Source organism: Pan paniscus, chromosome 12 (assembly GCF_029289425.2).
Source record: "Pan paniscus chromosome 12, NHGRI_mPanPan1-v2.0_pri, whole genome shotgun sequence".
In the NCBI taxonomy this organism is placed as follows: Eukaryota; Metazoa; Chordata; class Mammalia; order Primates; family Hominidae; genus Pan; species Pan paniscus.
Genome location: NC_073261.2, coordinates 34,792,139 through 34,864,227, shown reverse-complemented (window position 1 = coordinate 34,864,227; position 72,089 = coordinate 34,792,139). Strand labels below are relative to the sequence as shown.

The 72,089-nt window shown below is 42.7% G+C and overlaps 1 pseudogene and 1 gene segment (V, D, J or C); one reads left to right on the top strand and one right to left on the bottom strand.

The window, feature by feature from the left end:
- The first annotated feature begins 42,931 nt into the window (after positions 1–42,931).
- LOC117978300 (immunoglobulin kappa variable 1-39-like) lies at positions 42,932–44,017 on the top strand. The segment is given in 3 exon segments: positions 42,932–42,986; positions 43,111–43,405; positions 43,996–44,017. Coding segments are annotated over 3 exon segments (366 nt in total).
- Positions 44,018–55,938: 11,921 nt separating this feature from the next.
- LOC129395838 (uncharacterized) lies at positions 55,939–57,944 on the bottom strand (annotated as a pseudogene).
- Positions 57,945–72,089: the final 14,145 nt, after the last annotated feature.

Sequence of the window (72,089 nt, the reverse complement as noted above, 5' to 3'; positions counted from 1 at the left end):
AAGGAGAATTAACAAAGAGTGGTTATTAAAGGAGCACTGAGTTGGGAGTCAGACCTGGAGGCCCGCACCCTTGGTTAAGACATTATAACACCTTGAGTCTGGCCTGTTGACTGAGGGTGAGCCACTCCATCCTCGTCTGATTGTGGGGTCTTGACCTCAAGGGGTTTCCTGCAGGAAGAAGCAAATGGATTTGCCTCCCTAGCTCTGTCCAGTACCTTAGGGACCCTGAGAACTACAGAGATTCTTGGAGAGCCATCTGGTGTATGTCATGGGTGGGCCTTGTTTGAAGGTCAGTCTGCCCAGTGGGCTGGCTCAGCCCAAATGAACTCTCTTGAATCTTTGGAGTTTTCTGTGTACTTTTAAGGGTTTCTCATCCTTGCACCAAAAGATCTCCTGGAAATTAGGTGGGAAAACCTTAACTTTTCTGGGGCCTTGTGTTTGTCTTAAAAGTTCATGCACATGGCCAGGTGTGGTGGCTCACGCCTGTTATCCTGTCCTGGATCACTTGAGTCAAGGAGTTTGAGACCAACCTGGACAACATAGTGAGACCCCGTCTCTACAAAAAATAAAATAGTAGCCAGGGGTGGTTGTGCACATCTGTAGGCCTACCTACTACTGTGGCTGAGGAGGGAGGAGCACTTGAGCCTGCACTGAGCTGTGTTCTTACCAGTATATTCCAGCCTGGGCCACACAGCAACACCTTGACTCAAAAAAGAAAAACCAACAAGAAAAATTCTTGAAGATTTTGCATTCTGTCTCACTATCGATTGGTTTTCATGTCAAGATAATGTCAGAAATTCTTTACAATTGCTTCCAGAAGGAGTAGCCTTTTGATCTAGTGCACAGGTGTCCAGTCTTTTGGCTTCTCAGGGCCACATTGGAAGAAGAATGCTCCTGGGCCACAGATAAAATACACTACTGCTAATGATAGCTGAGGAGCTTTGAAAAAAAAAGGTTTGTGCATAATTTTCATGATACCCACCACCACAGATAGGCTGAAAAGTCCTTGTAGTCAAAGGGTTGGACACGGCTGATCTAGTGTCTTGTCGTCCGTTTTGACTTTCTCCCTGACTCCAGAATGCAGGTAGAGATGTAGAGACGTGCTCTCAGGACAGGTGTTGAGATAAAAAAATTCGTTGTCATTTATTCCCAAGGACAGCTGTTTGTCATTTGTATTGAAAAAGTTTCCATTCAAACCGCTGTCACATATAAAATCTATTTATATGTCTGTATGTTTCTGTTGTCTTGGCTTTTGTGGGCAGTAGTGTGTTTTAATGGAGCAAACTGTCCTTCCAAATAATGAAGCCGAAGTCAGCCTACCTGCTTGCCATTTTTCTTCCCCTTCCATTTTTCTAACCTCAGGATAATTGTAAGAATGAATTAAGATTTGTGTTTAAGGCCAGGCACAGTGTCTCAGGCCTGTAATCTCAGCACTTTGGGAGGCAGAGACGGATGTATCACTTGAGCTCAGGAGTTGAAGACCAGCCTTGGCAACATACTGAGACTCTGTCTTGTATAATTAAATTAATATTTAAAAAAAGGAAAGAAAAGGACCAGTGTTTAAAATTTAAAAAAAGGGGGGAAAGTATAATGCAAAATGTGGACTATGCTAGCTATGATTGGGAAAAATAATTTTTCATACAGCATTATCTGTTGACTGGTATTAGCAGCACACTGGTCATAAGCGTTTTGCTTTCATCAAATATGAGGTAAGCTACTTTAAAGTGTGGTGGGGCTTTCTTCTGCATGGCTCCTGGAGGTGTTGAGTCCCAATTTAGCCAATTAATTTGGGTTTAGTTTTGATATGGATAAGGGAGACCGGCTTCATTCATGATGCACACAGTTTTGCCAGTAAGGAAAAAAAAAGCAACCTGAATGTTCCTACTCATTAGATGCTATCTGGAGAGCTCCTACCCCAATGCCACAAAGGCCCAGGCCCAGGCCCTTAAAAAGACTCAATGCAGGCTTTGTGCATCTCATACTGTATTCTGCAAGATACTCCTGTGAAAGAAATTTGTGCTGCATCAGCCATCTCCCTCCTGAAGATCCCTGAGGATGACGATTTGTGTTTTAAAGGTTCTGAGACGTCCTGCAAAAACAGTTCTCAAACTTATTTGTCCAGGGGATCTTTTCTTCCACTGAACATAGTTGGGTAGACACGGCCTTAAGCCTTGAGCAGAGAAAGAGACAAGAAACTGTTGGCTCACTTACAACCAAGTGTTGTGTTTATGTTTTAGTTTTTTATGAAACTGAGGTGCTGTTTGAGGTTCTAAATCAAATTGGGTGGTTGAAGAGAGGCTGGTATCCCTGTAGACTTAGCCAGCCATGAGAGGTTGACTTTTGTTGAAGGAGGTGTTTTACAAAGGGAAATAGGGTGTCTCCTGGGCATCACATTAGCACTTAAATACATGTATCACTGAAATGAAATGAAATGAAATGAAATGAAATGAAATGATGAAATGATGAAACGAAATGATGAAATGAAGAAATGAAATGAAATGATGAAATGAAATGAAATGATGAGATGAGATGAAATGGTGAAATGAAATGAAATGCTGAAATGAAATGATGAAATGATGAAATGGAATGATGAAATGAAATGAAATGAAATGGTGAAATGAAATGAGGAAATGAAATGAAATGCTGAAATGAAATGATGAAGTGAAATGGTAAAATGAAATGAAATGAAATGATGAAATGAAATGAAAAGATGAAATGAAGAAATGGTATGAAATGATGAAATGAAATGACAAAATGAAGTGAAATGATGAAATGATGAAATAATGAAATGAGGGGTGGAGCCAAGATGGCTGAATAGGAACAGCTCTGGTCTACAGCTCCCAGCGTGAGCGATGCAGAAGACGGGTGATTTCTGCATTTCCATCTGAGGTACCAGGTTCATCTCACTAAGGGAGTGCCAAACAGTGGGTGCAGGACAGTGGGTGCAGTGCACCATGTGGGAGCCGAAGCAGGGCGAGGCATTGCCTCACTCAGAAAGCACAAGGGGTCAGGGAGTTCCCTTTCCTAGTCAAAGAAAGGGGTGACAGACTGCACCTGGAAAATAGGGTCACTCTCAACCTAATACTGTACTTTTCCAACAGGATTGGAAAACAGCACACCAGGAGATTGTGTCCCGCACCTGGCTCAGAGGGTCTTATGCCAATGGAATCTTGCTGATTGCTAGCACAGCACTCTGAGATCGAACTGCAAGGCAGCAGCGAGGCTGGTGGAGTGGGACCTGCCATTGCCCAGGCTTTCTTAGGTAAACAAAGCAGCCAGGCAGATGGAACTGGGTGGAGCCCACAACAACTCCAGGAGGCCTGCCTGCCTCTGTAGGCTCCACCTCTGGGGGCAGGGCACAGACACACAAAAAGTCAGCAGTAACCTCTGCAGACTTAAATGTCCCTGTCTGACAACTTTGAAGAGAGTAGTGGTTCTCCCAGCACGCAACTGGAGATCTGAGAATGGGAAGACTGCCTCCTAAAGTGGGTCACTGAACCCCGAGCAGCCGAACTGGGAGGCACCCTCCAGTAGGGACAGACTGACACCTCACTCGGCCGGGTAGTCCTCTGAGACCAAACTTCCAGAGGAATGATCAGACAGCTGAATTTGTGATTCACGAAAATCCGCTGTTCTGCAGCCACCGCTGCTGATATCCAGGCAAACAGGATCTGGCGTGGACCTCTAGAAAACTCCAACAGACCTGCAGCTGAGGGTCGTGTCTGTTAGAAGGAAAACTGACAAACAGAAAGGACACCCACACCAAAAACCCATCTGTACATCACCATCATCAAAGACCAAAAGTTGATAAAACCACAAAGATGGGGAAAAAACAGAAAAACTGGAAACTCTAAAAAGCAGAGTGCCTCTCCTTCTCCAAAGGAACGCAGTTCCTCACCAGCAACAAAACTGGACAGAGAATAACTTTGATGATTTGAGAGAAGGCTTCAGATGATCAAACTACTGTGAGCTACAGGAGGAAATTCAAACCAATAGCAAAGAAGTTAAAAACTTTGAAAAACAATTAGACGAGTGTATAACTGGAATAACCAATGCAGACAAATGCTTAAAGGATCTGATGGAGCTGAAAGCCACGTTTTGAGAACTACGTGAAGAAGGCAGAAGCCTCAGGAGCCAATGCAATCAACTGGAAGAAAAGGTATCAGTGATGGAAGATGAAATGAATGAAATGAAGGGAGAAGGGAAGTTTAGAGAAAAAAGAATAAAAAGAAATGAACAAAGCCTCCAGGAACTATGGGACTATGTGAAAAGACCAAACCTACGTCTGATTGGTGTACCTGAAAGTGACGGGGAGAATGGAACTAAGTTGGAAAACACTCTGCAAGATATTATCCAGGAGGACTTCCCCAATCTAGTAAGGCAGGCCAACATTCAGATTCAGGAAACACAGAGAACGCCACAAAGATACTCCTTAAGAAGAGAAACTCCAAGACACATGATTGTCAAATTCACCAAAGATGAAATGAAGGAAAAAATGTTAAGGGCAGCCAGAGAGAAAGGTCCGGTTACCCACAAAGGGAAGCCCATCAGACTAACAGCTGATCTCTCAGCAGAAACTCTTCAAGCCAGAAGAGAGTGGGGGCCAATATTCAACATTCTTAAAGAAAGTAATTTTCAACCCAGAATTTCATATCCAGCCAAACTAAGCTTCATAAGTGAAGGAGAAATAAAATCCTTTACAGACAAGCAAATGCTCAGAAATTTTATCACCACCAGGCCTGCCCTAAAAGAGCTCCTGAAGGAAGCACTAAACATGGAAAGGAACAACTGGTACCAGCCACTGCGAAAACATGCCAAATTGTAAAGACCATCAAGAATAGGAAGAAATTGCATCAACTAACGAGCAAAATAACCAGCTAACATCATAATGACAGGATCAAATTCACACATAACAATATTAATTTTAAATGTAAATGGGCTAAATGCTCCAATTAAAAGACACAGACTGGCAAATTGGATAAGAAGACAAGACCCATCAGTGTGCTGTATTGAGGAAACCCATCTCACATGCAGAGACACACATAGACTCAAAATAAAGGAATGGAGGAAGATCTACCAAGCAAATGGAAAACAAAAAAAGGCAGGGGTTGCAATCCTAGTCTCTGATAAAACAGACTTTAAACCAAAAAAGATCAAAAGAGACAAAGAAGGTCATTACATAATGGTAAAGGGATCAATTCAACAAGAAGAGCTAACTATCCTAAATATATATGCACCCAAAACAGGAGCACAGAGATTCATAAAGCAAGTCCTGAGTGACCTACAAAGAGACTTAGACTCCCCCACAATCATAAGGGGAGATTTTATCATGCCACTGTCAACATTAGACAGATCAACGAGGCAGAAAGTTAGCAAGGACACCCAGGAATTGAACTCAGCTCTGCACCAAGCGCACTTAATAGACATCTATGGAACTCTCCACCCCATATCAACAGAATATACATTTTTTTCAGCACCACACCACACCCATTCCAAACTTGATCACAGTTGGAAGTAAAGCTCTCCTCAGCAAATGTTAAAGAACAGAAATTATAACAAACTGTCTCTGACACCACAGTGCAATCAAACTAGAACTCAGGATCAAGAAACTCACTCAAAACCGCTCAACTATATGGAAAATGAACAACCTGCTCCGGAATGACCACTGGGTACATAACAAAATGAAGGCAGAAATAAAGATGTTCTTTGAAACCAACGAGAACAAAGACAAAACATACCAGAAGCTCTGGGACACACTCAAAGCAGTGTGTAGAGGGAAATTTATAGCACTAAATGCCCACAAGAGAAAGCAGGAAAGATCCAAAATTGAGACTCTAACATCACAATTAAAAGAACTTGAAAAGCAAGAGCAAACACATTCAAAAGCTAGCAGAAGGCAAGAAATAACTAAAATCAGAGCAGAACTGAAGGAAATAGGGACACAAAAAACCCTTCAAAAAATTAATGAATCCAGGAGCTGGTTTTTTGAAAAGATCAACAAAATTGACAGACCACTAGGAAGACTAATAAAGAAGAAAAGAGAGAAGAATCAAATAGATGCAACAAAAAAATGATAAAGGGGTTATCACCACCGATGCCACAGAAATACAATCTACAATCACAGAAAACTACAAAAACCTCTATGCAAATAAACTAGAAAATCTAGAAGAAATGGATAAATTCCTTGACACATACAGTCTCCCAAGACTAAATAAGGAAGAAGTTGAATCTCTGAATAGACCAATAACAGGCTCTGAAATTGTGGCAATAATCAATAGGTTACCAACTAAAAAGAGTCCAGGACCAGATGGATTCACAGCCGAATTCTACCAGAGGTACAAGGAGGAACTGGTACCATTCCTTCTGAAACTATTCCAATCAATAGAAAAAGAGGGATTCCTCTCTAACTAATTTTATGAGGCCAGCATCATCCTGATAAAAAAGCCGGGCAGAGACACAACCAAAAAAGAGAATTTTAGACCAATATCTTTCATGAACATTGATGCAAAAATCATCAATAAAATCCTGCAAACCGAATCCAGCAGCACATCAAAAAGCTCATCCACCATGATCAAGTGGGCTTCATCCCTGGGATGCAAGGCTGGTTCAACATATGCAAATCAATAAACGTAATCCAGCATATAAACCTAACCAAAGACAAAAACCACATGATTATCTCAATAGAAGAAGAAAAGGCCTTTGACAAAATTCAACAGCCCTTCATGCTAAAAATTCTCAATAAATTAGCTATTGATGGGATGTATCTCAAAATAATACGAGCTATCTATGACACACTCACAGCCAATATCATACTGAATGGGCAAAAACTGGAAGCATTCCTTTTGAAAACTGGCACAAGACAGGGATGTCCTCTGTCACCGCTCCTATTCAACATAGTGTTGGAAGTTCTGGCCAGGGCAATCAGGCAGGAGAAGGAAACAAAGGGTATTCAATTAGGAAAAGAGGAAGTAAAATTGTCCCTGTTTGCAGATGACATGATTGTTTATCTACAATACCCCATTGTCTCAGCGGAAAATCTCCTTAAGCTGATAAGCAACTCCAGCAAAGTCTCAGGATACAAAAATCAATGTACAAAAATTACAAGCATTCTTGTACATCAATAACAGACAAACAGAGTGCCCAATCATGAGGGAACTCCCATTCACAATTGCTTCAAAGAGAATAAAATACCTAGGAACCCAACTTACAAGGGACATGACGGACATCTCCAAGGAGAACTACAAACCACTGCTCAATGAAATAAAAGAGGATACAAACAAATGGAAGAACATTCCATGCTCATGGGTTGGAAGAATCAATATCGTGAAAATGGCCATACTGCCCAAGGTAATTTATAGATTCAATGCCATACCCATCAAGCTACCAATGACTTTCTGCACAGAATTTGAAAAAAGTCTTTAAAGTACATATGGAACCAAAAAAGAGCCCGCATTGCCAATTCAATCCTAAGCCAAAGGAACAAAGCTGGAGGCATCACGCTACCTCATTTCAAACTATACTACAAGGCTACAGTAACCAAAACAGCATGTTACTGGTACAAAAACACAGACATAGATCAATGGAACAGAACGGAGCCCTCAGAAATAATGCCGCATAACTACAACTGTCTGATCTTTGACAAACCTGAGAAAAACAAGAAATGGGGAAAGGATTCCCTATTTAATAAATGGTGCTGGGAAAACTGGCTACCCATATGTAGAAAGCTGAAACTGGATCCCTTCCTTACACCTTATGCAAAAATTAATTCAAGTTGGATCAAAGACTTACATGTTAGACCTAAAACCATAAAAACCCTAGAAGACAACCTAGGCAATACCGTTCAGGACATAGGCGTGATCAAGGACTTCATGTCTAAAACACCAAAAGCAATGGCAACAAAAGCCAAAATTGACAAATGGGATCTAATTAAACTAAAGAGCTTCTGCACAGTAAAAGAAACTACCATCAGAGTGAACAGGCAACCTACAACATGGGAGAAAATTTTTGCAACCTACTCATCTGACAAAGGGCTAATAACCAGAATCTACAATGAACTCAAACAAATTTACAAGTAAAAAACAAACAACCCCATCAAAAAGTGGGTGAAGAACACGAACAGACACTTCTCAAAAGAAGACATTTATGCATCCAAAAAACACATGAGAAAATGCTCATAATCACTGGCCATCAGAGAAATGCAAATCAAAACCGCAATGAGATACCATCTCACACCAGTTAGAATGGCGATCATTAAAAAGTCAGGAAACGGCAGGTGCTGGAGAGCATGTGGAGAAATAGGAACAATTTTACACTGTTTGTGGGACTGTAAACTAGTTCAAACATTGTGGAAGTCAGTGTGGCGATTCCTCAAGTATCTAGAACTAGAAATACCATGTGACCCAGCCATTCCATTACTGGGTATATACACAAAGGACTATGAATCGTGCTGCAATAAAGACACATGCACACATATGTTTATTGCGGCAGTATTCAGAATAGCAAAGACTTGGAACCATCCCAAATGTCCAACAACGATAGACTGGATTAAGAAAATGTGGCACATATACACCATGGAGTACTATGCAGCCATAAAAAATGATGAGTTCATGTCCTGTGTAGGGACATGGATGAAACTGGAAATCATCATTCTCAGTAAACTCTCGCAAGGAGAAAAAACCAAACACCACATGTTCTCATTCATAGGTGGGTATTGAACAATGAGAACACATGGACACAGGAAGGGGTACATCACACTTCGGGGACTGTTGTGGGGTGGGGGGAGTGGGGAGGGATAGCATTAGGAGATATACCTAATGCTAAATGACGAGTTAATGGGTGCAGCACACCAACATGGCACATGAACCCTTATGTTAAAAACCTGCACATTGTGCACATGTATCCTAAAACTTAAGGTATAATAATAAAATAAAATAAAATAAAAAGACAAAATATACACTAATACAGATTAACCAACTTAAAAAAATAGTAGAGAAAGGTCATTTAAAAAATATGAAGGATAGAGTAATAATCTAACACGTTGAAATCTAAGAAGGAGAAAACAGCTTGTCTGAACAGCATTTTAAGTGGCAATGTTAGAGGTTTTATCAAAATTGACCAATAATATTAAACCTCAGGTTCAGGAGACTTTTCAAAGCAAAGGAGAACACACACAGAGGACACATCTACAAACATAATCGGGCAATTTCTGAAAAGTAAAAGAAAAATGTAAAGAGCACTTGATAAAAAAAATTGGGCTAACTACAAAGAGAAAGAGTTGACTGATAACAACTTTCTCAAATGAAACAACGAAAGCCAACAAGTGAGGTACTGATATCTTTCAAGTCCTGAAATAAAATAAGTGCTGACCTAGAACTGTCTACTTGGTGGACATATCCATCAAAACAAAGATACAATAAAGAATTTCTCCCAAGCAGACACACAGGAAAAGAAATACTAAAGATTATTCTTCAGGTAGAAGAGCCATGATCCCTGATGAAAATTTGCATTTAGAAGAACAATTTTTTTAATGAAAGAAATAAACATAGAGAAAAATTTAATTGGATATCGACTGTATAACAGAATGCTATCTCATAAAGTTTAAATTTATCTTCCATACAATGGCAGAAGCATATAAGTTGTGAGTTGGATAAATTAATTTTAAAATATTGTTAAGTTTTTTTTTTTTGCAAATACACAAATGGACCAATTATATTAGACCCTGAATTCAAGAATACACGTTGTATTAAACCAGGTAAAATATAACCAGACCAGATTTTTTAAACGGACTCTCTTAAAGTTTTTATAATTTATATTCATATTTCACATATGTTGAAAGTAAATAATGGAAAAGCATGTAATGCAAATACTAACCCAAATATAGCTTTAGTTGTACTTATATTCACATTTTAAAAGTTGGACACAGTTAAGTCTCAGTGATTTTTTTACACAACGGAGACAAGCTGTGCAGTTTTAACTAGTATTATATTATGCTCTTGGCCTGATTACAGAAGGGAAACGGGAGATCATACCAGACAATGGCAGAATGAAGCAACAAGGAGTAGAGTTACAGAACATGATGCTGTAACTGGGACTGGAGTTACTCTTTTAGAGTTAAAGAATAGTAAACAGGACAAAATATATGAAACATTTTTTTGAAGTATTGAACATCAGGCAGCGCAGGACTGTGCTCTGCAAGAGAAGAGAAGGAGCCAGAATGAGTCCTGCATTATTCCCAGATTCTCCGTGACAGCAGTAGAGAGGAATCCCAGAGACAGCAGACATTGTCATTGCACTGAGGAACCAGATAAAAATCAAAAAAGGTTAAGTAGCTGGAATGTGTAGTAGAAGAGAACGTTTACAGAAAAAGGAACCAAGAATCAGCCTAAGGATTCTCCCAAGTCCCTAAGCCAAATGTACATAGGATGAAATTCTAAGGAGCTCAGCAAAAGACTCTACCAGGGAGTTGGAAGAAGAACACTTCCCTGGCATCACATGACAGGAAGACACGTTAGTTGTGACCAGCCAGAGATGGGAATCCCCTCTGTACCTCCAAGATATTCAGTAAAGACCACTGGAGGTTCATGCCCTAGTGACAGTGCTCATTTAGCTCCAAACTACAGATGGCTCTAGACTAACTCAACAAATTTTAAAGAGGAGATTTAAAGCAACAACAGAAAAATACTCTTCCTGAAGTTACTGAACTGCCTGCCACAACATTGTTCAAAGGTAGCCAATCAAATCTAGATATTCAATAGCATAACACCAAAATACCCGCCCCCAAAAAAACTCTGACATGCAAAGAAGCCGTAAGATATATATAATTAAGATATATATTAACAGGATAAAAATAAATCATTTATAAATGACAGAAAAGAAGGAAATTTCAAGGTCCTTAAAGTAAATATATTTTATAAATACATATAGATAAATACACATATATGTCAAGGTACTTTAATGAAAATTGAACATAGGAGAAAAATAGAAGTTATAAAATGAAAAATATGACATGTATAGATGAAAAATAAATATTTTAAATAAAAATTCCATGAGATAGAATAAGTAATGGATTTTACCCTAACATCAGAAAATTTATAGAAAAAAATAGAAGCTTTACAAACTAAAGGACAAAGGGTAAACTAAAATAAGAAAGCCAGAAACTCACTGATACGTCAGACAATATGCAGCAGTGTAACATACATGTAATTAATATCTCAAAAAGGATGGGTGGGGGAATTACAGGTGAATAAAGAATGGCACACTCATTCCTGAGGGCACCGAGGAGGGAGGATAGATTTAGATTCCTAAGGGATGGTATTATCCATTCATGAAGGTCGAACCCCATGACCAAACACCTCCCAGTAAGCCCCACCTGCAACATTGGGGATCAAATTTTAACCTGAGATTGGAAGGGGCAAGCATTCAAACCATAGCAAGAGTTAAATTTTCTTTTAAAAAAAATCACCGATATGATTCCATTTCGCTATAGATAAAAGCTAGTATTTCAGCCTACCATTGAGTGTACTTATAGCTCACCAAAAGGGCACTCTGTCTCGGGAATACAGATTTGCCTAGAGGTATCCTATTGCAGTCAAAGAAAGAGCATTGAGGGATAGAAAAGGTTAGTGATGGAGACACCAGCGCTGCATTTTGCAACAAACAATGTAAAAACTTTACGGATTGGTTCTGCTAACTTACTACAGTTTACATTCCTCTCAGGTGGGAGAATTGTTGCGTTTTTTCTTAAGATAGAAAAGCAATTCAGAAAATCTGAAATCTCCACAAGAAGGATAAGAAGCACAGCAGAAACTATTCCAGGGAGGAAGTCAGTCCTTTCAACTGTGTGTGCTCCATAGAAAAAATTGTCTGCACTGGGAGTCATATGAGGTACAGACAACAGCCAGACCTCTGATCCTCTCATTAGCAATTTCAGAAGAAATTACCAGTCAACTGAGTAATTCACTGAGTTAAGTAAACATTTGGCACTGAAAGAGGTTAGACGGATAACTATTTGTATCACCATATTCATGAAGCTGGAATATTTTCCATTACTGGTATCACATCTGAATGGAAGATGTTAAAAGGTCTCTCATCTTGTAAGATGGATATGAAAGAACATTTTCTGAGAAATGAAATTAACACACCTGCGAGGTGGATGGAAGAGAAAAAAAAGAATAAGCAGCTTGAGTTCTTCTCCTTGATAAGACAACTCACTAAAAACATAAAGAGAAAAATAGAAGTTCAAAACAATTAACCAGAAGAAGACGACTCTAGAGTTTTTAAATTGTTGATAAGATTTTAATTTGCTCCAAGTGGAAAATAATTATATTCCTTGTGTTTTAAGGCACATGATGAGCAATTACATCACACATGATAGTTTCAGCAGTAAAATAGTATCCGTTAACAGCTGGAACTCATAAAAGCATAGCACAATGTGAAGATGGAATTTGCTAAAATAAACCATCTGCTGAAAACTACTATTCTGCACACTTAAAAGTAAAGTCTAAATGTTATTTGTCTTATTTAATAGGTCTGTGAAAAAATGCGCTCTTTGAAAAGTAGGTGCTACCTTAATTAATTATTTATATTAGACGGCTGGTTACAGTAATGCACAGTAAGGTGCTACATAGATATATTGCTAAATTTTCTGCATATACTATGTATTTGGCTTAAATTATTTGAAATTTTATAGTTAAAATAACAAATGTATATTTAAATGTTTTGACACAAATTGCAAATATACCTTTAAAAAGAGTCTTACACTCTAAATATTATTTGTCACCTACATATTTGTCTTTTCTCTATAGGAAATTTTAAATTTTTCCCATGAAGCTTTAATTATTTGAGTCTATAAAACAAACTGATAATGTACAAATTAACAGGAAAAAAAGGTTTACAGATATGTGCACAAGTATGCACTTGGAGTTTACATAATATATATAAATATATCTATACAAATATTTGTATATTATAAATAGATATACAAATATATACTATATATATAAAAACTCCAGGAAAGGCAAGGTAGTCAACACGCCTATGCTGTCTTGAGGTTACAGAAAACACAGAGATGTAGGTTGGTAAATCAGGCTTTGCGGAAGACAGGTGACGACAAGGAAGAAAGAGGAGTCTGGCAGCAGAGGTGGTCTTGTTACATGGATGAAACCTCACAGGGAGCAGCCCTCCTCTTGGGAAGTATAGATAGGAAATGGTTTTTGGAAATGGTTTTTAGAAATGTAAACGTGCCAGGCTCAGTTAATCTTTCCTAAACCCAGACAAGGGAGTATCTCAGGGAAAGCCTGTCTATATCAATGCAGATTTTCTCTACAAATGCAAATCTCCCGAACAAACACAGCTTTTCAGCCATTCTTGTAGAAGAAGCTATCTCCAGTCTTCCGAGCAGCCATCTTGAAATACGTCAAAAAGCTGCCCAGGCGAACACCTGTAGTCCCAGCATTTTGGGAGACTGAAGTGGGTAGATCACCTGAAGTCAGGAGTTGGAGACCAGCCTGACCAACATGGGGAAACCCCGTCTCTACTAAATACAAAAAATTAGCCGAGTGTGGTGGTGCATGCCTGTAATCTCAACTACTTGGGAGGCTGAGCTAGGAGAATTACTTGACCCTGGGAGGCTGAGGTTGCAGTGAGCCAAGATTGTGCCATTGCACTTCAGCCTGGGCAATAAAAGCAAAACTCCATCTCAAAAAAATGTATTTTAGGGTAATATTTTGAGTATCTTTACCTCCATATGTACAATAAATATTATTGTGATTTTTAATCTTTGCTGTGGAGAAAACACAGGTGTGATTTCTAGTGTAGCTGAACATCATTTATTTGACAATATTGCACTTGTGTGTGGGTGTGTGCCTGTGTAGCTACTCTTTAATTTTGTTCTCACATAATGATTAGATATTAGCAATTCAGTAAAATGTATGTTTTGCAATATTTCTCCATGTTGTTATGCTTTAAATTAGTTTAATCATGCCTCTATAATGTGTACATTTTAACCTTTGACTATAGGTCTCAATCTTACTTTGGTTCCTGTATTTGAATTTATGCTAATAAAGTCCTACAGCTAAAAAAGATGATATAAACTAATCTACATTTTTACTGGTATTCTGGTGTTACTTTAAATTATGTAATGAAATCAAATTTTAATTTGGATTATTGTTATCTGAGTTAAGGATCTAAATTTTTAATTTTATTATAAATATTACATAATTATTTCTGAACCATATGTTGACTAATCTGCCCTTTATATGATGTGCATTATAAGAGCTTGGGATTGTTTTATTTGCAAAGATGAATGCTTGAGAAGTAGATATTTAATCATAACATTTCAAAATCTACTGGATAACCTAGAATTGAAAAATAGCCTATAGGTTGAAAAACTCCTGTAGTGAAGAAAGAAAATAACTAATATACAGTGACAATATAAATATTATAAGTATTTATTTTATTATCACCCTGAAATTTGATAATACAAACATGTAATATCTACACATCATCCATATATCAGGTCAGAAAAAATCAATACATTCTTCAAAAATTTAGCATAACAGAAAATGCACTCTCTCTCCTTGATGGAATTAAGTTACCAATAAAAGTAAAAATAAGTAGATAAGTAGATGAAAGTAGATGTTTAAAAACAAAGAAAAATATTTGTTTTGGATAACATAAAATCTCAATTGACAATTCCAATATTTCCAGAACTTTGCCTGTCAACTGGTGGAGAGTTTTCCCCAGGAGACATTTGTCAATGTCTAGGGTTATTGTGGGCATGTCAAGACTGGTGGAGGTGTGAAATTTAGAGGTCAAACGAAACACCTAGCATTGCTAGGGCAGCCTCCCCCAACAGAGAATCCTCTGGTCCTAAAGGTAAGTAGCACCAAGGTTGAGAAACCATAATCTAGACAGTAAACACTACGTAGCTATTCCAAGTGCTCAGGAAAACACATCAGTGCCCTCGAGGGGAAAAGTGTGAACATTTTAATTGCTGTACATGGTGACACAAATCCATGTTGTTAATCTCAGTGGAAGGGGCTGAAGCACAAAACGTAATTCAAAGAGTTTACTTGAGCCACAATGAGGACAGCTGCCTGGAAGAAACAGACCCAAGTATCCTTGGATATGAACTCCCTTTGGAGCTTTGCAACAAGCAGTTTCTTAAAGGCAAAAAAGGGTCCAGAAGTGGGATGATGCAAAGAGGTTTGTCACAAATTCTCATTGGCTTATGGAAATAACATTTATTAGTGACTGGCTATACACTGTTACACTATTATGGGGTGTGGATTATAGTGTCTGGAGTGGCGTTATTGGTTAATTTATAGCTACTGTGGCAACAGCAAGCAGCCTAGATGAACACACAGCTCAAAGAGGAGCAGGACAGAACTGCTGTCTCATTTGAATATCTCTCTGGGCCTGATTATTTAAAAGGACTTGCATTTCTCACATGAAAGTTATTTTCTTTTCTCAATGTCCATAAATGAGAATAAATAGATGTAAAATAGATCTTTTCGAGGATGAAATAAATGGAATGAAAAACAAAACCCAAGCTGACCAGAAATCATAGAGGGAAGAAAAGGTTATAAATATATGGATTTTTCAAAGTGATTTTAAGCTATTAGGAATCAGTTAAATGTTGGGGGATTTTGTCTGAGAATGGGCTAAAGGAGAATGTCCCTTTTGCCTTCTGAAGTTTCCCTGAAAATCACTAATAGGAGGCAGATACATAGTAGAAAAGGCATACAGGTTTCTGCAATGTGTGTACACTGGAGCCCTTAGAACGAAGACCCAGACACACGATGCGTGCAGAAGCTTATCTACCACATGAAGTTTACAGAAAGAATGGGGTCTTGGATCACAGGGAAAAAAAAAAAAAAAAGGTTATGTGAGAAAACGACCCTGGCTAGCAACAGTGGACTTATTACATAGGTGGAACCTCACTGGGAGCAGTCCTCAGAGAGAATGGACAGAAAATGTTTCTTTCAGATCTTTGGAGACCTCAGACTCTCAGTTAACCTTTCCTAGATCCAGACAAGGGGGCAGACCTCAGAGAAAGCCTGGCTGCATCAAGGCATATTCTCTACCGATGCAAATCTCCCCAAGACAGCTTTGCAGCTAACTTTGCATTTCCAGCCCTTCTCAATAGCCATTTTGAAATATATCAAGGAAATATATTTAGGGGTAAAATATATTAGTTTCCTTCATACAGCTATAAAACATACAGGAATAATTTTTGTCAATGTCTACTACAAATCCAATATAGCAGTAATTATAAAACCCACCAGATATCGAAAAAAAATATGTAGAATACATCAATTACAAATGTTGATACTAAAATGCCAAATAAAATAAAAATAATATCCAACAATATTTGAAACAGTAAGACAAGAAATTGGCAAAAAATAAAACAAATATCCACCTTGGAGATGAAAGTGTGTTTCCAAATTTGGTAATCCAATAATATTAATAATCATATTGATTAGCACAAATTAAAAATAAATAGGGGATTCTCAGTACATGCTAAAATATATTTATTAAAAGGCAATATTCATGTCTTTAAAGATTTTAAATGCTCTAAAGAGTCTGATATTCTATATGCAAACGTGTATGTCCATTACAAGAAGAGAGGCCTGATTTTCATGTGTTACTACATAGAGATAGAGAAGTGGATAGATTAATTTGCATATGAATAGAGAAAGCATAAAATAGAAATTTACTATCATATTAAAGGAATTTAAATTCAACAATAAAATAATTCAATGGTAAATTTTAAATATTTTTAACAGGTACATTATTAATATTAGATAATATTTATAATAATTGTGAAAATATTCAATGCTAAAATAAGATAGTATGTCTAAACACCAGTATTAAAACTAGTATAAATATTTGCTTGTTTATACAAGGAAAATTCAAGCTTGACCTAAAATTATATAGGAAAGAAAAGAAAAATTTTAAGGGAGCTCTTTAATAACATAAACATATATATACACACACACATATAACATGTATATATGTTATATGGGATAGATATAGATTTAACATGTTATATCTATATTTGTATCTGTAACTACAGCTGTATGTATCTACATTTCTATATATTTACTCTGATATAAATATAGACTGGAATAAATATAAAGGCACATATGATTCTTGGATTAAAAGGATTTAGTATCATAAAGACAAATTCTTTCCAAATTCACCTATGAATTCACAACAATATACAGTTTCATTAGTATAATTTAATATTTTTAAATAAATTCCAAGATTCATTTAAAGGAATATACATATATACAAGCAGTCAAGAAAGAAGCAAGAGAGCACTAAACTAACTTGCTTTTAAAATACACTTTTAAACTTAGCAACTAAAACTGTGCAGTACTGATTTGGAGTACTGGAATTTAGGTATATGGGAACTCAAAAGCACAGAGCTCAAAGGAGACCGCTGTATGCACGAGAGCTTAGGATGTGCTTTAGAAGGCATTACCAAACCACGGGACAAGTTACTTTAGTGTCTTAGTCTTACTAGGTTTGAAAAGCCAGAAAAAAGACTCAAAACCACCATATAAGAGCAAAACAAAAGGACAGGGAGAGAATGTGAAGATACTGAAACATTTTACATAAAGTTGCATAAAACATCCTTTAAGGAAAATGTAAAGTTTAGGATATTCATCAAAATCAGCAGAGCCACTAAATAAATAAATAGGCATTGTAAAATAACAAGAGAAAATTTAAATGGATTTCTAAAAAATATTGACACCTATGATTTTTAAAATATGTTTAAGAAATCCTGTATTTCACAGGGCAGCCTTTCACAACACAGATATGTTAGGACATAAAGGTCCTTCTGTTTTTAATTTACTAGTGTTTATAGGGTTACAAATGTCTTCTACCATTGTCTTTTGTCTGATGGTGCAAAAAATTTTCATAAGCATGTATTTCTGAATGCCTGATGGATTGACATATATAATATGCTGCTAGTATTAAAATGTGTGACATAAAACGCATCCAATCTTCTCACTGTTTACATAAATTCTAGGTTTCTCCTATTTACCTCAAGCACGTATGGAGCGAATTCTTACCTTGTAATATTGCCATGGCATTCACATTGAACATAAGTTGAACTCTCTCATATGGTAGCTGGGTTCAGATTCCCTTGACAATTTCCTGTTCTAACCCTCACAGTTCCTCAGTGTGGCTGGCCCAGATATTGACCCTACACAGTTGCCTCCTCCTGGGGACTACCAGCTATGGAACCGTTGGATATAACCTACCTGACTCACCCCACAGACCTCACAGCGCACATGGACAGCCCCCACACGACAGAGTGACCTGCTCGGTTGCAGCGGGAGTCAAGAAATGTGCCTGCTGGCACTCACCCCACCGACTAGTGCCCCGTGGAAAACTTATTTGGGTAATGTTCTGGGCCCAATGAAGTCTGGAGTCCCACAGACCCTTTTCTCTCTCCAGCTACCCACTCATCTTCCCCATTTTCTTCAGCCTTGTAAGGTGTGCTACTGTATTAGTCCATTTTCACACTGCCGGTAAAGACATGCCCAAGACTGGGTAATTTCCAGAAGAAAGAGGTTTAATAGACACAAAGTTCCACATAGCTGGGTAGGCCTCACAATCATGGTGCAAAGTGAAAGGCACGTCTCACATGGCAGCAGACAAGAAAAGAGAGCTTGTGCAGGGAAACTCCTCTTTGTAAAACCATCAGATCTTGTGAGGCTTATTCACTATCAGAAGAACAGCATGGGAAAGACCTGCACCCATGATTCAATTTCCTCCCACCTGTTCCCTCCCACAACATGTGGCAATTCAAGATGAGATTTGGCTGGGGACACAACTAAACCCTCTTCTCAGCTACCCTCTTCTCTCTGGATCTGTGAGTAATAAACCTACTTCTGTGATTTCCCATGTTTGTTCCTGTGGCCTCCATGTCTCTGATCTGACCTACACTGGAACCTAACTCACCTCCTGGCCAGGGTCTCTGAGAGTGGCTCTTGTCAGAAATACACAGGACATAGGTCAGGCAACAGTCACCAGGCATCTCCTAGTCTCAACAGATGTTCTGTGAGAGGGAGGCCTGGTCGTGGGATGCACACCTGGCCACTGCTGGGGTAAGGAAGTGTCCTATGAAAGGCACATGTTAAGCATCCACAACCCCCTGACCAGAACCCCAGAAAGGCAGGGCTCCAATTGACAGTCACTCTCCAGAGACAAACCTCAAGCCCTAACTGGAGGAAAAGAAAACAATGTAAAATGTTGAATTTATCGTACTATTTCAATGCTCCAGTAAAGACATTCTATGCCTGTACACCACATATTTTCTTCAGTTGTGGATATATTTTAGATTGAATTTTATGTCTGGCTTTCACTTTAGCCTGGTCCCTACCTCAAGCATAAGGTAAAGATTTTCCATGGGTTCTTTTCTGGTATACTACCTGCCAGTGTGGGGTCATGTCCTAGTCTATCTCGAGGGAACCCCCCTGTTCATTGTTGTCAGAGTGAGACTGTTAAGTCTTGATTTCCCTGCACAACTTCACTCCATGACTTTTAATATGATTTTTCAATATACCCTTTATGGACAATAAATTATATAGTTATCTGAGTAAGAGATATGGTCAGGAAGAGGCATTGCCTCATTCAGCTTTTCTTTTTGGTGAACTCGCGTATGTTCTCCTCACCCGCCAGTCGCCCCTAAAACGTATTGTTCCAAGACAACAAACAGAACTCGAGTGTGTATCTTTCACCACTGGATTTGTGTTTGCTCCATAAAGCTTCATGCTTAATAGGGTTTCTGTTAGCATTTTCTCTATTTATTTTCCCATAAAATATCACAGGCCTTCTTTCTATGGAACTATGGGTGATTTCCCTCAATCTGCATCATATAAAGTTGAAGTTCATGTTGATGGAAGGTAAAACATACGTTGAAAATATCAGTAATGATGTTTTCCCCTCCTTTTTAGCACCTGTGCTTGTGATACAAGCACATTGTGATACAAGCACAATGTAATACAATTGTAGTCTCATGCTTTGATCATTCCTATGATGAAAATAACATTTTTAGATAATATGTCTGAGTTTTATGAGGCCTTTAGTATGTGATGTGATAGAATATCAGAAGACCATACTTTTTTCTAGTTTTCCGTGTAATTCTATCATTGTTTCATCTTTACTCCTACCAGAGTAATTTTCCAAAATAGATATCTTGTCATTCTTCCTGTTGTTATCAGTAACTAAGTGACATGAAAAGCTAGATTATATAATTTATCTAGAACAAGAAAGTAGAATTGAATCTATATTCATTAATGAGACTAACCAGTCAATTACACAGATAGGCACTTTAGATTTTGAAGATCATATGGACCCATTGTCAGAAATATTATTATTTATATGGACATCATCTGCGCATATTTACATAGAAGTCAATGAGAACTGATTTTCATTTTATTATATATTTTTTTGAGATAGGGTCTTGCTTTGTTGCCCAGGCTGGAATGCAGTGGTGCAATCACTGCTCACTGCAGCCTCAGCCTCCCAAGCTCAAGCGATCCTTCCACCTTGGCCTCCAAAATAGCTAGGACAACAGGTGCACATCACCATGCCCACTTTTTTTTTTAACTTTTGATAGAGACTGGGTCTTCCTAGGTTGCCTAGGTTGCTTTTGAACTCCTGGGCTCCAGGAATCCTCTCATTTCAGCCTCTTCAACTGCTAGTATTACAAGCATGAACCACCACATGGGCTGGAAGCTGATTTTTAAAATACTGAGATCATATAGATGACAGCACCTGAAAAATAGACAACACCAAGCTTTATGTTAAAAGGGGTGAGGGTATCAATATTGTTGTGGCTATTGGGGAGGAAAACATTAGTAAAACCAGTAAGTTAAAGCTCTTGCTTTAAACTTTGGCTTTAATTTAACAAATGTTCTATGGAGTGACAGTATGTATGTAACCATGCTATGCCCATTCACAGATGCAGTAGAGGGAAGAATTTCTCAAAGACAACTGTTCTAAGACTCAAATTAAACCGTACTGGGTTTGAAAAGAGAAAGTCCAGGAATTACCAAATATTTTAGATATCAGATAAAAGAGAATGCCAGGTATGCGATGATAATCAGCAATGGTTGTTCACACAATACATCAAAGCAGTATTTGAATTAGCTTTTGAATTACAAGGACAAATGGATCAAGTCTAGACTGTTTAGTAGATAAATGTTATTAGGCTGAGATGTGTTTTCCCCTGTTTTTCCACAAGGAGATTACAAATTTGCAAACCTCAGCTGCTCTCATTTTATGCTCTCACCAAGCCAAAAGCTGAAGTTCATCGATCAGTGTGTCTAAGTGTTCACTGGTTATATACCATTTTGTAGTTTCAGCTATCTTTCCAACTTCCTAAATCATCACCTTCATTTGATCTTGTTTTTTCCACTATCACTTCTTTATTGACCATATAAAGAATATAAGTGAGTTCTTATTTTGTTATTGTTAATTTTAGTCTAATTTCATCAAAATATCACAATCTTTAATTTCATTTTAATTTCAAAGATTAAATGAAACCTACATAGAAATGAGTGTAAGATTTGCATTTGCATTATTTTGGCATCAATTTGCTATCCTCCCTCATGCACATGGAGATCATTTCCATGTATGTGATTTCAAACATCCAAGTGCAGTATTAAAAGCAGTTGTAAATTATGGTTCTCATTTTCATGATACAATTACAGTATAAACTTCCTCTTGCTGCTGTAACCAATTACCACAAACTTCATATCTTACAATAAAGTGACCGTTAATCCTACAGTTCTGTAGTTCAGAAGCCTTAAATGAAATTCACAGGGCTAACATCAAGTTTTGGGCAGGACTGCAGTCTTTCTGAGGGCTATGTGGCAGAATCTATTACTTGATTTTTTTCAGCATCCAGAGGCCACCTTCATTCCTTGGAACATGACCTCATTCTTATATCCTATTTTTCTTTTCTTTTTTTTTTTTTTTTTTTTTTTTTTTTTGAGATGGAGTCTCCTTCTGTCACCCAGGCTGGAGTGCAGTGGCACGATCTCAGCTCACTGCAACCTCTGCTTCCCAGGTTCAAGTGATTCTTCTGCCTCAGCTTCCTGAGTAGCTTGGACTACAGGCACTTGCTACCATGCCCAGTTAATTTTTTGTATTTTTAGTAGAGATGGGGTTTCACCATGTTAGCCAGGATGGTCTCGATCTCCTGACCTCGTGATGAACCCACTCCAGCCTCCCAAAGTGCTGGGATTAGGCGTGAGCCACCACGCTGGGTCCTCATTCTTGTATCTTAAAAGTCAGTGATGTTGAGTAATTTCTCATGCCACCACCTCGAAGGTTGCCTTTCTTCTGCCTTCTTCTTTCACTTATAAGGAAGTTTGTGATTTCATTGATCCCACCCATTTAAGACAATCTCTCTATCATTTTTCCGCAACCTTAATTTCACTGGAAATCTAATTTCACACTGCCGTGCAACCTAACATATTTGTATGTTAGACTCTGGGAATTAGGACATGAAAATTTTTGGGAGGCCATTCTTTAGCTTACAGCAGACATAATCTATTTACCTGCAGATTAAAGCGTTCTTTATTTTTCTGTCTCCCTCTCTTAATTTTTTTAAACTAATATGAATTGTAGTAAAGAGAAAGAAAGAAAAGAAAACAAAGAAAGAAAAAGAAGGAAGGAAGGAAATAAAGAAAGAAGAAAGAAAAGGAGGAAATGAGGGAAGGAAGGGAGGGAGGGAGGAAGGGAGAAAGGCAGGAAGGGAGAAAAAAGAAAGCATGAACACAAGAAAGAAAGAAGGAAAGAAAGAGAAAGAAAAAAGAGAAAGAAAGAAAGAGAGAAAGAGAAAGAAAGAGAGAGAGAGAAAGAAAGAAAGAAAGGAAAGGAGGAAGAGAGAATGGCAAAAGGGAGGAAGACAAAGAAACAGAAAATAAAGAGGCAAAGGAAGGAAAAAGAGGAAAGGAAGTGAGGGAGGAAGGAAGAAAAGGAGGGAAGGAGGAAGGGAGAAAAAAGGGAAGAAAGCAAGAACGTGAGAAAGAAAGAATGTGAGAAAAGAAGGAAGAAAAGGGAGGGAGAAAGGAAGGGAGGGAGGAGGGAAGGAAGAATAAGAGGAAAGAAAGAAAGAAGAAAAGAAGGAAGGAAGGAGAAAAAAGAAAAGAAAGAAAGGAAAAGCAAAAAGGAAAGAAAAGGAAGAGGAAAAGAAGAAAGGAAGGAAGAAGCAAGGGAAAGGAAGAGAAGAGAAAGGAAGATGGAAAGAAGGAAGCAAGAACGCAAATATTAGAAATTCTGGGTTTGTTAGAGAATATGCCATAGTGTTTTTTTTTTTTCACTTGAAAGGAAAGAGTATCTGCCATTGAAGATTGGATGTCTTGTTGGTGATATTGTTGTTCTTATCTTCCACATGATTACTGAGTTTGTGCCTAGTCTTTCCATTACTAAGACAAAAGTGTTGAAGTCTGCAAATATAATTTTGGATTTTTCTAGTTCACCTTTGATTTCTTTCATGTTTTGCCTCATGTATTTGGAGGTTCTGTTGTTAGCTGCATACCCTAATTAGTAGCAAGTTTACATCTTCTTCAGAACGGATTATTCTATTATCTATTATCTCTCATCTCTGATACTATTTCTTGTTCCGAACTCTGTTGTGTCTAATATCAATGTAGTCCTTCCACAGCTTTATTTTAGTGTTTCCATGATATGGCTTTCTCCATATCTTGATGATAACCTCTTTATATCTCTAAATATTTGGAGCAAGATATAAAATTTAGACTTGATTTTTTAAAGATTTTTCAAGATGTGATTCTTATTACTTTTTGTTCTATTTGACATTCTCTGAGTTTCCTATATTTGAAGTTTGATTTTCTGTCACTTCTTTTAGAATATTTTTGGCAGTTATTTTGAAAAATATTTCTTTTGCTCCATTACTTTTCCCTCTTTTCTTTTTGGGATTTCAATCATAACTAGAGTAGGTAATTTCATTTCAGTCTTATGCAGGTACTTTTTCTCAGGGTCTCAGGAATGTAGCATTCTCACACTTCTGTTCTTTTCCTGGCTGTGTTGGTGAGCTCAGTGATATTCCTCCTTCACCTTCAAAAGCAGTTTTGTTTTGTTTTTCCTGTTTTCATACTCCCAGCATCAGGAGTATTCTAAGTGTGGCAGTTTTTCTTGCCTTCCCCTACATATTAAGTGTGATATCTTGGTCTGTTTGGACTCTTTTAACAAAATAACATAAACTGGGTAACTAAAAAACAGCAGATATTTCTTTTTTCACACCTCTTGAGGCTGTAAGATCTCAGGCCAAGATGCTCACAAATTCAGTGTTGATGAGAGCCCATTTCCTGGTTCATAGATGGTGCCTTCTTTCTATGTCCTCACATAGTGGAAGGCACACAAGAACTCCATTGAGCTTCTTTTATAAAGGCACTAATCCCATTCATAAGGGCTCGGCCACCAAGACCTGGTCACCTCCCAAGTGTTCTGCTCTCCCTGATCTGTGTCATATACAGACTCTCTTGGATTCCTTACCAATTGCTTGAGAGATCGCACTGGGTTTGTGGGGGAAAAGTTTTCAAGATGATGGATCTTTCCCAACTTCTGCAGCTGTCAGCGGTCTCCCAATCTCACCAGCCCCACTTTGCTTTAGGAATTTATTGATTATTCCAGCTTTACTTGTCATAGTGGTGTCTATTTGCATCTGTCCTATGTAGGTGCATCTGTCCTCTTTCTCCTTGCAGGTGCTTGTTTTCCCTCACATTTTGACTCAGTTCTTGGCAACCTCGTTGCTATAAAAATAAAGTGATGACTTTGAAGTTAGTTTGGTTCTTTCATTGTTGTCAGGTTAGGAACCCTATTCCATCCCAGATCTCCAAAACCCAGACTTTTTGGGGGTTTGAAATTTTAGGCTTTGTCTTTCAATTGTAGTTTTATCTTCTTTCAGCTACCATTTGCATTTTCATAATGATTAATGAGACTAAGCTTTTTTTGTGTAGTTGACTGTACCTTTGGATTTTTTTCCCAAATACCTCTTTATTTCTTCTTTTCTTTATAGTTTTAGAAAATGTAGTTTACATAATTGCAGCTTGATTTTTTACTCAGTTAATGGCATGCTTAATGGAGAGAAAAAATATTAAATATATTTCCCTTTTTAATTACTGTGCTTTTTCCTTTTTTAAGGAAATGTTTCATTATGTTAAATTTCAGTGTTATTCTACTTAGCTATTCCTTAAATATTATAGTATTTTGGATTTCAAATGTAAATTTGTAACATATCTTGAGTTTATTATGTATAGAGTAAGGCTATTTTCTCTTTTTTGTTTTTTAAGGTAAGAATCACATAATGTAAAAGTAATAACAACCATTTTAAAGCATACAATGCACTTGCTTTTAGTATATTCACAATGTTCCAGGGCAATTTCATCATGTCCCTTCCAAAAACCCATTATGCATAAAGTGGTTACACCCTATTCTGCTTCCCTGAGCCCTAATGACCACTAATCTGATTTATATCCCAATTGATTTGCCAATTCCTGATGTTTCATGTGAATAAAATCAAGTAATATTTGTCCTTTTGTGCAAATAACATAATGCTTTCAAATTTCACCAATATTATACCATATATAAGTACTTCATTCTTTGTTATAGCTGAAAATTGGGTGTCCCTTTATGAGTCAACAAGCATATGGATTGTTTCCACTTTTTGACTGTATGAATATTACTGCTGTAAATATTCATGCACATGTTTATTTTCTGAGCACCTATGTTTTGTAAGATTAACAGCTGACTTAAGAGAAACAATGGAAGGCAAGAGGCAGTAGAATAATATATTCAAAAGATGCAAAGGAAAAAAAACTCTCAGCCACGAATTCCTTATCCAGCAATTATTTTTCAAAAATGAAAATAACACAAAGACTTAGCCAGATAATCAGAAACATTAACTGAAGTTGTTGCTGGCAGACCTACCATATAAAAAAAAAACTCTAAAAAAATTCCTAAGGCTAAAAGCAAGTTACAGAAGACAGTCACTTGAATCCACATTTTTAAAAAAGCACTGATATACGTAATATTGACATTATAAAAGACAGTAAAAATGCATTTCTTCTCTTTATAATAAATTGTTTATTAAATAACATGTGTATAATGGCCAGGCACGATGGCTCACACCTGTAATCTCAGCACTTTGGGAGGCCAAGGCGGGCGTATTACGAGGCCAGGAGATCGAGACCATCCTGGCTAACACAGTGAAACCCCGTTTCTACTAAAAATACAAAAAATGAGCCGGGCGTGATGGCGGACGCCTGTAGTCCCAGCTACTTGGGAGGCTGAAGCAGAAAAATGGCATGAAGCCGGGAGATGGAGCTTGCAGTGAGCGGAGATTGTGTCACTGCACTCCAGCCTGGGTGACAGAGGGAGACTCCGTCTCAATGATAATAATAATAATATGTGCATAATGTATTGCTGAGTTTTTGACATGTAGAAATGTAATACGTCTATAACATATTTTCCAGTAACATCAAAAAGGAGGTAGTTGGAAGAAAAATGTATTGTGATAAGGTAATCACTCTAGATGGTAAAGTAATAATTACTAAAATGTATTGTTGGCTTTGTAACTTTAGTAGATGTAATGTGTAAAGTGATAATACTTTAAAATGGAGGAAATAAAAAAGATTTATATAAGAATGATGTTTCTATGTATTACTAAAAGTTTAATATTATAAATTGGAAGATGATTTGAATAATTAATTTTCCATATACCTATATGGTAAACTTACAACAACAATAAAAAGTCTCAAAAATATATAATAAAATAATTCATTAGTAATCTAAAGTTCCCTATTTTAAAAAATATTCTTGCATTGCAAAATAAAGCAATAAAGAAAAATATTTGGTAATATATAAAACAAACGGTAAAATGGCAGACATAAATAGAATTATACCAATTATAATCTTAAATGTGAGCAGATTAAAATCCATTCCAGAGGCAGAGATTGTCAGACTGGATTAAAACAAGTGATCCCAATATACGCTGAGATGCAAGGATACTAACGGATTGAAAGTAAAAAGATGACAAAAAATATCATGCAAAGAGCAATCATAAGAACACTGAACTCATTATACTCATAACACACAATATAGACTATTACAAATGTGAATAGGATTTTAAAAATTTATATTGTAGTAAAAAGGGGGTCAACGCTTTAGGAAGACATAGCTATTACAATCATGTATGCACAGATAGGAGCTAAATTGTTTCCTCTATATAGATGCTGAAATTCTAACCACTGAATATGACCTCATTAGGAAATAGGTTGTTTGCAGCTGATCAAGTTAAGATACAATCAGATGAGCCTGAATTCAATATGACTGATGTCCTTGTGAAAAGAAGAAATTTGAGTAGAGGGAGACATACACACAGGGAGAGTACCATGTGATTATGAGGGCAGAGATTAGCCAAGGAATGCCAAAGACTGCCACTAAACCACCAGAAGCGAGAAACAAGGCACAGAACAGGCTTTCTCTCATAGCCCCTGAAGGGACCATCCCTGCTGACACCTCAATCTCAGACTTTTAGCTTCCAGGACTGTAAGACTATAAATGTATGCTTCTCAAGGCACCCAGTTTGTGTTACTTGGTTATGGCAGCCCTAGAAAACTAATACATGAACTAATAACAAAGCATAATAACATGAAGCAAAAATTGACAAAAGAGGAGCATCAGCAAAATGGCAGTGGAGACAGCTGCAATCTATCATTTCCCCACAGAAACATCACACAACTAAGAGAAACTGTCGGAATAAACTTTGCCAAAACTCTGGAAAATGGTCAAAAGATTACAACAACCAAGTGAAAGCAGACTCAAGAAAAAGACAACTGGAAAACTTTACCACATTTTTAACTTGTCTTTGCCCCAGCAAATTGGCAGTTTTGAAGTTTCAGAAGCCCACGTTCCCAGTGAGGAAGCCTGGTCCATGGTCCAAAGGAACAAGAGAAGATCTTACCCGCAAATTATTATGTGTCTGTTCTGACTGGTCTGGGGGATACCTAAAGGACTCATGAAAGGCTTCTTTTTCTGTGTTGCTTGAATACAGAACAGATAAGGAATGGACATTATTAAGAATCTCTGCAAGGAGACTTAACAAACCACAGATGCTTAGGGCAAAAATTAAAGTTTACACATATAGTAGATCACCTTCAGCACAGCAAGAAAAGGTGGAGAAGAGTATTTCAAAAACTAAGACATACAAAATCATTCATGTACATGGGAGAGTCTAGAAAGTCACATGTATTCATAGGTTAAGCCACATGCTGACAAATGTCATAAGAAGACCCTACACTTTCACCTTGGCCGATCCCTCCCCTCAGTGCAAGCTCTGTGCAAGAGTGAACTTGAACTTCACTCAGTGCAAGAGTGAACACACACTTTGTGCCTGCTTTAAAGAATGCAGCACAAAGCCAGTCTGCATGGCCTAGAGACATATTTTGCTGGACAATGATTACTTGTTTTTCTTTTTGTTTTTCTTGTATTTGCCTGTTTGATTGGTTCCTGACATACCAGAAAATCACTGTCAAAACATTAGCTTAACATTTGTTAAGGAAACAAAAAGACTTCGGTGACCACACCTTATAAAGCAAATAGTTTTGTAAATCACTTTGGAAAATTTCACTAAAAAAAAAATCCTTAACAATATAATAAGTAAAGAAAATTTAAAACCACAAAACATTACTGTGTTTGTAGGGGTTGTTCGATTTGCAGAGTAACCACTTAGTAATTATAGTTATTAGAATGTCCAGTTTTCAAAAAACGTTACAAGGCATACAAAGAATGGGAAAGTGTGGCTCATTCAAAGGAACAAAATAAATTGACAGAAAATATCCCTAAGGAAACCCAGACATCAAACTTACTAGACAAAGACTTTAAAACAACTCTCTTCATTATACTCAAATGTCAAAAGGAAAACATAATCAAAGAAATAAAGGAATCAGAAAAAATATTAAAAAGTAGGAATATCAGCAAAGAGATAACAGAAATTCTGGAATGGAAAACTACAATGATAAAAATTTCAAAATCACCAGAGGGATTTAAGAGTCTATTTGCACACACAGAAGAAGCCATGAACTTGAAGAGAAGATAATGGAAAATACTGAATCTGAGAAACAGAAAGAATAAAAAATAAACAATGAGCAGAGACTAATGAATCTGTGGGACATCATCAAATAAACCAACATTCATATTCTAGAAGGATAAATTATGTTATTAAAAAGTTTACCCTTCTTTCTTTTCACCTTTCTTCCTTCCTCCTTCCCCCTCTTTACTTTTCTTCCTCTTCCTTTGTCTTCTTCTTTCTCTCCTTCATTATCCCTTTAGCTGTTTCTCTTTCTCCCTTTCTCTTTTTTCTTTTCTTTCAATTTTCTCAATTACTAAGAGATGTTTAAGTACCCTTACCATGTTAGTAGATACGGTTATTTCTCCCTTTAGTTCTCTTTTGAGATGTATAGTCACTCTAAGTAAAGAGATAACCCAAACATAAGCGTCACAAACAGGCTTTCATACCATTCTTAATTTGGTCCTGTAATTCTTCATTGCTGTATTAACTTTCTGATGCTTTTAAGGATGTTTTATAACAAATTGTTTAGTTTTTTCCACTGGAATGTTTATTCTGAATTATCTAATTCATATTGTAAGTATAGAGGGAGTTTAATATAAAATTATTAAACTAATATTTGTGAAAGAATGTATTTGTGCATTCAACAAATATGTTAATCCTCAGACTGTTATTGGGCAGCTGAGCATACAGGAATAAAAATAACACAATTTTTATGTGTACAATATTTATGGAATACGTTACTGGACCAAATAAATAATTTAGTTAATAACATGACAAAGAACAGAAATTGTATACACTATAGAGCATAGTAATGGAATAATGAATGATTAAAGTTATTAATATTAGGTAGAAAATGAAGGGTATCTTTGAGAGCAGAACTCAAGGAAGCAAGCAATTCGCCTTATGAGGAAAGAGTTACCTGTGGATAAAGGAGAAACTGAAAAATTTACAAGTAAAGACTTTTTGAGCAAAAGCAAAAATATGACTATTAGTCACCAATTCAGTAGAGTGAAAAAAAAGTTGAAGAGATATCTTGGAAGTAAACCATGTTGTGGAAGAGCATGTAGGGTTTTGATAATCAGGGGATTATTCTGAATTAATTTTAAATGTGATAGGAATATATGAGATAATTTCACCAGAGAATAACATGATTGTGTTTGCATTTCAAAGGGGTGTATCTGGTGCACTGTGTAGAATAAATAGGTTATGTGAGCAAATAAATTGGGAGGCTACTCTAATCCAGAGAAAAAAGGTAGTGACTTAGGTGAGAATGCTGTCAGGATGAGTGGTAGTAGTGGTGAGAAGTCGTTAGGCCATGGATGTATTTCATAAGACTGGCCAAGAGAACTGCAGCTAAATTGGAGTGTAGGGAGTGAAATGGAGGACTCAAAGATGACTCTCAGCACTGGAAAGTGACAGCTGTCACTGAAGCATGCTGATGCCTCTTATTAAGAGAGTTACTTGGGAATGGCAAGATCAAAACTTCTCACTTTCAAATTTATGAAAAATATTGTTTTCAGAACGAATGACTTTGGGATCAGAAAGCCACCATTCTAATTGATGGTTCCACGACTACACGGGCTCACACTCCCAAGAACAAAAGTAAATCATCACAAAGGTGCTTCCTGATAATTCTAGAGAATGGAGAATTACTGTAACATCTTTCTGATTTTAGGAGAGGTAGCAGTTCCCTTTTTAGCCAAAACGCTATATTGTTTTAAAGCTCAGCCAAGAGACTCCATTATAATTTTCAAATGTGTGTAACTTAAATTCTCATATGAAATACCACTATGCTTAAATTAGTCAAAACATTTTCCCCATCTACAACTCTATCTTGTCATTGCAATCATTTTCACAAAAGTGACTGCAGCTCACAGACCCTAAAAGGAGAAAATCCAGGGTAGGTTATCTGATCTAGTTAGTTTCGAAGACAGGATCTAGAGATTATTTAATATGAAACAGGTCACCTGAAATGAAGTGTTTACTGAAAACAGCTTGGATCTGCCCAGTTTTCTACCACTGAACCATGCATTTGGTTTAAAAAACACAACAACTCTGGGGAATATCGGCTGCTTCCAACTGTGTTGAAGGTGTTAAAGAAAAGAGCATAAAATTAAAAATGATCATCTGAGGCCTTTATAGTCTCTGCTCAAGAGACAAGAGTCTTCCATTCTTAACAAAACACCCAAATATCTTAATAATTGGGCAAAATCTAAATATCAGAGATAATTTTATCTTGAAGATTGTTAAATTATAATGGTGATTCACTACCTCGCCACGTCTCTGAGTCAAAAATTAGGTTTTTGTTTAGGAATCAATGGTACTCTGCAACTTGGAAATAGGAAGATTTTAGAAGACTCAAACATTGACTTTCCTGTGTGCAAAAAAAAAAGACGTATTGAGATAAGACAAGTCTTTCCTTGCAAGGATACCTCTAATGCTCATACACCACCTCCCCTAACACTAATACAGCTTCCAGGTCACTAACCAGTGTCAGAGAGCAGCCCATGCAACCAGAAATTCAAAAGATGTCGAACATAGGGTCAAGCCTAGAACAAGAAGTCTTAGCTAATTAAGTATGCTTTTTTCCCGAAATTCATATTAACAAAAACTTGGATATGTCAGAGAATGCATTCTAAGTTCACTCAACCTAGGAGGGAGAAACATAATTTTAAATTAAGAGCTGAAGCATTCTTGTCCTAACAGAAAGCAAGGAAAACGAAATATCACACCACAGGAGGGATTTCACAAATTAGTGTCAACATCAAAACCTTAAAATAGGCAAGGAGAATGCAGATTCACAATGAACTCCTGTACTTGTTTTGTTCAGAGAAGAGATGGTTCTGAGAGAATGACAGTGAACCAACCCCAGCTGGTTTAGTTGGTGCTTTCAACTGCTGCTTCTGATCAACTCTTTTAGCTAGAATAAATTGATGAGGATTTTGGCATGTGGTATTAGAGATGGTTATTAATTTTTTCCTCTTATTTGCATTGTTCAATGTAGTAAATACTAGCTGCTACTTCAATTCAAAATAATTACAATGAAATATACTTAAATGTTGAATTTTTTAGTCACTGTTGGTTCATTATTGAATATCTTCAGCTAAGATTTCCCATCTAAATACACTAAGAGGTGGCTTAGTTAACTGGTCGTCCACAAATATTGAAGCTGTTGTTAACTCCTGATATATTCTCTGCAAAGAGAATATTCATGAGCCTCCTCCTGAAATCAGCAGCCTAGAGATAGTTTTATAAATTGGATACAAGTTGGAAATCTATATACTCTTTCAGTTTTTGAAATATTAGCTTCCCAGGGAAGAAAATCAAATTCATAAGATATGTTAGGACAATTTAACTCAAGATGTTCAAAACTGAAATGACATGTTCTACAATATGTGATAAAACCAACCCCTAACAACTTAAAGCAAAACAGGGATTGACCTTAAAGACCTGCCTTTTCCTCATCCCCCAGCCAATCAGTTTTCAAATCTTGCATTTTATTTTGAAAGGTCCTTATCCCCCTGGTCTCTTGTTTCTAGACTTCGCACATATTTAAGTTTGTTACCTCTATCTACTGTCTTTTCTCTCTTCAAACAGTATCTATGTCTGCCAAATGTGAACATACAAAAAACAAATCAGAATATGCCATTCTGATTTAAACTGCTTATTAGTTAATACCCTCAAGATAACATCTGGGTTCTTAGCTGCAATGAGTCAAGCTTACTTACATCTTTTTTTGTCTTTGGCTGCACATTTCCTATCACATCACACTCCAGCAATACCAAGCTGTGCCGGCCTTCTACCCCATCTCCACTATTTTGCCCCCCACCGCCGTGGCTTTTCGCCCCCCGCCGCTGAGGCTTTTTCCCCCCCACCCCGCCTCGGCTTTTTGCCCGCCACGACTTTTTGTCCCCCGCCGCCGCGACTTTTTGCCCGCCGCGGCTTTTTACCCCCCGCCACCGTGGCTTTTTGCCCCCACCCCGCCTCGGCTTTTTGCCCGCCGCGGCTTTGTTGTGACCCCCGCCGCCGCGGCTTTTTGCCCGCCGCGGGCTTTTGCTCCCCCGCCGCCGTGGCTTTTTCCCCATGGCGGTTTTTTGCACCCCTCCCTCCGCCGCCTCGGGTTTATGCCCACCGCGGCTTTTTGCACCCCGCCGCCGCAGCTTTTTGTCCGCCGCGGCTTTTTGTTGCCGCGGCTTTTTACCCGCTCCGGCTTTTTGCCCCACCGCCGCCGCGGGTTTTTGCCCGCCCCGGCTTTTTGCCCCCCTCCCCCCGCCGCCGCTTTTTGCCCACCCCCCGCCGCCGCGGCTTTTTGCCCCCCCCCCCCGCCCCCGCGGCTTTTTGCCAGTCACGGCTTTTTGCCCCCCACCCCGCCACCGCGGCTTTTTGCCCCCCACCGCCGCGGCTTTTTGCACCCCCGCCGCCGTGGCTTTTTGCCCGACCCGGCTTTTTGCCCGACTCGGCTTTTTACCCCCCCGCCGGTGCCACACTTATTTGCCCGCGGCAGCTTTTTGCACCCCCGCCGCCGCGGCTTTTTGTCCCCCCGCCGCCGCTGCTTTTTGCGGGCCGCGGCTTTTTGCCCCCCTGCCCCCATGGCTTTCTGCCCACCGCGGCTTTTTGCCTCCTGCTGCCGCGGCTTTTTGCCTGACCCGGCTTTTTGACCCCCTGCCGCCGAGGCTTTTTGCATCCCCACCACCGCGGCTTTTTGCCCGCTGCAGCTTTTTGCCGGACCCGGCTTTTTGCTCCCCCGCCACCGCGGCTTTTTGCCCCCACCCGCCCCCGCGGCTTTTTGTTCCCCGCCGCCGCGGCTTTTTGCCGGTCACGGCTTTTTGCACCCCCCCCCACCGCGGCTTTTTGCCCCCCACTGCCGCGGCTTTTTCCCCCACGCCGCCGCGGCTTTTTGCACCCCCGCCGCCGTGGCTTTTTGCCCGACTCGGCTTTTTACCCCCCCGCCGGTGCCACACTTATTTGCCCGCGGCGGCTTTTTGCACCCCCGCCGCGGCTTTTTGCACCCCCGCCGCGGCTTTTTGTCCCCCCGCCGCCGCTGCTTTTTGCGGGCCGCAGCTTTTTGCCCCCCCCGCCCCCACGGCTTTCTGCCCACCGCGGCTTTTTGCCTCCGCGGCTTTTTGCCAGACCCGGCTTTTTGCCCCCCTCCCCGCCCCCCGCCCCCCGGTGCCGCGGTTATTTGCCCGTCGCGGCTTTTTGCACCCCCGTCGCCGCGGCTTTTTGCCCCTCTTCCGCCGCGGCTTTTTCCCCGCCCCGGCTTTTTGCCCCGCCGCCGCCGCGGCTTCTTCCCCCCCCCGCCGACGCGGCTTTTTGCCTGCCCTGGCTTTTTGCCCGCCCTGGCTTTTTGCCCCCCAGCCACCGCGGCTTTTTGCCCTCCACGTCGCGGCTTTTTGCCCCCCGCCGCCGCGGCTTTTTCACCCCTGCCGCCGCGGCTTTTTGCCCGCCCCGGCTTTTTGGCCGCCCCGGCTTTCTGCCCCCCGCCCCCACGGCTTTCTGCCCGCCGCGGCTTTTTGCCTCCGCGGCTTTTTGCCCAACCCGGCTTTTTGACCCCCCGCCGCCGCTGCTTTTTGCATCCCCGCCGCCGTGGCTTTTTGCCGCCGTGGCTTTTTGCCCGCCGCGGCTCTTTCCCCCCACCGCCGCGGCTTTTTGCCAGCCGAGGCTTTTTGCTCCCCCGCCGCCGCGACTTTTTCACCCCTGCCGCCGTGGCTTTTTGCCGCCCCGGTGCCGCGGTTATTTGCCCGTCGCGGCTTTTTGCACCCCCGTCGCCGCGGCTTTTTGCCCCCTGCTGCCGCGGCTTTTTGCTCGACCCGGCTTTTTGCCCCCCCCACCGCCGCGGCTTTTTCACCCCCGCCGCCGCGGCTTTTTGCCCCCCCGGTGCCGCGGTTATTTGCCCATCGCGGCTTTTTGCACCCCCGTCGCCGCGGCTTTTTGCCCCCCTGCCGCCGCGGCTTTTTGCCCCCCTGCCGCCGCGGCTTTTTGCCCCCTGCCGCCGCGGCTTTTTGCATCCCTGCCGCCGTGGTTTTTTGTCGCCGCGGCTTTTTACCCCCGCCGCCGTGGTTTTTTGTCGCCGCGGCTTTTTCCCCCCGCCGCCGTGGTTTTTTGTCGCCGCGGCTTTTTGCCCCCCCCCCCGCCGCCGTGGCTTTTTGCCCGCCGCGGCTTTTCGCCCCCCGCCGCCGCGGCTTGTTGCCCCCCGCCGCCGCGGCTTGTTGCCGGCTGCGGCTTTTTGCCCCCCGCCACTGTGGCTTTTTGCGTCTTTGTGCCCCCGCCGCCGTGGCTTTTTGCCCGCGCCACCACTGCTTTTTGCACCTTTTTGCCCCGGCCGCCACGGCTATTTGCCCCCCGCCGCCGCGACGTTATATGGATTTTTGCTCCCACTGCTTTTTGCCCGCCGCGGCTGTTTGCCCCCTGCCACCGCGGCTTTTTCCCCGCCGTGGCTTTTTGCCCCCCCGCCGCCTCGGGTTTATGCCCGCCGCGGCTTTTTGCCCCCCCGCCGCCGCGGCTTTTTGCCCCATGGCCATCCTCAGAAGCGTGAGTGGAACAGAGTGAAGGGAAAGCTGTTTTCTTCGAAAGCTCAAAAATCTTGAACTTTCAAATAGGGATAAGTGTTATTTTTGCTCCAAGCACACATTTGAGAAATCTTCCATTTAGCGGATCTGATGATAAACCCACATTTTTGTTTGTTTTAATCTGAAAATGTATTTGTATGGTTCTTGGAAATATTTTTTTCATATAAAATTATAGTTTATCAGCTTATTTCAAGTTTTATTTACCATTTGATAATTACTCCTAAAATGTCATTGATTAAAGAAAGAATCATCTATTGCTCCAACTGCTCTTTACTAAAGGTAATTTGTCCTTTTAACCTCATCAGGCTCCTTTTAAGCTCTCAAACTGACCTTATTTTTTTTTACAGATTCAATGCATTAAGTCAATTTATTATTTATGATGAATTTATTTATGTATTTATTTTCGCTATCACAAGTAGAAAAAGCCTATAAGTTGCTATGCCAAAAACCTGCCTCTAGATGGCAAACAAACCCCGCAATACACAAAAGAGAGCCAAATTCTTAGAAACCCTGGGAAAGGAAGAGGGCTACTGTCCCATTAACAACTTGGAGCCCTTAAGGCAAGAATGAGGTGGAACATCTGGAACATCTGGGAGGAGACACAAGGGTGCGGAGTAGTGGGGAACCTGCTCTGTGCTCTGAGACTGAAAGCCCAGCCTTGCCTCTCACCGCTGCCTTGACTGTGTCCCCATCTGCTGTGAAGTGAATGGTGTCTTCTAAATTCATGCTGAGCCCTAATTGCTGAAAAGTGTAAGACATGCAATGGGGGGATTATGTGCATCTTCCCGACACCAACATGATGCTCAGGAAGGAGACTTCTTGTTTTCTCTTAGGATTCTTTTACTAACCAAGATTTTGCCTCTACTGCATATTTCCCTTTGCTGATTGTCCCTCCCTTTTGACAGAAGATGGCCCAGGGCATTCACTACTAAGTCTCAACTTCTTACCCAAAGCCCTCAGTCTAGTGTTGCTCTTTCCTTCATGCTATTTTTGTTTGTTTCTTTTCTTGTAATCATCTTGGCAATAAAATAATCACTTTTTTCTTTCTACCTATTAAAGATGTTACCTTAGTTAATTACAGTGGTTTCCTTCAGAATGATAAATGGTCTTTCAAAATGATGTAAAGAGATCTAAATCCGTGTGCTCCAGAAGTTGAATGAAGCTCTGTCTAGCACGGGTGCCAGTGACTCTCCCACAGTGCTCCATGCAGCTGGACCCACAGAGTCCCTCTGTGCTGTCATATCACCCACTGCCTTCTGTGAATGAGATATTCTGATTAGAATCCTGGTGGATGCTATTTGAGCCAGTGCCCCCACAACTCCTATGAAAGCCGAGGACCACAGGCCCCTGAAGACAATCACAGGTCTCTAGACTCACAGCTCATGACCGTCCTCTGCAGACACAGCTTCTCCCCGGATGGCTGAGGGTTGTCATTGGCTGTGTCCTTCCTTGTGCATGACAACAGGAGACATAGAAGGTCTGTAAGCAGCCCTGCAAGCCAGGTTCTGAGCAAGCCCTCCTGTGTGGGGCCCTCTTACCTGGACATAGGTGTGTAAACCAAAAATGAAACTCTAAGCTCCCTAACCAACTGAATGAACTCCTCCTCTCAGCCAAGCACACACCAAAATCAACCTGAAATACAATGCAGCCCATGATTGGAACAGATGATTGGATATGCCTTAACTTACCCTCTTCCCTTTAAAATTCAGGCACAACTGACCAGCTTTTAATATGAAGACAGAGACCTTGAGACTGACAAAGAAAACTCTTTATAGCAATAAGATACCAATGTGACAGATACCACGTCCTAAGAGAAATCAAAGTATTTTCCCCAAGATATTGTTATTTAATGTATTTAAAAATGCCTCTGCAAAGCTGGTTCTTGTGGGAAAAATCTACATTCTGTAGAGACTCCTTTTTAAGTCTCTTTCCTGACCCAGAGAGATTTAACTAAGAGTTTGGCACCTTTTAAGTCTACTAAGAAACAATTACAATCTATTCTCTCTGAAGCCTGCTACCTGGAGGCTCCATCTGCATGAAGCAACCTTGGCTCCAAAACCCTTTTTCTAAACCCAGAAACTCCCTTGTGTTGATTACCAGTCATTAGATAAACTCTTTCAACCACCTATGAAATCTTTGAATCCACCTATGACCTGGAAGTCCCCAACATCCCCCCTCCTTTGGGGTGTCCTGCCTTTCCATATCAAAGCAATGTACAGCTTACACGTATTGATTGATATCTTATGTCTCCCTAAAACGTGTAAAACCAACCTGTAGCCCGACGACCTTTGACACACGTTCTCAAGACCTCCTGAGGCTGTTTCACTGATATTTCTTTAACTTTGACCAAATAAATTTCTAAACTGATTGAGACTTTTCTCAGATACTTATTTGTTTATAGGTATCACTGGATACACTTAAGGAATTGAAGAGATTTATGACATTGAGAAAAGGAGGAAGCCAGGGTGTGTGGACATTGAGAGAGAGAGAGAGAGAGAGATTGTGATGTATGTACAGGACTAACACTGAGACCTGGTTATGTAATGGTGTAGTACTGAGTATCATCCCCAAATAGTGAGGTTTCATTCCATGAAGAATATGCATGTATCTCATTTGGGAAAACAGCTTTTGCAGCTGTAAATTAAGGAGCTTGAAACAGGGAGATGGTCTTAGATTAATCAACTGGGACTTAAATGCAAACTCAAGTGTCCTAAAAAAAACAAGAGGTAGAGAGAGATTTAGCATAGACTGAAGTGGAGAAGGCAGTGTGAACACAGAGACAGAGATTGCAGTGATGTGTCCACATCCCGGGAGAGAGAAGCCACCAGAAGCTGGAAGAGCTAAATCAGACTGCTCCCTAGAGCTTCAGAAGGAGCCAGAACTGATGACTCCAAGATCTTAGCCCAGTGAAACTGATCTGGACTTCTGAACTATGAGAGATTCCATTCCTGTTGTTTGAAGCTACCACATTTTTGAGAACTTGTTACAGTAGCCCGAGGACACTAACACAAATGGGGCTCCGGGAAAATCCAGACTAAAGGTGTTGTGTTGGTTTGCAATCTCCTTGCTTAACTTTCTGATACTAGACGTAAATAGATTGGTGAAAAATTTTGTGATTGAAGAAATGTACATGAAACCTACAGTGTACAGAGAAGCATCTGTTAGTTATAAGATAAATATTGATAATTTTAGTTGAAAATGACATATGACTGTTCATATCTCACATAACATTCTGAGTTACTCAAGAATGCATAAAAGAGGCACTAGATACTCTTCTCATGTATGTGTGTGTGTCTGTCTATACATGTATGTACACTTCATGGTGCATCAGCTGGTGGAAACCTCAGGACACCCCTTCACATCCTCAGTGCCCCATTTCACACATGAGGAAACTGTTCATGACAGCACATGGCTGATTTGCATAAAAGTCACTTGGTCAGCAGTTGTTGAAGCTGAACTTGGAATCTAGGTCTGTCTGACCTTAACTATGTTCCTTCCACAGAGCCACGTTCATTCCATAGAGGAACCCACCACCTATAAAACCAGGAAAGAGACAAAGCCAGAAGTGCAGGGTGGATTTCTTAACACAAGCTCACTGCGACCTCTAGTCCTCATCACGCTGACACTAAGCTTAAACCCAGACCCTTCTACAGTTTTGTCTACAAAGCACAATTTGCCCAAAGCCTTTACAAACACCAACAGCCTTTCTTTCAGATATGACAGCAGGGTCACATCTTACACGGCCCTGACCACATTTTGTCTCCTCTGCCATCCCCATCTCTCTGACTCAGTCCTCGCTTGCAGCCATAAAAAAGGATGAGTTCATGTCCTTTGTAGGGACATGGATGAAGCTGGAAACCATCATTCTCAGCAAACTATCACAAGGACAAAAAACCAATCACTGCATGTTCTCACTCATAGGTGGGAATTGAACAATGAGAACACTTGGACACAGGAAGGGGAATATCACACACCGGGGACTGTTGTGGGGTGTGGGGAGGGGGGAGGGATAGCATTAGGAGATATACCTAATGTAAATGATGAGTTAATGGGTGCAGCGCACCAACATGGCACATGTATACATATGTAACAAACCTGCATGTTGTGCACATGTAACCTAGAACTTAACAATAATAATAATAATAAAAAGAATGGGTCTTGTACATCCAATTTGCCCTATGAATGTTAAAACAGCAAACCCGCATCCCCTTCCTCTTCTCATGTGCTGTGAGAGATGACCTCCAGGCTCTCAGATACCAAGATTGTACAAGACCTAACCCAAAGAATTACTCAAGACACTTTCTACGTAAGAAGAACTGTGGTACTAACTCTCCTCATAGAAAAATGTTTTCTGTCTCTTGTTGAAATTGACAGCAAACACAAAAGCACAGAACTATTTGGGAGAACAGAGGACAGTGATACACTAGGGAAGTAAAACACACCCCTTCCCCTTGCATTGGTTTCCTGTTGCTGCTGTAACAAATTACCGCAACTTTACTGCTCCACATAACACAAGTGTATTATCTTACATTTCTGGAGGTCAGAAGTCTCAATGAAGTAAAATCAAGGAGTAATAGGGCTCTATTTATTCTAGGCTTCAAGAGAGAGAATCCAATGTCGAGCATTCCATCTTTCTGATGTTCCCACATTCCTAGCAGCATGGCCCCTCCCTCCATCACTCCAGTTTCCCTGTCCATTGTCCCAGGTCCTCTCTGGCTGTTACCTTCCTCCCTCCCTATTGTAAGGACCCTTGTGATTATGATGGTCTCACCCAGATAATTCAGGATACTATCCTGACCTCAAAATTCTCAACCATGTCTGCCAAGTTATTTTTGACTTGTTCATAAGTAATGATCATAGATTCCAGATATTAGGACAATGATGTCTTTAGTGGGTGTATTATTCATTCCACAAACAACTCTCATCATCCACACAATGGTCTTCCCCTAAGGTAGAATAAAAATATCACAAGGCAGATTTATGAGGCGATCGACCTAGAAAAAACCTGAGCGTCTAGGACTGTCTGATGTGTGGATGTCAAATCCTGGGAGATTCTGAGCCTCTGCTCTATGTGGACTCTATGTTGTGTAGCCATTTGTGGAAGGCTTCTGTGATTTTGTGACCTAGAGAAAATGAATCTCTGCTAAAATCAAATCTAAGAAAGATTGGCAAAGGGAATTTAAAGATTTCCTAAATTTTTGGAATTTCCCTAGGCATTAAAACATGAGAAGTGGCACTAATTCAAACCAACGATGCCCTCCAAGAATGAGGATTTTTCCAATGCATTAGGTTGGGTCCCCTCAGTGAGAAGGATGCCAAAGATTCGCATGCAGGCAGTATATTTACAAAGTGCGGGAAACAAGCAAGTGAGCAAGGGAGGGGAGGAGGGAAAGGGAAAGTGAAAGGTGCCTCAGAAGGAGCCACCTCTGAGGATGACGAGAGCTCAAGCCCACATAGAAACACAGGAAAAATGCCTCTGTTATTCCACCTGAGAGGTGAGGGAGCTGGGGGATGTGTACACCTCCTTTGTCATCACTGATTGACAACCGTCCTAGGGGATGCTAATTCCAGGCCATGAGGTCTGCCTCATTTGCAGCCTGAGCTGCTTCCCCAGGTTCAGATAGAGCAGTGAAGGGGAGAAAGGGCCATAGAGAGTCAGCTGAAGTATAATGTCTAGAATCCCCAAGGCATAGTAACAATGACTGCTAAAATTATGCACAAAGAAAAAGTGCATTTGAATCCAGAGATGTATCTCTCTGAATCTGGATATGTGGATCCTGGCAGCCTGTTCGGTAGCCATTTCCCAGAAATCCAGTCCTCTGGAAAAGCAGGAGGAGGTTTGTGCACAGGCTGCACTACCTTGGTCTGGCCACGGGTAGTCGTGCATGAGAACTACTCCCTGGAGTATTTCTCAGTCCACTGACACTGATGTAATTGGCTCCACTTCCCCTGCTGTTGAGCCAGGCCGACACGCCCTGGGCAAAGGCATCTGTGTGAAGTATTGAGGTGCAAATCAGTGCTTAAGATATGTTTGGATGCAAAACACTTTTTCATCTACATGGGCAGTGTCTTGGCAGAAGATGGAGATTCTCTCTAAATGCATGTGAGACAGGGTGGCTGGCATCTGGGTCAGGATGATGCCCTGGTGCATGGCAAGAACATGCCTTGTGCAGCAGCTGCCCTCGCTAAGGAGAGAGGTTCACTGACCTGGCTTTTCCCCCCTCACCTGCTCTCCAGAAAGCCAGACTCTAGGGCAGATGCTCCTGAGACCCCAGGAACAGGCTGGTGGGGAGCGCAGCTCAGAGCATTACTCAGGGGATGTGGCCTTTGTCATCCTACTTTGAAACAATTGACTATTTGAGCCTAGATTGATACAGGGCTTCAAGTTGATTTTAATCCAGACTCCTATAGTCAGCGAGTGAAACAGAGATTTTAGTTGAAATAATGAGACCTGGTATTACTAGTCAGCTCTCCATGCTGGAGAACCATAAGAAATTATACCAAAGGCAGGAAAGGGGATAGAATATGGGGATCATCACGCCAAGAATAAGGTGCAGCCCATTTAGCCCCTGGGTCTTAAAGAGACCCATAGCTCTGGATAATGGCAGATCTATGCATGACACAGTTATCATCTTTGTGCATCTTCAGAGAATTGTTTTTCCTTTTACTCCTAGGAACAATGTCTTAAGTTTGTTAGTAAATTCTATTGAATTTATTAAAGATGCTTCTGATAAATTCTTTTTATATTCATTTCAAAAAAGAAGCAATTTCACACTGACATTGTTATTATAGCACTAAATACTTTTACATTCATCAAATTCCTTTGAGACTAACTGAAATTTCTGACAGCCCCACATTCTACAACTTTATTGTAAATTTTCTGCCAAAAATGATGCTTTCCTATACACTCCTAATACAAATATAAATATATTATTTAATCTAGTCTTAGGTTGATTTAAAATTTTGAAAATTCACTCCAAAAATATGTTCTGTAACCATATGGCCACCAATGAGAAATGTATTCTTTCAAGGTAAATCTGTGCTGCCCTGGTTTGACCTGGGACTCTGGGGATACTGCACCCCTGTGCTGAGTTACTGAGATGAGCCAGCCCTGCAGCTGTGCTCAGCCTGCCCCATCCCCTGCTGATTTGCCTTTTCCTAGAGCACAGCCCCCTGCCCTGAAGACTTCTTATAGGTTGGTCACACCCGGTGCAGGAGTCAGCCCCAGTCAGGACACAGCACAGACATGAGGGCCCCCACTCAGCTCCTGGGGCTCCTGGGGCTCTGGCTGCCAGGTAAGGAAGGAGAACACTAGGATTATACTCGGTCAGTGTGCTCAGTACTGTCTGGAACTTCAGGGAAGTCCTCTGATAACATGATTAATTGCAACAATATTTGTTTTTATGTTTCCAACTTCAGGTGCCAGATGTGACATCCAGATGACCCAGTCTCCATCCTCCCTGTCTGCATCTGTAGGAGACAGAGTCACCATCACTTGCCGGGCGAGTCAGGGCATTAGCAATAATTTAAATTGGTATCAGCAGAAACCAGGGAAAACTCCTAAGCTCCTGATCTATGCTGCATCCAGTCTGCAAAGTGGGATTCTCTCTCGGTTCAGTGACAGTGGGTCTGGGACAGATTACACTCTCACCATCAGCAGCCTGCAGCCTGAAGATTTTGCAGCCTATTACTGTCAACAGAGTGACAGTACCCCTCCCACAGCGTTACAAGTCATAACATAAACCCCAAGGAAGCAGATGTGTGAGGCTGGGCTGCCCCAATGCTCCTTCTGGTGCCTCTATCTGCTGAGGGAAGTTCTCAAACTCAGTCAGGTTTGGAAAGTCATCGGGAGATTTTCCTAGAGGAGGCCAGGGAGGTTCCTCTGAACCCTAAGCCTCTTTCACCCTCATCCCCAGCAGAAAAGATGTGACAATGCCTGTCCTGACTGAATAAAGAAGAGAGATAAGTCCAACTGAGGAGTTTGTGTTATGGGATAATCGGAATTTGTACAGCAAAAGAGAAGCTATTCTCATTATTTCAAGGAGAAATTATTCAAGTTGAATAAATTAGAGCCTAAACCACAGTCTTTCCGAAGCCTATGGAATGTTATTCATGAAGCAGGTACTAGACACAGGGGATTCTCAGGTGCTACTTCAGAAGCCAGGGTGCACCTGCCCCTGGTGGTATGTGCTGAACACCGTGTGATGATCCTCAGTCCTGTCTGGGAAGCCCAGGTCTTCCCAGACAGGAATGCTTTGATAAATCCACTGCTAGGTAGGTAATTCTTCTGTAACATTAATAATTCGGTTTTACTTTTGGATCCTAAAGTGGGACTACTTAGAAAATCTGCAAAAATCATGCGAAGAAAATCATGTAAAATCATGATCTTTACTTAGGCACTTACAGGTGAAATGACGAGGTATCTGGAATTGCATTAAAATAGATCAAGGTGAAAAAGACTGACAAAAACATTAACTGTTAAAACTTGGGGCTATATATCAAAGACATTAGTTTCTCTATGAGTATATTTCAAGTTTTCCTCAATAAATTTTTTAAAAATTCAATTTAAAATTCAAGCCACAAATAAATGCTTTTTAAAAATTTCTTAGATTATACAAATAGTGCCATAACATCAAGAATAATCCCAAATCATTCCATATACTTCAAAAGATACAAAACCAGGCTGGGTGCGGTAGCTCACGTCTGTAATCCCAACACTTTGGGAGGCCGAGGTGGGCGGATCACCTGAGGTTGTGAGTTTGAAACCGGTCTGACCAACATGGAGAAACCCCGTCTCTACCAAAAATACAAAATTAGCTGGGTGTGGTGGTGCATGCCTGTAATCCCAGCTACTGGGGAGGCTGAGGCAGGAGAATCACTTGAACTCGGGAAGTGGAGGTTGCAGTGAGCCGAGATTGTGCCATTGCACTCCAGCCTGGGCGACAAGAGCAAAACTCCATCTCAAAAAAAAAAAAAAAAAAAAGACACAAAAGCAGGAACTCTTTCCCAGGAGCAATCCCATTTAGTTAAGAAAAAGAAGAAAAAAATCTTCCCTAGATTCAGCCAGTTCCTTATCTCTACTGTCCTTCAGAGTCAAATTTCTTAAAAAAATAAGCAACTCTGCCAGTCGTGGTGTCTCACGTCTGTAATCCCAACACTTTGGGAGGCCAAGGAGGGCGGATCACAAGGTCAAGGGATCGAGACCATCCTGGCCAAGATGGTGACACCCCATCTCTACTAAAAATACAAAAATTAGCCCAGCGTGGTGGCACACACCTGTAGTCCCAGCTACTCAGGAGACTGAGGCAGGAGAATGGCTTGAACCCAGGAGGCGGAGGTTGCAGTGAGCCGAGATCACGCCACTGCACTCCAGCCTGGTGACAGAGCAAGACTCTGTCTCAAAGAAAAAAATAATAATAATAAGCAACTCCATCTCTCCCCACTTCATCCTTCTCAGCCCTCGATCCTCTGTGATCTGGCTCATGTTCCTGCTGCCTTACTGAGGCTGCTTTAGTAAGGGTACTAGTAAGCTTCCAACTGGCAACTCCAAATGACTATTTTCAGTATAAAACTTACTTGGAGTCTACTTAGCATCTTCAGTTATTGAACTTCCTCCTTTAACTCACTTCCAAAATACTACTCTCTCCTCCTTCCTTCTCTATTTCTTTGTTGGCTCTTCTTCCTCTGCCTTCTCTTCAAATATTTCTACTTCCTCTCACTCCTTCTAGTTCTCTCTTCTGTTTCCACAATACTTGTTCTATCAACTACTCCTTTCACTTCATTCACAATAATACTGATGATTCCCAAGCATATATCTCTCATCATGCGTCCCCCTCACATATCTGCTCTTTAATTCTTCTTTTTAATTCATTTGATACCTTCTAAAAGTCTCTCACAATTCAGATAGTCCTTCAAGCCAGGAACATGGGAGTCATTCTCAAATTATCTTTCTCACTCACCCTCTGTCCCATCTCCAAATTTTTATATAAGCTTCAGATTTCATGGACTGTACTTAAAAATTTTTTATAGTTGATGTGTCTCTATTTCAGCAGCTACTGTGTTATCATTTCTCATCTTAGACTATTACAATCTTTCTGGCTGTGTTTACAGATCTTTCCAGTCCACCCCCACACTGAGGTCAGGAGATCTTTCTAAAATGTATTTCATACTCTATCTTGCTTAAAACTTTCAAGTGCTTAACAACTAAATGCAGTATATATTTCCAGATTGGATCCTGGACCAGGGGGAAAAAAATGCTATAAAGATCCTTTTTAGACATCTGAATATAGACTATATCAGATAATAGAATATCAATGTTACATTTCTTTAACTTGGTAATGTACTATAATCACATAAGGAAATGTCCTTGCTCTTAGGAAATACACACAGAGGTAGTTAGGGACAAACTAGCAAATGATTTAGGGGGAAAAATGATACCTACAGAGAGAGCAAACACAATAAAGCAAATATAGCAAAACATTTTCAATTGGTGAATCTGGGTAAAGGGTATACAAGATTCTTGCAACTCCTCTATTAGTTTGAGATCATTTTAGATAAAATATTTTTGGCTGGGCATGGTGACTCACGCCTATAATCACGGCACTTTGAGAGGCTATAGCAGGAGGTCTGCTTGAGCCCAGGAGTTCCAGACCAGCCCTGGCAACAGGGTGAGACCCTGTCTCTCTAAAAAATTAAAAATTTGTCTGTGTGGACTGGAGTATATCTGTATTCCCAGCCACTTGGGAGGCTGAAGTGGGAGGATCACTTGTGCCCAGAAGGTTGACACCGCAGTGAACAATGACTGTGCCACTGCACTACAGCCTGGGCAACAGAGCAAGACCCTGTCTCAAAAAAAAAAATTTAAACCTCCCACATTCCCTGTTACATGTAAGATAAAAGTTTGAACTCCTTGGTTAGGCTCTCTGTGATCTGACTCTTGCCCCCTCTACCATTATCGGTCATCAACTGAGAGGAGGACCACAACCAACATCCTACTCTTCACACACAAAGATTACAAATTTCTGAACACACCAAACTGCTTTGTTCCATGTTAAACATGTTCTCTCTACTTCCTGCACCTTGTCTGTCTGACAAGCACCTTCTTATTTGATGCTATTCAAGCCTCACCTCCTCTTACTCTGCACTCCTTTCTACTTTCCTCTTCCAGATGAAAATAACCACTCCAGGCCACGCATAGTGGCTCACGCCACCCAGCACTTTGGGAGGCTGAGGCAGACGGATCACAAAGTCAAGAGATTGAGACCATCCCAGCCAACATGGTGAAACCCCGTCTCCACTAAAAATACAAAAATTAGCTGGACATGGTGGCGAGTGCCTGTAATCCCAGCTACTCAGGAGGCTGAGGCAGGAGAACTGCTTGAACCCAGGAGGCAGAAGTTGCAGTGAGCCAAGATCATGCCACTGCACTCCAGCCTGGCAACAGAGCAAAACTCCGTTTCAAAAAAAAAAAAAATCTCAAATACTCGGCCAGGTACATTGGCTCACACCTGTAATCCCAGCACTTTGGGAGGCTGAGGTGGTGGATTACCTGAGGTCAGTAGTTCAAGACCAGTCTGACCAATATGGTGAAACCCTGTCTCTACTAAAAATGCAAAAAAATTAGCCGGGCATGGTGGCATGCGCCTGTAGTCCCAGCAACTCCAGAGGCTGAGACAGGAGAATTGCTTGAGCCCGGGAGGCGGAGGTTGCAGTGAGCTGAGATCACACCACTGCACTCCAGCCTAGGCAACAAAGCAGGACTCCACCTCAAAAAAAAAAAAAAAAAAAAAAAAAAAAAAAAAATCTCACTACTGCCAAATTATGTATTTTTAAAAATGTTTTTTATTTTTTAGTTTTTTAGTTTTTTGAGATGGAGTCTTGCTCTGTCGCCCAGGCTGGAGTGCAGTGGTGCAATCTCAGCTCACTGCAAGCTCCGCCTCCTGGGTTCACACCATTCTCCTGCTTAGCCTCCCAAGTAGCTGGGACTACAGGTGCCCGCCACCATGCCTGGCTAATTTTTTTATATTTTTAGTAGAGACGGGGTTTCACCGTGTTAGCCAGTATGGTCTTGATCTGACCTTGTGATCGGCCTGCCTCAGCCTCCCAAAGTGCTGAGTTTACAGGCCTGAGCCACAACGCCCAGCCTAAAAATGTTTTTTCTTTCCATGTCCCTGATACAGCTTTTCATCAACTTTCCCAAAGTATGAAAAGAAACACGTATTTTTCACTAAGAGGTCAACCTATTTTCAATCTCTTACACCATTCTACATGTTGATGAACATAAGTTCTAATAAAATTTTATCTGTTTCTCATTACTCATAAATATCATCTATTTATCTAATTGCATCTAAATGCTATTTTATTGCAAATATCCCATTCACCAACTTCAAAAAGAGAAAAACAAAACAAGCATCATTAAAAACAAAGCAAGAAAGTAGCAAAATAGATAATTCCAATATCACCTATAAGTACTCAGTTATCTTAAACAAATGAACTCAGATTGTCGACAAAAAAATCCAAGGCCCATTCATTAAAGCAAATAAATAAGTCATATAACTTCTAAAAATCTCACTCATGACCTATTTTCCTTTATTTGTGACCCAAATTTAGTTACTGGAGTATCTTAGACACTAGCAAAATAGAAAGGTAAGACAAGCTTCTGGACAGATTGTAACGGCAGACAGCAAAGAAACAAAATACACAAAAAAAGTCTATAGGCTGGGCGCGGTGGCTCACGCCTGTAATCCCAGCACTTTGGGAGGCCAAGATTGGGGGATCATGAGGTCAGGAGATCGAGACCATCCTGGCTAACATGGTGAAACCCCATCTCTACTAAAAATACAAAAAATTAGCCAGGTGTGGTGGCGGGCACCTGTAGTCCCAGCTACTTGGGAGGCTGAGGCAGGAGAATGGTGTGAACCTGGGAGGTGGAGCTTGCAGTGAACTGAGATTGCACCACCTCACTCCAGCATGGGCAACAGAGCGAGACTCCGTTTCAAAAAAAAAGTCTATATAGAATCTTAACATAGTCTGCTAGAACAATTTTTTTCTAAAGAAAATACATCAAATTGAATAATATTAAATGACAGGAAAAGGAGTAAACATTATAGAAACCTCCTTTAAAAATTAAAAACTATTTCAACTTTAAAATGAATGGGTATTAACAGCTCAGGGAGCACATCTGCTTCTTCAAAACAGGCAGAGTAGGAAAAAAATGTTGCTAATTTTTAAGAAATCATATAAATCAGTTTTTTGATCATTATTAAACTATTCATAATAAAATTAACATATTACAACCATTCATACAAATGTTTACTACAGACACACCTGAACTCAAGCAGTATTAACATTTCAATTTATTTTAGGAACGATGAAAAAATTATTCCAACATTTAAGAGACCACCATTTTGGCCAGGCCCAGTGGCTCACACCTGTAATCCCAGCACTTTGGGAGGCCGAGGTGGGCAGATCACCTGAGGTCAGGAGTTTGAGACCAGCCTGACCAACATGGAGAAACCCCGTCTCTACTAAAAATACAAAATTAGCTGGGTGTGGTGGTGCATGCCTATAATCCCAGCTACTGGGGAGGCTGAGGCGGGAGAATTGCTTGAACCGGGTGGTGGAGGTTGCGGTGAGCCAAGATCGCACCATTGCACCCCAGCCTGGGCAACAAGAATGAAACTCCATCTCAAAACAAACAAAAAAGAACACCACTTTTCATTTTACTGAATTACCTCTCCTGTTTAAGAGCATACTCCAACATTTTGATCCTCCTCACAAGATCCTTCTTCAAATTTTCTTAGCCCTTCCTTTCTCCCTGTAGGAAGGTAATCTGGGCCTGAGTAGGGGAAAGACAGACAAAATTCAGTTTAGACCAAAAAAAAACCAGTTTTTTTTTTTAACTCAGTAAAGAACCTTTGGAAGTTAGAACAATTAGATGCAAAAATATTTCCTTTACACATTTCTCACAAAGCATGTAGAAATATAAAAATGCACTGACTGCAAGGGGGAAAAAGGATTTAAGTTAAAAAGGGCGGGGGGACATCTAAATGCATTGTACTTCAGGGTAGGGATGTTACAACACATAGTCCACATCATTTAAGAGTCTACAATATAAAACAACTAATACTGCCGGGTGTGGTGGCTCACACCTGTAATCCCAGCACTTTGGGAGGCTGAGGCGGGTGGATCACTTGAGGTCAAGAGTTCAAGACCAGCCTGACCAACATGGTGAAACCCTGTCTCTACTAAAAATACAAAAATTAGCCGGGCCTGATGGCACCTGTAATCCCAGCTACTCGGGAGGCTGAGGCAGAAGAATTGCTTGAACCCAGGAGGCAGGGGTTGCAGTGAGCCGAGATTGCACCACTGCACTCCATCCTGGGTAACAGAGTGAGACTCCATATTAAAAAATAAAACAACTAATATTAATACAAACAAATGCAAGGTGTACAGTACAGTTTGCTAAAGTGTTTGTCTTTTTGCCATCAACAAGATCTTTTTATAAAGCAGGAAGGGTTAAAGTAAAATCAGTTCTTATAATCCCCTTGCACAAGCTTCATCATATATTTAAATTTTATGACAGATTCCTTAAGTGACTTTATTTTGGACCTCCCCTACAAAAAATAAATTGCTCCCTTTTCTCAATCCCCACCATTTTTCTCACCCACCTTGACATGTAATCCATAGAAAAAAGAAAGTGAAAGTTGGGAAAAGGAAAATTAGAGACAATGGCCTTCTGCCCATTCCTGCCCCCCACCCCAAGGAATTACTAAAACCCTACATTTGAACATGAAACAAACTGTAAACAACTTTTAAAGTCAGTAAAACAGAGGAGCTAGGAAAGAGTAGCTCTCCAGAATATTAAAAGAACATTTACAACTGAAATACTATCTTTCACATAAGAAATTGAAACTATGTCACAAACACTAACTTGTTAAAGTGACTCATAATACCTCTTAAAAGTCACAAGGGCCTCAAAACTAGCTATAAATTTCACTATTCTCACATATACCACCACCCCCGTCTTTTATACTGACCCACTAAGACAGGTAACAATGTTATTTATGTATCTACAGTGCTTTCCATTAAGTGAGCAAGAACTTCACATTTAAGGATGACCTTGCCACATCCCTAAGGAATTGTGAGTATTGTGCAACTCAGGTTTAGCAAGTGAGCCATTAAACTTAATTCTCATTCAAACTTAGTTTGAATGACCTTTGTTTCTATTCGGTACCACAAGAAACATAAAATCCAACTTATCTAGTCTCTTATAACTTTCAAAATGTAGGTAGTGTTGAGCTTTTCTTTTCATTTCAATATGCTCTTAAATTTTACATTACAATTAAAGGAAGGATTACATTTATCTTACTGAAATAAAAGTGGTCTGAAAACAATTCAATTGTTTTCAGAGGAAAAGGCATCAAATATCCACAAGACTCTTTTGAAATTATATATTCTGCAGTGGGATAATTATGTTACCTAACCAGAATAGTAATGACACATGCATTTAAAGCTGATAAAAATGAAAGTCTTGTCAAAAGGAAGTGACAGCCCAACTTGTCAGGCCAAACATGCTTTGGCATAGAACTTTATATGCTCTTTAAAATGATTTTAATAAAAATAATAAGCTAATCAATGCAATCAAACTTTGAAGGTAATAACAATATCAATTATCAATTTTGTCCTCTCGATACTCCTTGGCTAGTTTTGCATTTCTGCTAACATCATTGGTCCTGGATGATTCTGAAACTTCAGCCTACAATACCGTAAAGTCTTTACTGTATATGTTCAACTTCAAGCATAAGAGAAATTACAATTAAAAGTATAATCAGAGGCTGGGCACAGTGGCTCAGTCCTGTAATTACAGCACTTTCGGAGGCCAAGGTGGGAGGATAACTTGAGCTCAGGAGTTTGAGCCTAGCCTGTGCAACACAGCGAGACCACTTCCCTACAAATAATTTAAAAAATCAGCCAGGCATGGTGGCATGTGTCTGTGGTCCCAGCTACTTGGGAGGCTGAGACAGGAGAATCACCTCAGCCCAGGAGGCCAAGGCTGCAGTGAGCAGTGATCACACCACCACACTCTAACATGGGTGACAGAGTGAGACCTTGTCTCAAAAAAAAAAACAAGGGGGCGGGGGGTGGGTGGCGGGGTGGTAATCAGGGCCAGGCATGGTAGCTAATGCCTGTAGTCCCAGAACTTTGGGAGACTGAGGTGAGAGGATTGCTTGAGGCTGGAGTTTGAGACCATCCTGGCCAACATGCCAAGACGTCTCATAAAAATATTAAAAATATAAAAAATAAAGTACAATCAGATTTCTCCTTTTCCATCAGATGGATAAAGTTCAGTAATTTAATAATATGGTAGAAAACAGACATTTATATGTTAGCTGTGGTGATATAAACCAGTTTCACTTTATAGAGGACAACTGGTAATATCTGTCAAGTTTGTAAATGCATATACCCTTTAACTCAGCAATTTTAGAATGTTATCCTTCAAATATATATTTGTACATACATGAAATTATATAATACATTACTGATAAAACACAGACAAGAATATGTATACAACCCAAATGACCACCTAAAGGAGACTGGTTAAATAAATGAGTATAATTGAAAGAAAATTAGGACCTGAACTAAGACCTTTGAGAAAAGAGTAAAAGACTATGAGAATAATGTCAATCTTTTACCTTTTTTTCTCTAGAAGACTAAGACATTAGAAACAAAAAGTCTTAAAACACATTCCTACATAAAAAAAAGAATTCCTTCTGTAAAACGACCTCAGTCAAAAACATAATAATTGGTATAAATTCTTACTCTTTTAAAATAAAGATTAAATTCCAGCTAAAAATTCTCCAGATATGGCAGTATATTGCTCTTTGAATTGAACTGAGGAAGGGCGAGGGTGAGAGACATAAAAGATGAAAACAGTGAAAGGAAGAAATAAAGGGAAGGGAAAAAGTAAAAAGAAAAAGAGGAAAATAGGTCAGACACAGGGGCTCACACCTGTAATCCCAGAACTTTGGGAGGCTGAGGCGGGGGGATCACCTGAGGTCAGGAGTTCGAGACCAGCCTGGCCAACACAGTGAAACCCTGTCTCCACTAAACATACAAAAATCAGCCAGGCACTGTATTCGCAGCTACTCGGAAGGCTGAGACAGAAGAATTACTCAAACCCGGGAGACGGAGGTTGCAGTGTGCAGAGATCGCACCACTGCACTCCAGCCTGGGCGACACGGTGAGACTCCATCTTTAAAAAAAAAAAAAAGGCAGGGCGTGGTGGCTCACCCCTGTAATCCTAGCACTTTGGGAGGCCGAGGCGGGTGGATCACGAGGTCAGGAGTTCAAGACCAGCCTGGCCAAGATGGTGAAACCCCATCTCTACTAAAAATACAAAAAAAAATTAGCCGGGCGTGGTGGCAGGTGCCTGTAATCCCAGCTACTTGGGAGGCTGAGGCAGAGAACTGCTTGAACCCAGGAGGTGGAGGTTGCAGTGAGCCGAGACCAAACCACTGCACTCCAGCCCGGGCAACAGAGTGAGACTCCGTCTCAAAAAGAAAAAAAATAAGTGTTATGAATAAATATGTTTAAAAACTTACAAATCATCAACTGCCATTTATCAGTACAACTAAACTTAATGATAACAGGATATATTTCTGGAGAAGAAAACTTTGGAATTATTTTCAAGGAAAATGAATGTTGAACTTCCATGATACTTTACGTGTATTTTTCACAGTATAGAAAATTAGATATTCACTTCCTAACCATCATAAACAAAAAAGATAAAAATAATAGAAGGAAGATATTTTACTATTTAAGTCTGCATGACAGAAAGAAAATTTATTTTTTTATTTAATTTTTTATTTTATATATTTATTTTTTTTGAGATGGAGTCTCACTCTGTTGCCCAGGCTGGAGTGCAGTGGCACCATCTCAGCTCACTGCAAGCTCCGCTTCCCGGGTTCACGCCATTCTCTTGCCTCAGCCTCCTGAGTAGCTGGGACTACAGGCGCCTGCCACTGCACCCGGCTAATTTTTTGTATTTTTAGTAGAGACGGGGTTTTACCGTGGTCTCAATCTCCTGACCTCGTGATCCGCCCGCCCCGGCCTCCCAAAGTGCTGGGATTATAGGCGTGAGCCACCGTGCCCAGCTGAAAATTTATTTTTATATTATTTTCAATTCTAATTTGTCAAAAGGACATATGTAAATAGGAATATAAATCTTCTATATTTAAACAGGTTTATCTGCATACGTAATATCTAATAAACAATTAAAATATTTAAAATGTACCACTTAATTTATTAAAGCCCCCCCACCCTTTTTTTTTTTTCTTTTGAGACGGAGTCTCACTCTGTCGCCCAGGCTGTAGTACAGTGGTGCGATTTCGGCTCACTGCAACTTCAGCCTCCCAGGGTCGAAGTAATTCTCCTACCTCAGCCTCCTGAGTAGCTGGGATTACAGGTGCGCACCACTACGCCCAGCTAATTTTTGTATTTTTAGTAGAGACAGGGTTTTACCACGTTGGTCAGGCTGTTCTCAAACTCCTGACCTCGTGATCCACCCACCTCGGTCTCCCTAAGCCCTGGGATTACGGGTGCGAGCCACCGCACCCAGCCTTATTGAAGCCATTTTAAACTACCGTGTATTCTGAAATTTAAAAGGGCTAGGATTCAAAATTGAAATCACTGAGAAGTATATTCAAAATGAAAAATACACAAAATTCTTGGGTTGGACACTTTTCAGTAGCTTTTCAGTTACTTGCTATGGAATATAAAAAGCATTCACTTTTACAAAAATCTAAAATAAGATATCATAAAACTTGATTAATTTAAGGTTCTCATCTTTTGATTTGAACACAAACTTCAAAGTAAAAGAGGAAATATATAAGTAAAAGTCAATTATATGGTTACAGTGTACAGTGAAGTTTCAATAATCTGCTTTATGTCTTAATGCCTTCTATAAACTATATCTATTCCCTCTGAAAAGCTTTGGATTATATTATCCTCTTAAATCTAGGCTGCTAGTTTTCTCTGGCACATAATCACTGCCTCTAGCCCTCTCTCTTAAAGACAGTGTCTTTATCAGGCTAGGCACAGTGGTTCATGCCTGTAATCCCAGCACTTTGGGAGACCGAGACAGGTGGATCACCTGAGGTCAGGAGTTTGAGACCAGCCTGACCAGTATGATGAAACCCCATCTCTACTAAAAATACAAATATTAGCCAGACATGGTGGCGTGTGCCTGTAGTCCCAGCTACTCAGGAGGCTGAGACAGGAGAATTGCTTGAACCTGGGAGGTGGAAGTTGCAGTAAACCAAGATCACACCACTGCACTCCAGACTGGGCGACAGAGCAAGACTCCATCTCAATAAAAAAAAAAAAAGCGTCATTATCATTTGGTGACATCAAACTTTACCATCAGAATCACCCAGATGACTTGTTAAAACACAATTTTTTAGGTTCTACCCTCAGAGTTGCTCATTCAGTAGGTCTGGAGTGGGGCCCAAGAATTTGCATTTCTAGTAAGTACCCAGGTGATAATGCTGCTGATCTGGGACCACCCTTGGAGAACCACTGACTTAAACCATTTGTAACACAGTTAGAAGGCCAAAACCAAAAAACAAAGCAAAGCAAAACAAAACAAAACAAAAAGCAGGAAATAGTCTGTTAAGGAGCAAGGAAAAGAACAGTCCCAGAGGCCGGGCGCAGTGGCTCACGCCTGTAATCCTAGCACTTTGGGAGGCCGAGACGGGCGGATCACTTGAGGTCAGGAGTTCTTAACCAGCCTGGCCAACATGGTAAAACCCCCATCTCTACTAAAAATATAAAAAAATTAGCCAGGTGTGGTCGCAAGCACCTGTAATCCCAGCTACTCAGGAGGCTCAGGCAGGAGAACTGCTTGAACCTGAGGTAGAGGTTGTGGTGAGTCGAAATCATGCCACTGCACTCCAGCCTGAATGACAGAGCAAAACTGTCTCAAAAAAAAAAAAGAAGAAGAAGCAAAGAATAGTCCCAGAACCCTCTTTTTTTTCCCAAAGTGTTGGGATTACAGGTGTGAGCTACCGCATCCAGCCCCAGAACCCTACCCTTTTTACTCCACAGAAGTATGGAGTCTTATACAGGCCTTCAAGCTGACAGATGAGTACATACTAGCTTTTTGATTCTCTTCCAAATTCCTTATTTATGACTATACTTTTGGCAGTCTCCTGATAAAATGAAATCTACCAATGTATTTCAGTTCAATCACGTGTTTGGGAAATACCTACTTCCCATCAGGTCTAAACTGCTGTAAAGGAGAATATAGGAAAAACAAATAAAACCAAGTTTCTACCCACAATGTACTTCCAATCTAGTTAGGGTAAAAAAGCAGCACACATATGTTCACAAAAACAGCTAAGAAAAGATAGTGCAGTACTAATAAATGAGGATTCAAGTGATAAAATCAAATATTTGTATTTCTTCATTTAACAATATTAATTAAACACCTACATTGTGCCTGGCACAGTTATTGGTACTGGGACTAAAGTAGTGACAAAACAAAACAGAGCTAACAATCCAGTGAATGAATCATATGTTGCCTAAGACGTATGTGTACCAGTAGCATATGTTATATTTACTTAGAACCAGAAACACAGTTGCAGGCAAAAGCAGTGAATATAAAAATAAACACAAAAAGCAACTGGATGCCTATTTAACTCTAGAGTCAAGTAGAGAACTGATGTTCAACTTAAAAATTGCTTGCTTGCTTATTCATTTATTTGTTTATTTCTTTGAGACAGGGTCTCACTCTGTTGCCCAGGCTGGAGTGCAATCATAGCTCACCGCAGCCTCGAACTCCTGAACTCAGGCAATCCACCTGCCTCAGCCTCCCAAAGTGCTGGAATTACAGGCTTGAGCCACCGCGCCGGGCCTATGTGTTTTTAAGGAGGCCGGCCTGAGTGTGGTTTTCCTTGTTGAAATGTGTCTCTAAGCAGGTTCCTGGCTCCTGGACTTTCTGGGGCAGGGTTTCCACCCTGTCCCTGGGCAGCCCAGGGGCTGACCCGGAAACCGTGAATTCAGCATGCTCAGCAAAGCCTGCAAAGCCATCCTCTTCTGGACAAAGTTCAGACTTCAATTCCTCTGTTCTCAGATGTCAGGCATAGAGCAGAGCCTTGTTAACCACGGTCACACTGTTTCATACTGAATTGTTACAAATTAGTACTTATTCATCCTGCGTAACTGCAACTTTGTATTTTTAACCAATACCTCTTCATTTCCTCCTGCTGATGATCAGGGTATATCCATAGATAATCATCACATTGGCCTGGTGCGGTGGCTCACACGTGTAATCCCAGAAATTTGGGAGGCCGAGGCGGGCGGATCACGAGGTCAGGATACGAGATCATCCTGGCTAAAACGGTGAAACCCTGTCTCTACTAAAAATACAAAAAAATTAGGTGGACATGGTGGTGGGTGCCTGTAGTCCGAGCTACTGGGGAGGCTGAGGCAGGAGAATGGTGTGAGCCCGGGAGGCGGAGGTTGCAGTGAGTCGAGATCGCACCACTGCACTCCAGCCTGGGCAACAGAGCGACAGAGCGAGACTCTGTCTCAAAAAAAAAAAAAAAAAAAAAAAGTCTACCAAGGAGTTTTGCTTCACCCATGAAAGGAAGAAAATGGTCCAGGTAAAACGGCCATCGTGATGTAACAAAAAATTGTCAACGATCACACCCTATAGAGGTGGCTGATTTGATACAACAGCCAGTGAAATTTTTGACGACAAATATTGCAGACTGAAAGAGACGCTTCTTGTTCGTGGAAATAGAAATAAAGCATGGTGTCTGCGCCCGGCTTTCCGCTGTAAGCTGAAGTACTTCACGGCAGCAGGAATTGGGCAACCCATCGTTTACACTCCACCCTTTGAAACTGGGCTGAATGGGGTGGGGACCTGCCTTTGGGGAGAAAAGCAAATTTTATTTAAGCCCCTGAAAGAGGAGAGGGTTGGCCAGGCTCGGTGGCTCACGCCTGTAATCCCAGCACTTTGGGAGGCTGAGGTGGGTCACTTGAGGTCAGGAGTTCGAGACCAGCCTGGCCAGCACGATGAAACCCAGTCTCTACTGAAAATACAAAATGAACCAGGCGTGGTGGCACATGCCTGTAATCCCAGCTACTGGGGAGGCTGAGGCAGGAGAATCGCTTGAACCCGGGAGGCGGAGTTTGCAGTGAGTCAAGATCATTCCATTGCACTCCAGCCTGGGTGACAAGAGCGAAACTCTGTCTCAAAAAAAAAAAAAAAAAATGCATATTCCCCAGCCACCGGAAAATGAGATTTCTGAGCAGCTGGATCTGATAATTACCATGAGGTGTCATTACATGATATACACGTGCTTGGAAACAGTATATGTCATAAATGTGTACAATCATTATGGAGTTTTTTTCTTGAGACAGGGTCTCGCTCTGTTGCCTAAGCTGGAGTGTGCAGTGATGCAATCATGGCTCAGTGCAGCCTCAACCTCCTGGACTCAAACCATCCTTCCACCTCAGCCTCCCCAGTAGCTGGAAATACAGGTCTGCACCAGTAGGTCCAGCTAACTTTTGTACTTTTTTTTTAAGAGATGGGATCTTGCTATGTTGCCCAGACTGGTCTTGAACTTCTGGCCTTGTGATTCTCCCACCTCAGCCTCCCAAAGCGCTGGGATTACAAGCGTGAGCCACTACGCCTGATCCGAACGATGACTCTTAAAAATAAAATAAAACTTTAGAAAAGAAGAAAATCTAATGGTGGTTTTTGTCTTTTCATTGGCTCTGTGTTACTTTGTAGCTGCAATTTTTCTTTCCTTCATTAAGTCAGCTCCAAATTTGCAAACTCAAGTGAAAGGTGTGTGAGTTTTCTGTGTATCTTCTTGGTATGGGGTGGTGTGTGTACGTGTGTGTGTGTGTGTGTGTGTGTGTGTGTGTGTGTGTGTGTGTATTTGTATGTCCAGGGTTCCTCAACATCCCTGAAGACACTTGGGGCTCCTTAATATCCATATAATTTCTATTTTGACCAGAAAGAGGAAAAGTCAACGTTTTGGAAACTCCAAACTCCACCAGGGGCTTGGCTGAAACAGGTGTGTGTCGTTTCTCCAACCAGCCAGCTCGCCTGCAAATCTCAGAACTTATGTTAATGAGAGTTGCCTGCCCACAGCTCTTCTACGAATAATGTTTTTGTATGTAAAGGAGAAGCAAAAACATTTTTTTGACCTCTTGGAGCACGAAAATCAATAAGAAGTTGATAAAGCAAAGTCTGTGCCTGCTGAAAATAAAACAAGTGTGGTTTGTTTACCCACTGAAGCCTTCACGTTGTCAGGCCTGCGTCGAGATGATTTATAGACCAACACCCCATGAAATCATTTAAAGCAGATTAGATTCCCAGGACAATCCTCTCTAATATGACAAGCTGATAGAGGCTGACAGGTAACTAGGTTGTTCAGGATGGCAAGCCAGTCCCAGAAATTCTGATTAAATTAAAATATTAATGGTACCGCCGGGAGAGGAAGATTGAGTTGAGGTGGGCAAATTCTGTATGAGGACCGAGGAGCAAACACCACGTCGCAGTCGCTGTGCTGGAAGCAGAAGCCTGGGGGTGCCAGGGGGAGTTACCTTTGCTAAACCCGAAAGCAGGGCCTGCATTGCAATGAACTGTGCAGTGCTGGAGACAGGGTGGGAACAACACACCTACCAGGCTCAGAAGGGAACACGGAGATTCCCTAATCACCTCCTCTCTCCTGCAGCTGCAAAGGCGATGGCCGGAGACCCTCGTCTCTGCAGCTCTTAATTCCCCAGTAACCTCTCCCATGGCCTCTGCAAATGCTCGTTTGCAGGGCACTTTAACCCAATCTGAAATTGAGACTCCAGGACCATGACTGTGTACAGATTCTCTAGGAAACTGTCTTGTGCCAGCTGGATGAAAGCTTATTGCTGTGTGTGTGTAGTGTGTGTGTGTGGTTTTGTTTTTTCCTTACAGAGAAAAATGCAAAGAATCTTGCCCCGGCCACAGGAAAAGGAGATTCCTGAGCAGTGTACATTTGCTCCTCTTTCTTTCTTTATCTTTCTTTCTTCTTTCTTCCTTTCTTTCACTGTCTCTCCTTCCTTCTTTCTTCCTTTCTTTCTCTCTCTCCTTCCTTCCTTCTTTTTTCTCTTTCTTTCTTCTTTCTTTCTCTCTCTCCTTCCTTCCTTCTTTCTTCCTTTCTTTCTCTCTCCTTCCTTCCTTACTTCCTTCTTTCTTTCTCTTTCTCCTTCTTTCTTTCTCTCTTTCTTTCCTTCCTTCCTTCCTTCCTTCCTTTCCTTTCTTTCTCTCTCTCTCTCCCTCTCTCTCTCTCCCAATCTCTCTCTTTCTGTCTCCCCTTCCTTCCTTCCTTCCTCCTTCTTTCCTTCCTTCCTTCCTTTTCTCTCTCTCTCTTTCCGGCTGGCTTGGCTGACTGGCTGGCTTGGTTGGCTGGCTGGCTTGGCTGTCTTGGCTGGCTTGGCTGGCTGGGTGGCTTGGCTGGCTTGGCCGGCTTGGTTGGCTGGCTGACTTGGCTGTCTTGGCTGGCTTGGCTGCCTGGCTGGCTTGGCTGGCTTGGCTGGCTTGGCTGGCTGGGTGGCTTGGCTGGCTTGGCTGGCTTGACTGGCTTGGCTGGCTGGCTTGGTTGGCTTGGATGTCTGGCTGGCTTGGCTGGCTTGGATGGCTGGCTGGCTTGGTTGGCTGGCTGGGCTGTCTTGGCTGGCTTGGCTGGCTGGCTGACTTTGCTGGCTTGCCTGGCTTGGCTGACTGGCTTGGCTGGCTTGGCTGGCTTGGCTGGCTTGGCTGGCTTGGCTGGCTGGCTGAGTTGGCTGGCTTGGCTGGCTGACTGGCTTGGCTGGCTTGGCTGGCTGACTGGCTTGGCTGGCTTGGCTGGCTGGCTGGCTTGGCTGGCTTGGCTGGCTGGCTGGCGTGGCTGCCTTGGCGGGCTGGCTTGGCTGGCTTGGCTGGCTGGCTGACTTGGCTGGCTTGTGTGGCTGGCTGGGCTGGCTGCGGTGGCTGGGTTGGCTGGCTGGCTGGGCTGGCTGGGCTGGCTGGCTGGCTTGGCTGGCTGGGCTGGCTGGCTGGCTTGAATGGCTTGGCTGGCTTGGCTGGCCTGGCTGGCTGGCTGGCTTGGCCGGCTTGGCAGGCTGGCTGGTTTAGCTGTCTTGGGTGGCTGGCTGGCTGGCTGGCTTGGCTGGCTGGGCTGGCTGGCTGGCTGGCTTGGCTGGCTTGGCAGGCTGACTGGTTTAGCTGGCTTGGTTGGCTGGCTGGCTTGGCTGGCTTGACTGGCTGGCTGGCTTGGCTGGCTTGGCTGGCTGGCTGAGTTGGCTGGCTTGGCTGGCTTGGCTGGCTTGGCTGGCTTGGCGGGCTTGGCTGGCTTGGCTGGCTGGCTTGGCTGGCTTGGCTAGCTGGCTTGGCTGGCTTGGCTTGCTGGCTGTCTTGGCTGGCTTGGCAGGCTGACTTGGCTGGCTTTGCTGGCTGGCTGGCTTTGCAGGCATGGTTGGCTGGCTGGCTGGCTTGGCAGGCTTGGCTGGCTTGGCTGGCTTGGCTGGCTCCTGGCTTGGCTGGCTCCTGGCTTGGCTGGCTTGGCTGGCTTGCTTGGCTGGCTTGGCTGGCTGGCTGGCTTGGCTGGCTTGGCTGGCTTGGCTGGCTGGCTGGCTTGGCTGGCTTTGTGGGGTGGCTGGGCTGGCTGGGGTGGCTGGGCTGGCTGGCCGGCTGGGCTGGCTGGGCTTGCTGGCCGGCTGGGCTGGCTGGTCTGGCTGGGTGGCTTTGCGGGCTAGGCTGGATGTCTGGCTGGCTGTATTGGCTGGCTTGGCTGGGTTGGCTGGCTGGCTGGCTTGGCCGGCTGGCTGGGTTGGCTGTCTTGGCTGGCTTGGCTGGCTGGCTGGCTTGGCTGGCTTGGCCGGATGGCTGGCTTGGCTGGCTTCGCTGGCTTGGCTGGCTTGGCTGGCTGGTTGGTTTGGCTGCCTTGGCTGGCTGACTGGCGTGGCTGGCTTGGCTGGCTGGCTGGCTGGCTGGCTTGGCTGGCTTGGCTGACTTGGCTGGCTGGGTGGCTTGGCTGGCTTGGCTGACAGGCTTGGCTGGCTCAGCTGGCCGGCTTTCCTATCTTGGCCGGTTGGCTGGGCTGGCTGGCCGGCTGGCTGGGGCGGCTGGGCTGGCTGGCTGGCTGGCTGGCTTGGCTGTGTGGCTGGCTTGGCTGGCTGGCTTGGCTGGCTTTTCTGGCTGGCTTGGCGGGCAGGCTTGTCTGGCTTTTCTGTCTGGCTTGGCTGGCTTGGCTGGCCTGGCTGGCTGGCTGGCAGTCTTGGCTGGCTTGGCTGCCTGGCTGGCTGTGTGGCTTGGCCTGCTGGCTGGCTGTCTTGGCTGGTTGGCTGGCTGGCTGTCTTGGCTGGTTGGCTGGCTTGGCTGGTTGGCTGGCTGGCTGTCTTGGCTGGTTGGCTGGCTTGGCTGGCTTGGCTGGCTGGGTGGCTTGGCTGGCTTGGCTGGCTTCGCTGGCCTGGTGGTTTGGCTGGCTTCGCTGGCCGGGTGGCTTGGCTGGCTTGGCCGGCCAGGGGGCTTGGCCGCCGTGGCTGGCCGGCCATCTTTGCTGGCTGGCTGACTTGGCTGGCTTGGCTGGCTTGGTGGGCTGGCTGCCTTGGCTAGCTTGGCTGGCTGGGTGGTTTGGCTGGCTGGCTGGCTGGCTGGCTTGGCTGGCTTGGCTGGCTTGGCTGGCTTCACTGGCTGCCTGGCTTGGCTGGCTGGCTGGCTTGGCTGGCTGGCTGGCTTTACTGGCTTGGCTGGCTGGGTGGCTGGCTAGCTTGACTGGCTCGGCTGGCTTGGGTGGCTGGCTAGCTTGACTGGCTCGGCTGGCTTGGCTGGCTGGCTGGCTTTGCTGGCTGGCTGGCTGGCTTTGCTGGCTGGCTGGCTGGCTTGCTTGGCTGGCTTGCCTGGCTGGATGGCTCCCTGACTTGGCTGGCTTCGCTGGCTGTCTGGCTCGGCTGGCTGGCTGGCTGGCTGGCTGGCTGGTTAGATGGCTTGACTGGCTGGCTTGCTGGCTTGGCTTGCTGGCTGGCTTGGCAGGCTGACTTGGCTGGCTTTGCTGGCTGGCTGGCTTTGCAGGCTTGGCTGGCTGGCTGGCTTGGCAGGCTTGGCTGGCTTGGCTGGCTTTACTTGCTTGGCTGGCTGGGTGGCTGGCTAGCTTGACTGGCTCGGCTGGCTTGGGTGGCTGGCTAGCTTGACTGGCTCGGCTGGCTTGGCTGGCTGGCTGGCTTTGCTGGCTGGCTGGCTGGCTTGCTTGGCTGGCTTGCCTGGCTGGATGGCTCCCTGACTTGGCTGGCTTCGCTGGCTGTCTGGCTCGGCTGGCTGGCTGGCTGGCTGGCTGGCTGGCTGGTTAGATGGCTTGACTGGCTGGCTTGCTGGCTTGGCTGGCTGACTGGCTTGGATGGCTTGGCTGGCTGGCTGCCTTCGCTGGCTTAGCTGGCTGGCTGTCTTGGGTGGCTTGGCTTGCTGGCTGTCTGGCTGACTGGCTCGCTGGCTGGCTTGGCCAGCTTGGCTGGCTAGCTGGCTTGGCTGACTTGGCTGGCTAGCTGGCTTGGCTGGCTTGGCTGGCTGGCTGGCTGGCTGGCTTGGCTGGCTTGGCAGGCTGGCTGGTTGGGTGGCTTAGCAGGCTCGCTGGCTGGCTGGGTCGCTTGACTGGCTTGGCTGGCTGGCTTGGCTGGCTTGGTTTGCCAGGCTGGAGTGCAATGGTGCAAACTTGGCTAGCTGCAGCCTCCACCTCCTGTGTTCAAGTGATCCTCCTGCGTTGGCCTCCCGAGTAGCTGGGATTAGAGATGAGTGCCACCACGCCCATCTATTTTTTTTATATATTTAGTGGAGACGTTGTTTCACCATGTTGGCCAGGCTGGTGTTTTTTTTCATTTTCTTTTTTTTTCTGAGTGGGAGTCTCGCTCTGTTGCCCAGGCTGGAGTGCAGTGGTGCAATCTTTGTTCGCTGCAACCTCCACCTCCCGGGTTCAAGCGATCCTCCTGCCTGGGCCTCCCGAATAGCTGGGATTACTTTCATGTGCTACCGTGCTCAGCTAATTTCTTTGTGTATTTAGTACTGACGGGGTTTCACCGTGTTGGACAGGCTGGTCTTTTTTTTTTTTTTTTTTTTAAGATGGAGTCTTGCTATATTGCCCATGCTGGAGTGCTTTTTTTTCAGATGGAATCTCACTTTCTTGCCCAGGCTGGAGTGCAGTGGTGCAATCTTGGTTCGCTGCAACCTCCACCTCCCGGGTTCAAGCGATCCTCCTGCCTGGGCCTCCCGAGTAGCTGGGATTACAGGCGTGTGCCACCACGCCCAGCTAATTATTTTGTATATTTAGTAGAGACGTAGTTTCACCATGTTGGACAGGCTGCTCTTTTTTCATTTTTTTTTTTTTTTTTTTGAGATGGAGTCTTGCTATATTGCCCAGGCTGGAGTGCTTCTTTTGTTTTTCAGATGGAGTCTCACTTTGTTGCACAGGCCGGAGTGCAGTGGTGCAGTCTTGGCTCGCTGCAGCCTCCACCTCCCAGGTTCAAGTGATCCTCCTGCCTGGGCCTCTGGAGTAGCTGGGATTACAGGCGTGTGCCACCACGCCCAGCTAATTTTTTTGTGTATTTAGTAGAGACGGGGTTTCACCATGTCGGCCAACCTGGTCTTTTTTTTTTCTTTTTTTTTTCTGAGATGGAGTCTCGCTCTGTTGACCAGACTGGAGTGCTTCTTTTTTTTCAGATGGACTCTCACTCTGTTGCCCAGGCCAGAGTGCAGTGGTGCAATCTTGGCTCGCTGCAGCCTCCACCTCCCAGATTCAAGCGATCCTCCTTCCTGGGCCTCCCGAGCAGCTGGGATCACAGGCATGTGCCACCACATCCAGGTAATTTTTTTTATATTTAGTAGAGACGGGGTTTCACCATGTTGGCCAGGCTGGTCTTTTTTTTTTTTTTTTTTTTTTTTCTTGAGTTGGAGTCTCGCCCTGTTGCCCAGGCTGGAGTGCAGTGGTGCAATCTTGGCTCGCTGCAGCCTCCACCTCCCAGGTTCAAGTGATCCTCCTGCCTGGGCCTCTGGAGTAGCTGGGATTACAGGCGTGTGCCACCACGCCCAGCTAATTTTTTTGTGTATTTAGTAGAGACGGGGTTTCACCATGTCGGCCAACCTGGTCTTTTTTTTTTCTTTTTTTTTTCTGAGATGGAGTCTCGCTCTGTTGACCAGACTGGAGTGCTTCTTTTTTTTCAGATGGACTCTCACTCTGTTGCCCAGGCCAGAGTGCAGTGGTGCAATCTTGGCTCGCTGCAGCCTCCACCTCCCAGATTCAAGCGATCCTCCTTCCTGGGCCTCCCGAGCAGCTGGGATCACAGGCATGTGCCACCACATCCAGGTAATTTTTTTTATATTTAGTAGAGACGGGGTTTCACCATGTTGGCCAGGCTGGTCTTTTTTTTTTTTTTTTTTTTTTTCCTGAGTTGGAGTCTCGCCCTGTTGCCCAGGCTGGAGTGCAGTGGTGCAATCTTGGCTCGCTGCAGCCTCCACCTCCCAGGTTCAAGTGATCCTCCTGCCTGGGCCTCCCCAGTAGCTGGGATTAGAGGCCTGTGCCACCACGTCCAGCTAATTTTTTTTGTATATTTAGTACAGACGGGATTTCACCATGTTGGCCAACCTGGTCTTTTTTTTTTTTTTTTTTTTTTTTTTCTGAGATGGAGTCTCGCTCTGTTGCCCAGGCTGGAGTGCTTCTTTTTTTTCAGATGGACTCTTACTCTGTTGCTCTGAGCAGAGTGCAGTGGTGCAATCTTGGCTCGCTGTAGCCTCCAACTCCCAGGTTCAAGCGATCCTCCTGTCTGGGACTCCCAAGTAGCTGGGATTACATTCGTGTGCCATGACGCCCAGCTAATTTCTTTGTATATTTAGTAGAGACGGGGTTTCACGATGTTGGGCAGACTGGTGTTTCGTTGTTGTTGTTGTTGTTGTTTTGAGATGGAGTCTCCCTCTATTGGCCAGGCTGGAGTGCTTCTTTTTTTTCAGATGGAGTCTCGCCCTGTTGCCCAGGCTGGAGTGCAGTGGGGCAATCTTGGCTCTCTGCAGCCTCCACCTCCCGGGTTCAAGGGATCCTCCTACCTGGGCCTCCTGAGTAGCTGGGATTATATTTGTGTGCCACCATGCTCAGCTAATTTCTTTGTATATTTAGTATTGACGGGGTTTCACCATGTTGGCCAGGCTTCTCTTTTTTTTTTTTTTTTTTTTTTCTGAGATTGAGTCTCACCCTGTTGCCCAGGCAGGCGTTCAGTGGTGCAATCTTGGTTTGCTGCAACCTCCACCTCCCGGGTTCAAGCGTTCCTCCAGCCTGGGCCTACCGAGTAGCTGGGATTCCAGGCGTGTGCCATGATGCCCAGCTAATTTTTTTGTATATTTAGTAGAGACGGGTCTTCACCATGTTGGCTGGCTGGGTGGCTTTGCTGATTTGGCTGGCTGGCTTGGTTGGCTTGTCTGGCTTGGCTGGCTGTGTGGCAGGCTGGCCTGGCTTTCTGGGTGGCTGGCTGGCTTGGCTGGCTGGGTGGCTGGCTGGCCTGGCTGGCTGGGTGGCTGGCTGGCTTGGCTGGCTGGCTGGCTGGCTGGCTGGCTGGCTTGGCTGGCTTGGCTGGCTTGGCTGGCTGGGCGGCTTGGCTGGCTTGGCTGGCTGGCTGACTTGGCTGGCTAGCTGGCTTGGCTGGCTTGGCTGGCTGGGTGGCTTGGCTGTCTGGGCTGGCTGGCTGGCTTGGCTGGCTTGGCTGGCCGGGTGACTTGGCTGGTTTGAGTGGCTTAGTGGATTGGCTAGCTTGGCTGGCAGGCTGGCTTGGCTGGCTGGCTGGCTCGCTTGGCTAGCTTGGCTGGCTGGCTGGCTTGGCTGGCTTGGCTGGCTGGCTGGCTTGGCCGTCTGGGCTGGCTAGCTGGCTTGGCCGTCTGGGCTGGCTAGCTGGCTTGGCCGGCTTGGCTGGCTGGCTGGCTTGGCCGTCTGGGCTGGCTAGCTGGCTTGGCTGGCTTGGCTGGCTGGGTGACTTGGCTAGTTTGAGTGGCTTAGTGGATTGGCTAGCTTGGCTGGCTGGCTGGCTTGGCTGGCTGGATGGCTTGGCTGGCTTGGCTGGCAGGCTGGTTTGGCTGGCTTGGCTGGCTTGGCTGGCTGGGTGGCTTGGCTGGCTTGGCTGGGTCGGTGGCTTGGCTGGCTTGGCTGCCTGGCCGGCTTGGCTGCCTTGGCTTTCTGGCCGGCTTGGTTGGCTGGCAGGCTGGCCGGCTTGGCTGGCTGGCTGGTTGGCTGGCTTGGCTAGCTGACTGGCTTTGGTGGCTTGGCTGGCAGGCTGGCTGGCTGGGTTCGCTGGCTGGGTGTCTTGGCTAGCTTGGCTGGCTGGGTGTCTTGGCTGGCTTGGGTTGCTGGGTCTCTTGGCAGGCTTGGCTGGCTGGGTGGCTTGGCTTGCTTGGCTGGCCGGGTGTCTTCGCTGGCTTGGCTGGCTGGCTGGCTTGGCTGGCTTGACTGGCTGGCAGGCTTGGCTGGCTTTTCTGGCTGACTGGCTTGGCTGGCTTTTCTGGCTGACTGGCTTGGCTGGCTTGGCTGGCTTGGCTGACTGGCTTGGGTGGCTTGGCTGGTTTGGCTGGCTGGCTGGCTTGACTGGCTTGGCTGGCTGGCTGGCTTGCATGGCTTGCTTGGCTGGCTGGCTTGGCCGGCTTGTCTGGCTGGCTGTCTTGGCCGGCTTGGCTGGCTGGGTTGGCTGGCTTGGCTGGCTCGCTGGCTTGCCTGGCTTGGCTGGCTTGGCTGTCTTGGCTGGCTGGCTGGCTTGACTGGCTTGGCTGGCTGGCTTGTCTGGTTTGGCTGCCTGGGCTGGCTGTCTGGCTGGGCTGTCTGGCTGGTTGGCTGGCTTGGCTGTCTTGGCTGGGTGGCTGGCTTGGCTGGCTTGGCTGACTGACTTGGCTGGGTTGGCCAGCTTTGCTGGCTGGCTTGGGTCTCTTGGCTGCCTGGGCTGGCTGTCTGGCTGGGCTGTCTGGCTGGTTGGCTGGGTGGCCGGCTTGGCTGGCTTGGCTGACTGGCTTGGCTGGTTCGGCCAGCTTTGCTGGCTGGCTTGGGTCTCTTGGCTGGCTTTGCTGGGTGGCTGGCTTGGCTGGGTGGCTGGCTGACTTGGCTGGCTGGCTGGTTTGGCTGGCTGACTGGCTGGGCTGGCTGGGCTCGCTGTCTGGCTTGGCCGGCTCGGCTGGCTGGCTGGCTGGCTGGGCTGGCTTGGCTGGCTGGCTGGCTTGGCTGGCTTGGCTGGCTAGCTGGCTGGCTTGGCTGTCTTGGCTTGGCTCGCTTGGCCTGCTGGCTTGGCTGCCTTGTCTGGCTGGCTGGCTTGGCTTGCTTGGCTGCCTGGCTGGCTTCGCTGGCTTGGCTGCCTTGGCTGGCTTGGCTGGCTGGCTGGCTGGGCTGGCTTGGCTGGCTTGGCTGACTTGCCTGGCTGAGTGGCTTGGCTGGCTTGGCTGACTGGCTTGGCTGGCCTGGCCGGCCGGCTTTCCTTTCTTGGCTGGCTGGCTTGGCTGGCTTGGCTGGCTTGGCTGTTTGGGTTGGCTGGATGGCTGGGGCTCCTGGGCTGGCTGGCTGGCTTGGCTGGCTGGCTTGCTTGGCTGGCTTGGCTGTTTGGGTTGGCTGGATGGCTGGGGCTCCTGGGCTGGCTGGCTGGCTTGGCTGGCTGGCTTGCTTGGCTGGCTTGGCTGGCTGGCAGGCTTGGCTGGCTTGGCTGGCTGGCTGGCTTGGCTGGCTTGGCTGGCTGGAGGCTTGGCTGGCTTGGCTGGCTTGGCTGGCTTGGCTGGCTTTCCTTGCTGTCTGGCTTGGCTGGCTTGGCTGGCTGACTGGCTTTGCTGGTTTGGCTGGCTTGGCTGGCTGGCTAGCTGGCTCACTTGGCTGGCTTGGCTGGGTGGGTGGCTTAGCTGGCTTGGCTGACTGGCTTGGCTGGCTTGGACATTAAATATAATAATATATTTGGTACATTAAATATAAATTGTATACGTTAAATATAAACATCTTTTATACATCAAACAAACATTTTATACACTAAATGTAAACATATCTTATATGTTAAATATAAACATCTTTTATACATTAAATATAAGAATACATTTGGTACATTTAATGTATACAATACATTAAATATAGACATTTTAGACATTAAATATAAGCATATATTCAGCACATTAAATGTAAACATATTTTATACCTTAAATATAAATACTGTATATGTTAAATATAAATATGTATTTTCTATATTAAATATAAATATGTATCCTGTACATATTAAATATAAACATATTTTCTATATTAAATATAAACATGTATTTTGCATAGTAAATATAACTATACATTTTCTATATTAAATATCAACATGTATTATGTATATTAAACATAAACATATATTTCCCATATTAAATATAAACATATATTTTTATGTTAAATATAAATATATATTTCCTGTATTAAATATACACATATATATTAAATATAAATATATTTTTCTATATGAAATGTAAACATATTTTAAACGTTAAATATAAATATTCGTCTTAGATATGGCCCGTGTTGGAATGTGTAGTAGATTGAGTATATAATGTCTACTCAATATAAAATTCATATTTATATATGCAGTAATGATTCAAGTTGATTGTAGTTAAGAAAAACAAGCTCCAAATTCGAAAGAAATATGTAAGAAGAGAGACAGGAAGAAAAAATAATGAGGCAGGTAAATGCAACAGACAATTCGAGACCCACAAGTGCAGAGCAGGCTTCCCAGACCCAGGTAATGTCTCCTGGGCTGATAGGAAGCCCTCAACCCCCCAAGTCCTTCTCAGCCATAAACCGCCTGAGCACAGAGCCACAGGGACCGTGTTGGGGCTGGGCCTCCCGACTTCAGTTCCTCTCATTCTGTGCAAAAGGAAAAACAATTCAGAATCTACAGAGGTTTAGATGTGTGCAGATGTGGACAGAGAAGTCCGGGCACAGTGGTTTACTGCCCAAGAAGACAGTGAGTCCCCGGAGGAATAGAAGAATATACATCATGCTAATATATGTCATCCCAGTACTTTGGGAGGCCGAGGCGGGTGGATCACTTGAGGTCAAGAGTTCGAGGCCAGCCTGGCCAACATGGTGAAACCCCGTCTCTACTAAAAATACAGAAATTAGTTGGCCGCGGGGGTGGATGACTGTGATCCCAGATACTCGGGAGACAGAGGCAGGATGAACTGCTTGAACCTGGGAGGAGGAGGTTGCAGTGAGCTGAGATCATGCCATTGCACTCCAGCCTGGGGAAAAGAGCAAGATCCCGTCTCAAAGAAAAAAGAAAAAAAGAAAGAAGTTGTGAGTGCTAAGTTCTCTCTGGATTTTCAGGAGGCCAGTTCTCCAGTCCACGGTGGCCTGGGAGGACAGGGGTTCCTGAGGGTGAACAGAGCCTGTGCCCGGTCAGGTAGGATCATATGTCCCTGAAGTTCAGAACCCAGGAGCATGGGGATGGTCCTGGGGTTCCTGCTGCACGGAGGGAAGACCCTCTTTCCACAGGGGCCCCGGAGAGCGAGAGGAAGGAGGAGGGCAGGTCAGTGAGTGTGGTGGGGTCACAGTGGAGAGGGAAGCAGAAAGAAGTGTTCCCACAGCAAGACACACACACTGTCCACACTGAAGCTACAGAGAGGACCTCTCCACCTGTGTCTGCCGCAAAGCAGTGGGGCGTCTTCTGGCAGCCCAGAGTCACCTCCAGATCCCACCTGCACCATGCTTCCTGCGGAGACTGCCTGTCTTCCTAATACACTGTCTTCTGACCAGTCTTCCAGACAAATCACCGGTTGCTATATATATATATTTTTTAATAGCTAATATCTTACACTGATATATTTATATTATATATAAATAATTTTGTGCTTTATGTTTATGCTATATATACAGATGTAGTTAGCTATTTATGTTATATATAATATAAACATGATGTATATTCTTATATTTCTCTGGGGACTCACTGTCTTCTTAATACAATGTCTTCTGACCAAATTCTTTCAGACAAATCAGCTGTTGCTATATATATATATATATGCTATATATTTTATTGCATAGAATATATTATATAGCATAGAATATATTATATATTATGTATTAATTATATAATACATGTTACATATTACATATTATATATAATATATTATATTATGCTATATCTTATATATTATATATGTTATATATGTATATATATTATATGTACACATATACACATACATACACACATGTATATTTTAATAGCTAATATCTTACACTGGTATATTTATATTACATACGATTATATACAAATATTTTTGTACTTTATGTTTATGCTGTATATAGAGATGTAATTAGTTGTTTATGTTATATATAATATAAACATGATGTATATTCTTATTTTCCTGTGAGGACCCACTGTCTTCTTAATACACTGTCTTCTGACCAAAGTCTTCCACACAAATCAGCGGTTACTATATATATATATAATATTTATATACACATACATACACACATATGTATATTTTAATAGCTAATATCTTACACTGATATATTTATATTACATATAGTAATATACTAATGTTTTTGTACTTTATGTTTATACTATATATACAGATGTCGTTAGGTATTTATGTTAAATATAATATATTAACATGATGCATATTCTTGTATTCTCCTAGGGACTCACTGTCTTCTTAATACACTGTCTTCTGACTAGAATATTCCAGACAAATCACCGGTTGCTCTCTCTCTCTATATATATATATATTTTTTTTTTAATAGCTAATATCTTACACTGATCTATTTATATTACATATAGTTATATACAAATATTTTTGTACTTTTGTTTATACTATATACACAGATGTAGTTAGCTATTTATGTTATATATAATATATCAACATGATGTATATTCTTATATTCCTCTCGGGACTCACAGTCTTCTTAATACACTGTCTTCTGACCAAACTCTTCCAGACAAATCAGCTGTTGCAGTATATATATATATATGTTTATTTTTTAATAGCTAGTATCTTACACTGTGGCTCATGCCTGTAATCCCAGCACTTTGGGAGGCCGAGGCGGGTGGATCACCTGAGGTCAGGAGTTTGAGACCATCCTGGCTAACACAGTGAAACCCCATCTCTACTAAAAATACAAAAATTGACTGGGTGTGGTGGTGCATGCCTGTAATCCCAGCTACTCGGGAGGCTGAGGCAGGAGAATCGCTTGAACCCAGGAGGCATAGGTTGCAGTGAGCCGAGATCGTGTTGCTGCACTCCAGCCTGGGCAACAGAGCGAGACTCCATCTCACACACACAAAACATCTTACACTGATGTATTTATATTACGTGTAGCTGTATATAAATATTTTTGTACTTATATTCTGTGTAC